Raw genomic sequence first — 72,089 nt, 5'->3', positions numbered from 1 at the left:
ATAAATCATCGAATTCTTGATAATTTAATAGTATGTCATTGTTTTAGGTTGTAAATAACTAAGACATTAGTCATGCCAAAATTAAACTACCATCGTTCTTAAATTTTTCATAATATTTGGTTTTAACCGAAAACCAAACCGAATCCGAATTCTAATTCGGTTTTCGGTTAGGTTCGGTTTCAACTTTGAATTCGGTTTTCGGTTCGGTTTTCGGTTTTGCCTAAAAAATTTCAAAACCGAATACACCAAACAAACCGAAAACCGAACCGATGAACACCCCTAGTGTTCATCTGCAGAAACTGAAGACAAAGTGACGGGTTTCACCCAAAATCGACCAATTCTCGATCTAGAGCACGTTTTTAACCTCAAAACTTACCAAATCTTATACATTGATCATTTAGAAACACAAACCCACAAGGTTTTGACACTAACAACACCAAATTAACCACTTTGACCCAAAATACACACTTTGTAAAAACTAACACAAAAACTCAATTTTCTCAAAGATTAAAGCATGAAAACTTGTGATTCTTACCTTGATAGAATCAGTAGATCACAAGGAACACGAAAATGTAAATGATTTGAGCTCAAGAATAAGGATTAAGGATTAGGGTTTGGTAGGTGAAGGAGATGAAGTACGGAGTGTGATTTGGGAAGAATCTAGAAAATGCAAGAAATGGCAACACTAGGCATCATATTTGGGTTAAATTCCCACACTGTGCAACACACGGGTATTTATCAGTTATCTGATATCTTTCGTACTTAATTTGACTGCCCTAACGGAGTCCAAATTAAATAAACAAACTTGTTCTGTGACCCTTATCACATACTGGTCCTATCCACATCATTAAATAATACAAAATATAAAATTAGAATAAAAGCATATAATAACACCACACAAACTGAGGGCAAAATAGTAATCTAACAGCTAGACCCGCTTCGAGGGTGTTACAAACCTACCCCCCTTAAAGAGATTCCGTCCTCGGAATCTGCTAAGTCATAGCCAACACGGGTCACAAGTAACAAATACCAACACAATTGGTCACACCGGTAGCTACACCAAAACGCATCCTAAGATAACAAGCATTGCCAAAGTTCATTAGTTTTCTCATCTGTCAATCCATAAGCCAAAAAAAAACATCAATTTAAAAAACCACCGTCACTAAGTCAATGCCAACCCGTTCTGTTACGACCAACTCCACTCACGCAACACAACATTCAGATAATTTATCTCGCAATTGTCTATAGCATCACAATTATCGCTTGAAGGGGTAACCAAGCACCAACAATCTACTGTTTAACAAGGGCCGTGCACGTCATCATTTATCCTAAGTTAAACTAAGAGGATAATGATCAAACAATTCAACACTAGATGTAATCAAAATTCATTCAAATACAAGACAACCCAAAAATATTATATAGACTCATCATCAACTTAATTGACTTCCACGAAACGGTTCACAACAAGTTTCCGCTTACGTATCGTATTCTCGAATCATATGTAACTATCCATCATTTAGTCCTCCAATTTACATCAATTAGTCTGATTTCCTCGATTTTCCACGAAAAGTTTCACGTCAAACTGTCACTACACCCCACTTTCTGAAGATACCAACGGTTATACACTGTCAATTTCGTCGAATCGGACTGATCCATTACATTTCAAGATTACTCATAAAATAAATCCATCAAATCTCCCATTCAGTTTATTCTAAGTCATCTGTCAGTTGTCAACGTGTCACATGAAGACACAACTCAGTTAAGCCCACAATTCTACATCACTAAATCAACAAAGGTCATGGGTATTACAAACCACCAAAACGGGCCACAACGTAACCTAAGTCAAATCATGTCCTACGGTCATACGCCTTACTAAGCTCCGTCCATTCTCGTAGGTTAAAAGCTAACTTATCGGTCTAAGGCCAAACACATCATCTGCTAGTCTACTATCCAAGGGTCAAAGACCCGCCATACACCGATCTGCAAACTTACTTATTCAAACTACACGATATCTGCACTGTTCCTCACATCCTGATCTTAGAAAACAGTCTTTACCACGAGTTAAAGAAATTCAATGCAGACAAGCTACCGCTATCTAATAACTGAACAAATCTAATTTCGTCTAAATTCCAAACTTGGTCTATCATTAAACTTACAAAATACCACAAAAATTCCATCTCATGTCTAGATTTTACACACTAACTCTCGAGTCACTACTAATGACCCACTACCTGAAATCTGTCAATCATGATTTGAGGTTATCCCCGAGTCACCATCATCGAATCTCCTAGATCAACTCACTCTAAAACACTGAATAATGGTTACCATTTACCTTAGAATACACAAACTTAGCTAGTTTCATCACTACAACATAGCCAAATCAACTCGGATTATACTAAATTTCCCAAACTCCGTAATTTAATACTTTTTTCAATCCCGATATTCAAGAATTGCATTGAAATTTGCTTATCTGGTTCAATATTCACCCAATTATTCAACGACTAAATCGTGATTCTGGTCTACTCAATCATAGTAGAAATGATTACCAACTCAATTTCAAATCAATTCAATCATTACATCACAAATCTTTAGTAAAGAATAATCGTTCACATTCTGAAAGTAATTATCCAATTATTAATTTCCTTAAGTAACATCAATACACATGCCCAACACCGATACAGTTACATCAGATAGATCGTTACTTAGTTAAAGTGCTACCAGAACCCGCAATTAAATACCTAGTTCAAAATCAATTTCTAAGGGTTTCGTCATAAATCACTTATCTAGGTTGATACTTACCCAAAATTCATCATTAGAAGAAACACTTACAAATGCAATATTAAACCAACATTAATCATTCGAACATGAATTTCAAGTCAACGATATCCACTACCACAAGCAATAAACATCCATCTAACAATTAAATCCGTTAAATGATATCAATACACGCATTTGACACCACTAAAACTATCTCTGCATCGACTTAATCTTGCTTCGAACTTCATCAGAACTCAAAACTAAGGTTTATACGACCATCAATAGCCTAGTCTAGATATGGTTCAACTAACCTTACTATGTCGGAAAAGTCTACTCTCGGTCAACAGTTCATCGAAAATCACTTTCATCGTCAAACAACACCCGATCAAACACTCGTTACATGTCTTCCGACTCTCAAAACTACTGTATGCTTTACTACAATGTATTTCTGTTGGCCAGACGTAATAAATCATTCTAAATCACACTTTCATTTTGAGTATTTCGGAACAAGACCTTAGTAGAGTTCGTCGATACAACACAGACTATTTTCTCAAATCATTGGTAGTTATAAATCTCCATTATACCCCAATCAAAAAGATTTTACAATCTAAGACTATCAAAACCGCAAGAAGTCTTGTAAGTAAACACCTAACTCGGTTCTAGCTCGATCTTAATTCTACTGAGTCTTCTTTAGCAACCGCATTTGAAAATCCGATCCAACATTCAATAAACTATACCTACTTACTTCGTCTTATTTGAAATACTATTATTGTCCGTCCTCAACCTTACATTCAAATCTTCAAAAGACAAAATATTCACAACAGACACTATTGAACTACCTGATCAATAATTCTACCTTAACAGTAATATATATGATCACTGTTCTAATCACGTCTCCCGACCTAGTCAAGATTCATCAAAATTTCAACTTGAACTGAATTCCTATTCCGATTAAAGTCTTCTCCACTTCCAATAAAATCACTAAAGGAACGTCTCATATACTGACATCTAATGAGTCACATCAATTCACAAAAGTCAACAATTTCTCAGGACAACTCTACGAGTCCTACATAGCTAGTCAAATCCTGCAACGGTATAGCCAGGCTAGTAATAATCCTCACATAACAACAAAACATAATTTTCCTATCTTCAGTCAAGACTACATGGAAAACTCCTTTCAAACATACTTCTTAAAGGTCACCACCAACTCACATGAGTCCAAGGTAGGAAAAGCGGATCAACAACAACAACAACAACAATACTCAATCCCACGAAAGTGGGGTATGAGAGAGGTAGGTGTAGACAATCATTCCTCGTACCCTAGATTAGAAGGAAGTCACTACTCCATCCGCGGGTATAGAACCCTCGACTAGATAAGGTCGTCTCTCCCTCTACTCTAGAGCAAAAGAGAGTGCTTCCTAACGGACCTCCGGCCAGAAATGCTCATAAAAACGAAATAGGGAGGGCAAAAGATACTTACCTGAAAGAGTTATGTGCGCCTAGAAAGATGTAACCAAACACAGTAACTATAAAAGAGAACACATATAGCAGTAATGCACAATAGAATGACATAAAGCATGGATAATATGGCATATAACATGGATAATATAGTGCACATAACCATTTAATTTCAAATAGGCATGCATGCATGCATGAATGCATGCATGCATGCATGCATGCGCGCATGCGCGCATACGCGCATACGCACATACGCACATACACACATACGCACATACACACATACACACATACACACATACACACATACCCACCCACCCACCCACGCACCACACATAAACATGGATAAATACTCATGCTTAAACATATATACATATATATACATCCGTAGATATATATACCTAGGTACAGATACAAGGCAGACAAACATACATACACTTTGATACATAGATACATATATAGATACAAACATATACATAGATATCGGGGCATAAATACCATGTAGATGGATATATATAATGTAGTTATAGAATATCTAGTTATATATATATATATATATATATATATATATATATATATATATATATATATATATATATATATATATACACACACACACACACACACACAGTTGTATAAAAAAAGTAACTAACAAAAAAAAAAGATCTTACTCAAGTATTGTAATTCTACACCTCCACAGGTTCCTATCAGAAGTCATGTCCTCCGTCAGTAGAAGCTCTGTCATGTCAAGCTTCAATCTATCCTCCATCCTACATCTAGGTCTACCCCTTCTCCTAACGCCGGCAACAGCTAGGGTCTCGACTCTCCTAACCGGGGCTAAAAGTGGGCGCCTCCTAACATGCCCAAACCATCTAAGTCGTCCTTCCCTAAGTTTATTGATGATGTTCCTAACTTCTAGTTTCTCCCTATAAACTCCATTTAGTATCATATCTAGCATGGTCTTACCACGCGTCCACCTAAGCATTCTCATTTCTGCCACAACCATCCTCCTCTCTTAGGCCTTCGTCATTGGCCAACACTCCGATCTGTACAACATGGCAGGTCTGATTGCTACCTTGAAAAATTTCCCTTTCAGTTTAAGAGGGACCATCTTGTCACACAACACCCCTTTCGCAGCCCTCCACTTCAACCATCCGACTCTTATACGATGCGCACGTCCTCATCTATCCTTCCCGAATTGTGAAGCACCGAGCCTAAATATCTAAAGGATTCTTGCGGGGGTAAAATCTGATCCCCAATTCGTATATCCACTATATCATCGTGTTCCTCTTCGCTCGTCTTGAAATCGCATCTAAGGTACTCTGATTTAAGTCTACTAATCCGTAGGCCATTTGATTCTAAGGCGGTCCTCCATTGCTCAAGCCTTCTATTAAGCTCATCATGGGAATCCGAAACTAATACAATATCATCGGTGAAAATTAGGCACCATGGGATGTTGTCTTGTATCCTATGAGTCAACTCGTCTAGGATCAAAGCGAAAAGATAAGGGCTAAGAGCAGATCCCTGATGTAAACCTACCTCTACAGGGAAAAACTCTGTGTTTCTTACCGTCGTACATATACGAGTCTTCGCCCCCTCGTACATATCTCTAATAGATCTTATATATCTACTTAGGACACCCCTAGCATTAAGAGTCTTCCAAATCAGCTCAATCAGCTCACGCGGGACACAGTCATAAGCTTTTTCCAAGTCTAAGAACGCCATGTGTAGGTTCTTTTGTTTTTCCCTATACTTCTCCATAAGGCTTCTAACTATGTGAATCGCTTCCATCGACGAGCATCCTAGAATGAAACCGAATTGGTTCTTTGAAACCTTTGTCTCGCGTCGAAGCCTCGTCTCAATCACTCTCTCCCAAAGCTTCATAGTATGACTAAGTAACTTTATGCCTCTATAGTTACTACATATTTGCGCATATCCCTTGTTCTTGTAAATGGGAATAACCTCACTGAGTCTCCATTCCATAGGCATATTTGCGCTTCTAAACGTCGTGTTGAAAAGGTTGGTCAACCATCTAACCCCATCGCCTCCTAGGCACTTCCACGCCTCAATCGAAATTTGGTCTGGTCCTACTGCTTTGTTTCTCCCCATCTTTCATAGGGCCAATCTAACTTCCTCCTGGTTAATCCTGGTGCAATAACAGTTGTTTTGAAACTCCCGAACCTTGTGGGGTTCACCGTTCCGCACTGGTCTTCCCATACCAAAAAGGGATGCAAAATATTCTTTCCATCTTTTTCTAATAAGGTCTTCTCTCACTATACTTTGACTAGCTGCATCCTTGATAAATTTGATGTTACCTAAGTCCCTGCTTCTTCGCTCCCTAGCTTTGGCTATCCTATATATATCATTAGCTCCCTCTTTAGAGTCTAGTTTCCTATATAAATCTTCATATGCTTTGTCTTTTGCAATTGCTACGGCCTTCTTTGCTTCTCTTTTAGCTTCTTTATATCTTTCTTCTACCCTAGTTCTCTCTTCAGGTGTCCATTCTCCAAAAGTAACGAGCTCCCTAAACTTCGTCTGCTTTAGCGCGACTTTCGTTTGGACATCATCACTAAGCCACCACAACTCTCTTCTACTCTTATGGGCTCTCGATGTCCCTATTGCCACTCCTAAGGTCTCTTTTGCCACATCTCTGATAGTGGACGCCATGCGATTCCATTTCTGGTCTGAGTCAGTAGGGGCAACGTTATCCCCTTCTACACTCAATCTATCAACAACAGTAGCTCTAAAAGTCTCCGCATTCGCTCCATAGAGGTTCTTCCAAAGGATTCTAGGTTATACTGCCCTAGCCCTCCTGCCAACTCTTCCCCTAGTGACTAGGTCCATGACCAGCAATCGGTGCTGGGAGGAGCACATCAAAGCTGGAAGGACCGTACATTCCCTACAGGTCCTAAGTTCCCCTTTACGAAGAAGCAAAAAGTCAATCTGGGTGCTACGACCCCCGCTATGGAATGTGGCTAACTGAGCATCCCTCTTCTTGAAGAAAGAGTTTCCTACCACCAACTCGTGGGCAATGGCAAACTCAAGAATTGAGCGCCCCTCTTCATTTCTAGGACCAAACCCAAAGCCCTCATGGGCTCCCTCATAACCTTCTACCTCCGCTCCAATATGTCCATTCAGATCACCACCTATGATCAGTCAATGGTCAGCTGGGCACCCCCTCACCACCTCATCTAACAATTCCCAGAAACTATTCTTTTCCGTATCACCTAAACCCGCATGAGGTGCGTATGCACTAATGACCGTGAAAGTCTCCTCCTTAATAATTAAACTAACCGACATAATCCTATCGCTAAACCTGCCCACGTCCACAACGTTATCTTTATGTAGTTTTCCTAAAAAGATACCTACCACGTTCCGTGCAATCCTAGAACCCGAGTACCACAACTTATAGTCGTTAATCTCTATCACCTCTTCACCCTTCCATATAGTCTCTTGAACACACACTATGTCTACATTACTCTTAAGAAAGGTATCAACGAGCTCAATCCTCTTACCAGTCAAGGTTCCTATATTCCAACTACCCACTCTAATCCTACCATGGGTGGCTACCCTACAACCTCCTCTAGCCCCTCTAGGCCTACCCGCCCCTAAATTAGGAGAACATGACCTCAAGTGACCATAAGTATCCGTAGGATCTATATTACATTAAACACTAACAAGGTGAGTACAAGCTAAAATAAGAATATGTTATATTCGTACAAAATGTAACTTATAAAATCTAGAACTAAAAATGGATATATAATAAATAATAAATGTATGTTATACTATACGGAGTAATATAGATTACAACTAGAGGACCAGTGGTATATAAATATATGGATAATGAATATATTATATTATATATGGGTATATAATAGACAAGTATAAACAATCAATCAGGAGATCAACTAGCAATTAATAAGGAGATAAATAGAGAGAGGTAATCGTCACCGGCCGGAAAGATAGATTTCCGGTAACAGGCAGCGGCAGCAGTTGGCGGAGGTGTTGCGGCGAAGCAAAAAGGGTGATACTTTCCTAAGCGAAAAAACGTTCTAGAGCCGGTTATGGAAGTTTTGCTTGCTCACTCGCTGGGATTATGTCAGAAAACTTGTAAATCGACCGGAAAATCCCACCTCCGACGGTTGTTCTTGGCGGCGCGTGGGATCTCCGGCGCTGGCGGGACTGGTCTCGTTCGGATCGGTAGGAAGAATCAAGTAAAATGGTAGTGGTGGTGACTACTTATAATCACCAGAATTTGATGAATTTTTTTTGGTAGCTTGTGAACGTTGGGAGGAAAGAGGGAAGAGAGAGAAAAGTATCTTTTTTGTAGGAAAAGCGGATCCTCAAGGTCTTACTACGATCAAGAACATTTGAACCAAAAGTCTACATCATACATGACACGCAAACTATATACATACGACAGTAACAAACAGGGTCTGAGTCCTCTTATTAGAAGACAAGAAAACTACAACTCTATCCCAATCCTTATGGGCCACTACGTGTGTCCCGTCGATCCATGAAAAGAAATTATATTTCACCTAAGTCCAACACAACAAGTCCCGTCATCTACTGGTTCCATCACGGTCGGAAAGTATGAAATCTACACTTCACATAGTTATACAATAGGGTTCAGGACCTTCACCAATCATCAAGGGGTCACTACCATAATCATTCTCTATGGGTCACTACACGTGTTCCAACAGTCAATGGTAAAGATAAGACTTCATATTCATCTTGGTTAATACTATAAATTATTCACCTCAATTCTTCCAGTCTAGGCCAACAGTTGTCTCACGTATAGTATAACAGGCTATATAACAACAATTCACAACAGCATGATACAATATTCCAAAGGTCATGTCTATAAAGTCTCACAGAACATAACAGTCAGTCTAAGGGAATAAAATCCCGATAGTGGCAAGGGTAGTTCCAGACACCTCGTCATAACTAGATCCGTCAACTATCATCTACTTTTATCTTACAAGAATAATTACTCAATCGCAAATAGAATCACTAATCATCACAGATTATCATTACAACAAACACACAATTGACAAAGGCATGAACACAATCTATAGGTTTAATAATAATAATAGTTACAGTAATGTAACAAGAATGTACCTTTATGAATAAGAAGACATCTTCTGTATCTATCAACACCTCGATCGCACCCGTACCCTTAACCCTCATCAACTCTGCAACTGAATCCTCATCATTGGAGCCACCTCAATTAATACTCGTCAAGTTCATCATCCAAATCGGCATCAAACGTATCCAGTAAAGTTCTGTCAGCACTGAGGGTCAACGAGGCACCAGCAGGGTGGAATCGATCTCCATACCTGTCTTATCACAACATCTCACACACAAAAGCTTAGTAGATAATCTGTTAGTTTCCGCCAACTAACTAGTCAATACTTACTTCACTCACTTAACCCACCCCCAAGATATGTTTGACTCGACACACGGTTTGGGAACATGTGACTTCCGTGCACATGCTGCCAAACCTACGCTCTGATACCAACTTATAACACCCCAATTTTTTTTTATAATACAGCGGAAGACCAATTTAACAAATACATAATATAAACATGTATATATATACAATCCATTTAATGATATACACGTTAATAAATAAATGACCGGGTGTTATATTAAAACGTAAATACAACTTTAATAGAAAAGACGCGACATCAAAGTTTCCGGCTTTGTCAAACATATCTTCCAACATCCCATCTTCGCCCTGATAACTAGTATACAACAAATCCATAACCTACAGGGAAGAGGAGGGGGTTAGCATGAAGCTAAGTGAGTGCAACTAACTATAGGCAATAGTATACATAAGTGTTATACTAATCATGTCACAATAGTCTAACACACAAACATCACCCAAGTGCCGTCTACAGAGACTCTGGCGGCTCGGCCAAACCATTAACCACCAGCTGATCTGACTGGGGCTTACCAGAAGTTCCTCCACCACCGTATGTATATACATAATCCACACGCGACGGACGCGTCATTCACATATATATACACCACGGTTGTCTAGGCTACCTGATGTTATGCGAGGTGTATATAAAATAGCTTTATATTTTACAAGGAAATACTATTAAATACGATACAATTTTACACAAGATATTTATTTATTTATTGAATGGATATACTTAAACCTTGCTACAACACTTATAGGCAGTGTACCTAATCGTACAGTAGTGTAGTTTTTAGTAAGTCCGGTTCGGTCCACAGGGAATCTTTTAAACAAAGCTTAACGCTATATTAGTTTTATTTTATAAAAATACAAATATATATATAAGTAATATTATTATTATTATAAAGGGGGTTTTTACCGTTTAATGACCGGTTTGTCGATTTTAATTCTTCAGTCGCAGTTAAAAACAAATGTAAAATATTAAATAAAAGACTTAATTTAAAGCGTAAAGTAAATAACGATAATGAAATTGCGAATAATAAAAGTGCAATAAAATAAACTTGCGATAATTAAAAAGTACGATAATTAAAAGTGCAATTAAATACAATAACAATAAATAAAAATGCGATAATTAGAAGTGCAATTAAATATAAAATAAAGGAAATGAAATATGAAATAAAAGAATTATGCTTATTTAAACTTCCGTAATCATGATGTTTGACGTGTTGATTTTAGTTTTATGCCCATGGGTTAATTGTCCTTTGTCCTGGATTATTTAATATGTCCGTACGGATTTGTCCATAATAGTCCATCAGTCATAAATATAAAGAGCGAAAGCCTTCATCAAATTATTCTTATTCCCGAAGTCAAATATTCTAACTAATTGGGGATTCGAATTGTAACAAGGTTTTAATACTTTGTTTAATGAATACACCAGGTTATCGAGTGCGTGTAAACCAAGGTTTTACTACTTTGTTAACAATTACACCAATTACCCTTGAATGTAATTCACCCCTGTTTCAACAAGTCTATTAACTATTAATCCAGTTCCGTGTCCGGTAAAATGAATAATTATTGGTATTTATAGATATCCCGCCCACCGTACCCAGTCAAGCGTATGTGGTTATATATAAATACGTCGAATTATAAGTTTGTATATTAAATTAACAAGGTATTGTTTAGTTAATATAAAACCCATTAATAGCCCATAGTCTAATTTCCACAAGTGTCGTTCTTTTATCCAAACCCCAATTATGGTACAAGGCCCAATTACCCAATTTTATTAATTAGTCCAACATCATGATTACTTCGGATTAAATAAGCATAATAATAACTTAGCTACGAGACATTAAATTAAAAAGGTTGAACATAACTTACAATGATTAAAAATAGCGTAGCGTTACACGGACAGAATTTCGACTTACACCCTTACAACATACGCTAACATACCCTTATTATTAGGATTAAAATTAAAATTAAAATTAAAATATAAATTATAAATATAAATATTACGTATAGATATAGAGAGATTGATATATTATGATTTTCAAAATGATCAGAATTCGTTTGCTTTTATAGGAATTTTCGTCCAGGTAATCTCCGCGACTCGCGGCATTTTTTGCCTTCAAACTCAGCGAGTCGCGGAGTTTGAAATTCCAGCTCACCAACTTTGGAGTCTTTCTTGCCGACGTATTTTTATTATTTATATAATATATAAATAATTATAAGAATTATTTAAATATTATATTATATTTATGTGCATAGTTGACTTGTAATTTTTAGTCCGTTGCATCGAGCGTTGAGAGTTGACTCTGGTCCCGGTTCTGGATTTTCGAACGTCCTTGCGTACAATTTAATATCTTGTACTTTGCGTTTTGAATCTTGTACTCTTGTAATTTCGAGACGTTTCTCATCAATAATTGGAACCTCTTTGATTGTATTTTGTACTTTTGAGCTTTTTGGTCGTTTGCGTCTTCAATTCGTCGAATCTGTCTTTTGTCTTCACCTTTTAATATTTAAACGAATATCACTTGTAAATAGAACAATTGCAACTAAAAGCTTGTCTTTCTTGGGGAATAATGCTATGAAATATATGTTCGTTTTTAGCATTATCACTACCACAGAGGAACCCAACCCGCAGGTTGATCTCTCCTACCGAGGTTACCACACAATAGGGACGCACTGGGCTCCAGCAGACAAGCATCAACTAACATGCAGTCATCACAAGTACTAACTAACCACAACAATATGTATATCTAACAAGCACGGCAATCATAATATAACATGCTTCTATATACTATATTCTCCAGTTAGTCCCACTTACCGATACCGACATCACTCGGTAGTCTAATGTCACCGAGTCTTCTCCTCGTCTGTATCACCTGAAAACAACACTCACAAGTTAGTTATAATATCATGATCATCAATATACAAACGGGCAGCATAACAGCTAAAAAATCAACACTTAGTAAAATATTCACTGCCAATGACACTCGGTCGACTGTCAGAGACAGTCGGCCGACTGTCAACACTCACTCGGCCGAGTGTCTTGTCACTCGATCGATGGTCTCTCACAGACACACTCGACCGATGGTCGAGTCAGTCGGTCGATGGTCGCGTTGGTCGGTCGACTGTCAAGAGACAGTCGGCCGACTGTGTTCATCTACAGAAACTAAAGACAAAGTGACGGGTTTCACCCAAAATCGAACAAGTCTCGATCTAGAGCATGTTTTTAACCTCAAAACTTACCAAATCTTATACATTGATCATTTAGAAACACAAACCCACAAGGTTTTGACACTAACACCACCAAATTAACCACTTTGACCCAAAATACACACTTTGTAAAAACTAACACAAAAACTCAATTTTCTCAAAGATTAAAGCATGAAAACTTGTGATTCTTACCTTGATAGAATCAGTAGATCACAAGGATCACGAAAATGTAAATGATTTGAGCTCAAGAACAAGGATTAAGGATTAGGGTTTGGTAGGTGAAGGAGATGAAGTACGGAGTGTGATTTGGGAAGAATCTGGAAAATGCAAGAAATGGCAACACTAGGCATCATATTTGGGTTAAATTCCCACACTGTGCAACACATGGGTATTTATCAGTTATCTGATATCTTTCGTACTTAATTTGACTGCCCTAACGGAGTCCAAATTAAATAAAAAAACTTGTTCTGTGACCCTTGTCACATACTGGTCCTATCTACATCATTAAATAATACAAAATATAAAATTAGAATAAAAGCATATAATAACACCACACAACCTGAGGGCAAAATAGTAATCTAACAGCTAGATCCGCTTCGAGGGTGTTACAATGTTGAGCAATGAAATCAAAGTGAATGTTATGTATCGAGAGAATGATTTTTATACACAGGTTATGTGTATTATTTTTGTGCATGAGATATGTGTACGGTTATTAAAAATCGCGAGGCAACCTACGGGGGAGAAAAGGATACGAACCTACTCTGCCAAGCATTATGAAAAATGGTTTAGTACACGAGATATGTGTACTGTATTTAAATCTTGTGGTCTATCAAAATGATGAATTTTATTGTTTATGATAAACCTATGAACTCACCAACCTTTTGGTTGACACTTGAAAGCATGTTTATTCTCAGGTATGAAAGAAATCTTCTGCTGTGCATTTGCTCATTTTAGAGATATTACTTGGAGTCATTCATGACATATTTCAAAAGACGTTGCATTCGAGTCGTTGAGTTCATCAAGATTATTATTAAGTCAATTATAGTTGGTTATATTATGAAATGGTATGCATGCCATCAATTTTTGATGTAATGAAAGTTTGTCTTTTAAAAACGAATGCAATGTTCGTAAAATGTATCATATAGAGGTCAAATACCTCGCGATGTAACCAAATGTAATGTATTCGTCCAGATATATTAGGATGGGTCGTTAAAGTTGGTATCAGAGCGGTGGTCTTAGCGAACCAAGTCTTGCATTAGTGTGTCTAACTGATAGTTGTTAGGTTGCATTAGTGAGTCTGGACTTCGACCTTAGCTGCATGTCAAAAAGTTTTTCTTATCATTTCTTGTCGGAATTTACATGCTTATCATTCTTAGTCTAGACACATCTTACTGCATTGATTGCATAAATAGTGTATATAAAAAAATTCATATCTTATCGTATCTGCTAATTCATATCTTAGCGTATCTGTTACTGTAAACTTTGCCTGACATATTCCGTAAATTCCTCCGTAATCTGCGAAATCTTTTTCTATATATAGATATTCTATAGAATACCATCCGATAGACGGAAATCATTTCATTTCGAAAAATCCTATATTCAATCGTACGAAATGGAACTCGCCACTAGTTCAAGTCCCTCAGATTCCAATATGGAGTCCCACTCAAGCTCCGAAAGCAGTATGACCGGAATGGACCAACCAATCAGCCATCATCAATTCTGGATGAATTGGGGATGGGTTCGTAGTCGAATTAATCAATGGAAATTCGAAGAAAGAGATCCTTTCCACCCATCATATTGCCCTCTTGACGATGAACCTGAAGCACTTATCGGCGAACCAGTCCGAAACACCATTTTCACCCTCATTTCCAGAATAGCTCGCAACGATTACGTAATATCTACAATTCTAGATCTCGTTCATCCACCCGTCCGAACCGACAACCACCCAGGTGTAATAGAAGAAGTCAACGAGCTTCGCGCCAGGGTAGTAGCTTTGGAGAATATGGTGCAAAGGTTACAAGCACCAGCAACAGCACCACCGGCATCAACAGTACCACCATCATCGACATCAACAGTACCATTACCACCACCAACCACAACCGCGTCGTAAACCTCAACTTTACAATCTGTCCCACAAGCACCAAGGTCATACGCCCTATAGATACCAAGGAATATCAACAACAACAAACGATGAAGTATTGATTCATAACTTCTTTGGAGAAACATTCTGCGGCGATTATGTAATCTCCAAAGTCATAGAGATTATTTATTCAAACCGCAAATCAGATGAATGGATAGAAATAACAGAAAATAGAAACCCTGACAAAAAGGAGCGTGAATTAAAAACTAGAATTGTTTTACCAGCAGCATCAACAGTACGTCAGCATCACCAGCACCATCAGTACCGACAGCATCATCAGCACCAGCAGCATCTATAACATCACAAGCTCCGTCAACTCTATAATCATCACAGATATCATCACAAATCAACAACAAGTATGTCATATCAACGAGTTCTGAAGTATTAACTCATACCCTCTGAAGAATTTATATGTATATTCTATATATATATATATATATATATATATATATATATATATATATATATATAAATTTTTAAACCACAATAAATCTTTCCGTACTAAGTTATTATGTGTGAATAGTAACTACTCGGTTAATTCATATTACTGATATGCTATGATGTACATTCTTCGTCAGCGACTTAACCATCATTAACTACAATCCCTGTTTCAATTCAATGAATTCCATTTCATAATAAATCAAGTGTATTATTCAAATATATGTTTGATTTTACACTTTCATCATCGATGTACTCGAAACTTTTCAGATAACATCATTTGTACCCTGCGAAGTTCACAAGAATTCCACGAACACCAACATCATGCATCAACAAATAACGAAGTATGGATTCATAATTTCAATTTCATTGAAGAAATACTCCGTAAAAGTTATGTAATTTCTAAAGTTTTTAGGGATTATTCAATTCTAGTTTCAACCGTAAATCAAATGAGTTTAATTTAATAGTAACTCATTAAATCTATGTTACATCTGAAGAAAATATACACATATACTTTCACAGAGACTGTAATAAAATTCTTTTGTACAAAATATTAATTGTGAATTTTTTTTAACGGGTAGGTAATACCCGAGAGATATATATAAAATTCACAATTAATATGTTATATCCTTAGATCCTGATTCAACAAATCATCAACTATACTCCCTACTTTCACAACAATATACATTCTTTTATATAAATTAAAACAACCATACTCATTCAAATCTAATTACATATTCTGATTTTGAAATCTCAGAATTCAATTCGAGATATAATCGAAATCATCACTCTTAGATTCCTACATCTTTCAAAACTATACTTTGACTTCAAAACTGTACTAGAACATCATTTCTATTCAAAGAACCTAAAAAAATATTTGTATCATTCAAAATCCTAGAACATCATATGTATATTAACAATTACAATCTGTGTTCAAACCCTTCGAAATTCTTGAAGACACTCGGGATGATGATCCAACCACATGTTACCCGCAGTCTTGTACCCGAAAAACCCTCGAAACCAAAGTCATAGTTTAACATGTATCCGTGTCAGACCCTTTGGCATTTATTAGCTAAAATAACTTTGCGATTCCTTTTCAAATTAGCCAGTTTTGTCACAGCTTCAGCAAGTCGACTTCGACTTTTCAGTCGGACTAACCTTTTTATAACCTCGATATATACGTTGCCCTTTCACCATCGCTATCGGGAAACCTTTTATATTCCATGACATTATCAGCAGATGTACCAACAACTTCGGCTTTAGTCTCTCTGAAAAATATCAATATTATTCATGAAACCCCATATTGTACTCACCTACATCCTGTAACAATAATTGTTATACCAATTACCGGGAATCAGCAATCAGTATTTTGAATCTCGCAACATTTCTACACCAACAGTTATATATATATATATATATATATATATATATATATATATATATATATATATATATATATATATACATATATATATATATATATATATATATAACGTCTGTCTCCAGACTTACATACTTTGAATGTGAAGTTTCTGAAAAACGCCCTAAACTGCGAAGTAGTTCTCCGAATTTTGAAAAAGTTGAATGAAGCAGCAGAAACTATAGACAACCGTAACTGTCAAAAGTTTAATGATAAAGAATAATGTGTTGGAAAAGCTCAGAAAAAGAGAAGGTTTGGAACTGGAAAACGGATTGAGCAAACCATGAAGGAGGCTGTGGACAAATCACAAGGACGAAATTCACCTTCAAAGAATCCAAATGATTCAGTGTCTGTTGAAATCGTTAGCAAACACCTTACTCCTTATTCTAAACCTTCACAGACAAATTTCCCGCATCATCCTTTGATTCCAGATATTTTAAAATTATAAAACATCATCGTATCTTTCTTTATAAATATCCTCGATATTTCTGAAGATATTTTCCTAACTACTCTTATCTGAAATAATTTATCTCTTCGCGCTATCTGCGTTACATCATAAAAGAAACTGTTTTAGTTTCTAAAATATGAAAAATTCGAATTTAAAATAGGAATGCTTTTGAAGAAGTGTTGGGAACTGAAGTATGAGTTAGTATAATATAATGACACTTGATCAACGTGATTATATTACAGTAAGTCATGATGAGTTTCTAATGGGACATGACGATTCACAGACCATACCGTCATCATGTGCCATGTTACACGACCCTGGTATTCTATTTAACCTTTATAAATATCAAGAAAATATTTTTCTTGATGATTCGGCCTTTTTCGAGGTATTCTGGTAATTTGACAAATCAAGATCGTGTCATTACAATTTCCTTCTTAGAACATTAAGTATGTTCATTCCAAAATTCATATCTGCGAATTCTGGACCATTTAAAGCGGTGCTTAATCGCAAGAAGAGGAAACGAAAGAATGAAGCTCCGAAATAGAAATGAGAGTATAAATCGCAGCAAATAGAAGAGAGCATTAACTGTGGATGACAATGATTATAGAAGACAGAAGCAGAGACTTCGAAATATAAAGGAAGATATAAAGCCCAACGACAACCCAGAAATTATAAACCATATATGTCGATGCATATAGCAATATAAAGACACTGGAGAACTAAAAACACTATAAAACCAAGAGTATAATAGAAGTAAATAGATTCTTCAGGTGGCAGATGAAAGAGAAGAATGACAGATATGAAAGTTAGGATTATATCAAGGATCAGAACAGGATGGAGCATATTGACGAATTTTTTAAGGTATGAATTGAGGGAGGAAGAATAGAAGGTGTGAGTTATGGGAATAAGGAAACGAAGAGGGTGGATATATAGTAAAAATATCCGACAGGGCAATCAAAACAGATTATCGCATTTAATCAAAGCGGATTCTAATTTTATTAATTACCGAAGAACCAAATCTTATTACGAAGATTTTCTCTAAATCCTTTGAATTCTGGAAATCAGTCGTGACTACGTCACCGGTTAAAACTAACCTGCATTTACTCATTTCACTCTTTTGTGATAACTTCATTCATACTCTTCACACAAATGGATTGTTTTATCCACAATACTCAATGATGATAAAATTCTATTTATCAATTCATAATTGTCATAAAAACATTCTTATTGTTATCCATGACGACCTCAATCAAATTTTAGGACGAAATTTCTTTAACGGATAGGTACTGTGACAACCCGTAAATTTTTGACCAAATTTAAGCTTTATCTTTATATTATTCCGACACGATAAGTAAAGTTTGTTAAGTTGAATCTAAAAAACTTTAAACTATGTTCATACATTCATTTAACCTCGACCAAATTTCGACGATTCATGAACCATTATATAAATAGATACGATTATATATGTATAAATATATATGTATATATATTAACTTGAAAACGTTAACAAAGTATTAGATGTATAATACTCTACATAAACGTATTTGTTTCAATACATGTTTAATATATTTATCGATGAGATTAACATATCAAATGATTGAATTATCAAATACAATGTGTTATGGTTACGAGTCTCTGTTGTGAGGTCCACGTTGATTTGAAAAATCTTTCCATTTTAACAATATTCAGAAAATGGTAAAGTGATTTACAAGTAAGAACAAATTGTCAAGTTTCGAGAGTTAGACAAAGGTTAGTGGAGGATTGAATTTCATAATACTCGATTGATCTATTTTCAAACGTACGAAAACACTTTTCGATATCATAGAACTTGTTTATTTAAAATATCTTTGATTATATAACGTGAGTCGAAATATAACGTGAGTCGAAATATTGGTTGTTAAATATATAGATAACTTGCAACGTGTATTTAAAACATGTTTATATATATTAGATATATCTGATTTCAAATTAATTAAGTAAACAATTATAACACTCGTTTATTGATTCGATTGATATTTAGATATGTCGATTAGTACGTTAAGAGATTAAAATAAACGCTAGTACATAAATGAACTATACTTAGTTAAAGTTTTAAAATGAAAAACGTTATATGATCTAGTAATTCCTATTATGTAAATGATCTTAAATTACACTTTGAAATATAATTAGTTTTGAAAAACTAGATATTATATTATTACATAAATATTTCCATCACATACGATATGTACAAATTTACATTTTTTTATAAAGATATATATTTCGCAGAATGGTAAAATATAATATTTATTTAGTTATAAAACGTTTTTGAGTTAAAATAATACTATAAATATATATGTATATGAATGATGTGTTGCGAGCAGGGTACGAAATACTATTATATTTTACAACAAAATACGACGAAATATTACACAAGTTTTATTAATTTAACGGATGGGTATACCTAAACCTTGCTACAACACTATAGGCAGTGTACCTAATCGTAGAGTAGTATAGTTTTTAGTAAGTCCGGTTCGTTCCACAGGGAGACGACTTATTTTACACTATATTTTTAAATAATTATATTTGTACAAAATATATATAATTATATATAATAATATATAAAAGGGGGTTTACCGTTTAATGACCGGTTTGTCGATTTATATTTTAAGCGAAGCGTATAGTAAATGACGATATTTAAATAACAATATAAAATAAATAACAATAATTGAAATGACAATAAATAAAAGTACGAGGAAAAATGAAATAAAATATATTATGCTTATTTAAACTTCCGTAACCATGATGTTTGACGTTTTGATTTTAATTTATTTTCCTGGTTTAATTGTCCTTTGTCCTGGATGTATTTGAAACCTATCTGGTTTTTGTCCACAATAGTTCATCGATCATAATTATAAAATGCTCGGCAAATTTAACCTTATGCCCGAAGTCAAATATTTCAACTAACTGGGGATTCGAACTGTAACAAGGTCTTAATACTTTGCTTAATGAATACACCAGGTTATCGACTGTGTGTAAACCAAGGTTTTAATATTTTGTTAACAATTACACCAATTACCCTTGAATGTAATCCACCCCTGTTTTAATGAGTCCATTGACTATTAATCCATCCCCGTGTCCGGTCAAATGAACAATAATTCGTACTTATAAATATCCCGCCCACCGTGTCCGATTAAGCGTATGTGGTTATATATAGATACGTCAAATCATAACCTTTATATTAAATTAACGAGGTATCGTTAATTTAATATAAAGCCCATTAATAGCCCATAGTCTAATTTCCACAAGTGTCGTTCTTTTGTCCAAACCCCAATTATGGTACAAAGCCCAATTACCCCGTCTTTAATATTTAGTCCAACATCATGATTACTTTGGCTCAAATAAGCATAATAATAACTTAAGTACGAGACATTAATTTAAAAAGGAGAACATAACTTACATTGAGTATTTATCGCGTAGTGTTACACGGACAGAATTTCGACTTCAAAAACCCATAAAATAACCTTTACATAACCCGAACTAATCTAATATAACACTAATCTATACTATATATATATATATATATATATATATATATATATATATATATATATATATATATATATATATATATATATATATATATGTATGTATATATATATATATTATATATTTATTTATTTATTATCTTATGGAGTATTATTATTATTATTATTTTTACTCGCAGAATTCGTGACCTTTTATAGGAGTTTTGATTTCTGACAGCTCCGCGAGTCGTGGAGTTTTTAGCCTTCAAACTCTGCGAGTCGCGGAGTTTGAAAATCCAGCTCAGGATCATTTGTCTCATAGCTTGTCGACATAATTTTTAAATATATATAATATATAAATAATTTATATAATTATTTAAATATTATATTATATTCTTGTGCATAGTTGACTTGTAATTTTTGGTCCGTTGCGTCGGGCGTTGATAGTTGACTCATGTCCCGGTTCCGGATTTTCGAACGTCCTTGCGTACAATTTAATATCATGTACTTTGCGTTTTGTAACTTGTACTCTTGTCATTTTTAGACGTTTTTCATCAATAAATTGAACCACTTGGATTGTATCTTGTACATTTGAGCTTTTTGGACATTTTTATCTTTAAATCTTCGTTTTCGCCTTTTGTCTTCGCACTTATTTATTTAAACAATTACAATGAAAATATAATACAATTACATATGAAAACCTATTATTTAGGAGGGATATTGCTATGAAATATATGTTCCTTTTTAGCCTTATCAAACATCCCCACACTTGAGCGTTGCTTGTCCTCAAGCAATACAGAATTTGAAATAAAAACATACATGAATCACTTTTTTATTCATCACACTTTGTACATCAGTGATTTTGATATGGTGGTATAAACAATGATAGTAACGATAGAACCATGGTTAAAGGTGGGTGTGTCATCCACAGTTGCCTCGAGTTTAGGTCAACGACACTTGCAATCAAATAGCCAATTTACTTTCGGTTTCCAAAGCAAAGTGCACATTTGAAAGGCGGTTTACAGTCCCACATGACTATGAAAATGTAGATCCTTAAGGAAATTGGATCTTTATGAAAATATTTGATCTTTTGAAAATTCAATCTAGCTTTTACCCTAGATAAGTTTTCCGGAATAACCCTTCACCGGTGTTTGCAAAATATTTTTGTGGGTTGTGTGGGTTTCAGATTTGAAAATTTTAGCTCAACACTTGTGGTTTTGTGTTACCCACTTGCTAACCTTGTATTAGGAAAGCAACACGTCTAGTTTACTTGTCCCGTATATTACCTTTCGGCAAACTACCGTCCGGTTGTAAAAGAAAGCGATGAACAAGAAACTGTTAAGGCAATGTCTAATGACATGCATTTGATTATGGTCCAAAAACGTGTCGGATGCTATTACTATCCTTTGTAGGAGCAATAGTAAAGATCATCCTTATAATTTTTCGGTCTGGCACAAGGTCCTGTCTTCGACCAAGCTATGCAACCACCGTTCTTACGGTTGACACCCGATTTGGTTCAGGTGACCTAATGAATTCCAGGTGAATTCTCAGGATTTTACGTTCAATGGTAATGAACGCATTGAAAATGGGTTTTTAGAAAACAAATCGGTTTGTAATTTTGATCAAAATATTTTCTCGTTCAAGCTCGAGTTTAGATATCATTGAATTCCATGAGTTTGTAATTCTCAATCTTTAAGGTCAATCTCAAGGATTGAGTAATATCAGGCTTAAAAGCTGATTTTTAATCTTTAAGGAGATTATCCTTTCTGGGGATCTGATTCATTAGTCTTATCAAGCTAATTTGCACGGTGCCCCCCCATTGTACGAGATAAATCCTTCTCATGGTTAGGATAAATCTGACCACTTGGCGACCCTGTTTGATGCTGAGGTCCGTGGATTTCCTGCTGATTTTAGAGATGACTTTTCTAGATTTTTCGTCAACCTACAGCTGGTCTGGACGACAACTTCCTGACCTAAATCAAGAAGCGCGTTTCTTTTTCGGAAGACTTTACTTCCTTTTAATGATGGAATTGATTCATCGTGTAGATCCATCTTTTCTTTTCTTTCATCGGGTAAAATAGTTAATTTAGTCCAAAACAAAAGCACCTGTAATAAACTTTACAGAAACATGTGATAGATAGTTTTTAATTGAATAACTTGGTACATTCTCCCCACACTTGGCTTTTTTCATGCGTCTTTTTATATCTTAATAAATAAATTCAAGCGATTTAGTTGTTTCTCAATTTATGTCCTTTTCGAGGTAACGATAATTTCGGCATTAACACCTAGTTTTATCGTTCATAAATATGTATAAACATGATTTTGAATTCATTTAGTTGAAAATTTTTCAAATTTTCATAAAATTTAGAAAATAAGCCAAGTATAAACCCGAGAGAATTTATAACCCTTCCCCACACTTGAGATCAGGCAATGCCCTCATTTGCATGAAATCAGACTATAATTATAAATTCATGAGGGTGATTAGTGTAGAAAAGTGATTGAAAATACCCAGTTTGTAATTTCAAAGCTCGTTGAATGATAGATGGCGCGCCTCATCGTCATTCCTTTTTATTTTATCACACATGTTTTTCTTCAAAAATGGTTGCTTTTCTGAACTGTTTGCTAATATTTGAAAATGCGTCTTTTACCCTTACTTATTATGCATTTTTATTAACGAGTTATGCACTAACCCGAACCCCTAATTTAACGTTAAGTGGGGTTAGACTTCCCCACACTTAGCTGACGACATGTAAAGTCGGTAGAATAAGTTCCACGAATTAGAATAGTGAGCCAGTTATTTACATCTCGGGTGGTGTATAATATATCAATGGGTTTAAAGTTTAGACTCTCCCGATCGTCACTACTTAATTCTTTTTTAAGTGTAGCTTTTAGTAAATGGATATGTCTCTTTTCTGGTTCTTGGTTAAATGGATCATTATACACCGACATATATATTATAGGGTGGACAATTCCTAACATTTCCTTCCTTTTATTCTCGGGATCAAAGTTTTCACCTCTATTACCCAATTGGGTGAAATCTGAGGTGTCATTATCTATTACAGCTCGTAGTTCATCTTCGATAGATGACTCATCTATTGAGAATATTGGGTTGGAAGGTTGTGGAATGGTGAATTTCGGGATCGAAGTAGATTCTTCTTCATTAACGGTACTTATCGGTCCCACTATTTTAGTCTCGGGGGTAAAATTTTCAACGTTATCGTTTTTCCAAGAGTACCAAATTGTCACCCTTACTTCTTCTTCATTCATAGATGGATCGATGATTTCGTCGGTAGAGGCTAATGTGTCGATATGTTGTGAAATTGGTAAAACTGCATAAAAAGTATCATCGAGATAGTTGGTGATTTCGGAGCTCTCGAATTCATCAAAATTCGATGATATGAGATTTTCTTGCACACGACTCCTCAGATCAACAGGTGTGTAATCTGATAGAGTTTCAGCTTGCCTATTTACAAACTCTCTCATTTGTTCATTTTGAGCATCAAGTTCTTCGAGTTTGATTTTCATATTGTCTAATAAATTTTCAGACACATAATTTTCCGCGTCTACTGGTTGTTGAGTTTGGAAATATTTTTGGGAATAATCCCAATTTGAATTGTATTCTTCATAATCATTCCATTCAGGTTCCGTGGGTACGTAATTTTCCATAGGAACGTAATAATAACATTCCCATGTTGAGTGATAATCTCCACAGATTTCACAACCAGTTATTGTTTCGTCATTCGTGATCCAAGATTGACCGAACGAATTGTCATCAACACCCGTTTGAGAGTATTGATTTAATTGATTTTGGATATCAAAAAGAGTTTCCATAGCCTTGTTTTCAAAATTTTCCATTTTATTGCGATGGCCAAATTTTAGCTACAATGTGGTGCATTTACTAATTATCCTATTAGTTATAAAAATAGAAAAACTTATATAAGTTGTTCAATTAATAGACTTTTCTGCTTTTGCCCACGTTTCGAATAGCCAAAAGATGCAGCAGGGAGCCAGAACCCTTTAAATCGGAAGCTCACAACTCAGCCACTAACAAATCCAACTATTACTACGAAGCAGAAAATTGTCAACGTCCGTTAATTTAACCACTTAAATAATTTTTCTTTCCATTTGAGATATTAGATAAGAAATAGAGAAAATTTCTAAGTCCTAAAAAAAACTAAAGCGTCGAGAAATAAGAAAGAAAAAGAAGTGCGTCGAAAAATATCGAAAAATAAAAGTGTCGAAAAATAATAGGCGTCGAAAAATAAAAATAAGAAAGTAGCGCTTCGAAACTTAAAAAGGAATTAAAAACTAAGAATTAAAAGTTGCGTCTAAAAATATTAAAACTTAAAAGAAAAACTATATCCCAAATGGTAATAACTTAAAAAGATACTAAAATATAAAAATGGCGTCGCAAAATTCTAAAGCACCTAAATCTTAGTCTAAAGAAAAAGCACTTAAGGGATTTTACGGCAAAGCCTAAAAATCTAGAAGTAAAAATAACTATGGCAAAAACTAAGTTTAAAACTAAATATGAGCTAAAAATACAAATATTACGCTAAAACGATTAAAAAGGGACAAAATATAAAAATATACAAAAAGTTGTAAAAAGTACAATTTTTATAAAAATATTATTTTTATATTATTTATTTATTAAAACTATTAATTTTACATATAATAAAACTAATTAAAATTTAAAATACAATTTAATTAAAAAAACTTAAACTAATTATAATAATTAAACTAATTAGGGTTTATTAATAATAATAATAATAAAATCCGTAATTAATGTGAAATTAGGGTTCTGTCACGTGTGTCAGAGTGTCTCCGCGAGTCGCGGTATTTCAAGCAGCAAACCCCGCGAGTCGCGGGGTTCCAAAATTCAACTCTGGTACAGTTTTTAATTTGACGTGTTTTTTTTTTTTTATATTTTTCTGTTTTAAAATCTAAATATTTATAAAATAAAAACTTATATTTAAAAATTAAAATAAAAATAGAACTACTTTATAATTTTATAAATAAAAATCGTAAAACTAGATTTATATATATATATTTTATTTTTTATTATTTTTTTTTTCGGTTTTTTTTTTTTTTTTTTAAATTTGATATTGTTTTTCTAAAAATATATTTATACAAATATATATTAAAAATATAGAGTTTCGCCAAGTTCCCCGGCAGCGGCGCCAAAAACTTGATGTCGTGCGAGGTGTATATAAAATACTATTAATTTTACAACAAAATACGACGAAATATTACACAAGTTTTATTAATTTAACGGATGGGTATACCTAAACCTTGCTACAACACTATAGGCAGTGTACCTAATCGTAGAGTAGTATAGTTTTTAGTAAGTCCGGTTCGTTCCACAGGGAGACGACTTATTTTACACTATATTTTTAAATAATTATATTTGTACAAAATATATATAATTATATATAATAATATATAAAAGGGGGTTTACCGTTTAATGACCGGTTTGTCGATTTATATTTTAAGCGAAGCGTATAGTAAATGACGATATTTAAATAACAATATAAAATAAATAACAATAATTGAAATGACAATAAATAAAAGTACGAGGAAAAATGAAATAAAATATATTATGCTTATTTAAACTTCCGTAACCATGATGTTTGACGTTTTGATTTTAATTTATTTTCCTGGTTTAATTGTCCTTTGTCCTGGATGTATTTGAAACCTATCTGGTTTTTGTCCACAATAGTTCATCGATCATAATTATAAAATGCTCGGCAAATTTAACCTTATGCCCGAAGTCAAATATTTCAACTAACTGGGGATTCGAACTGTAACAAGGTCTTAATACTTTGCTTAATGAATACACCAGGTTATCGACTGTGTGTAAACTAAGGTTTTAATATTTTGTTAACAATTACACCAATTACCCTTGAATGTAATCCACCCCTGTTTTAATGAGTCCATTGACTATTAATCCATCCCCGTGTCCGGTCAAATGAACAATAATTCGTACTTATAAATATCCCGCCCACCGTGTCCGATTAAGCGTATGTGGTTATATATAGATACGTCAAATCATAACCTTTATATTAAATTAACGAGGTATCGCTAATTTAATATAAAGCCCATTAATAGCCCATAGTCTAATTTCCACAAGTGTCGTTCTTTTGTCCAAACCCCAATTATGGTACAAAGCCCAATTACCCCGTCTTTAATATTTAGTCCAACATCATGATTACTTTGGCTCAAATAAGCATAATAATAACTTAAGTACGAGACATTAATTTAAAAAGGAGAACATAACTTACATTGAGTATTTATCGCGTAGTGTTACACGGACAGAATTTCGACTTCAAAAACCCATAAAATAACCTTTACATAACCCGAACTAATCTAATATAACACTAATCTATACTATATATATATATATATATATATATATATATATATATATATATATATATATATATATATATATATATATATATATATATATATTTATTTATTATCTTATGGAGTATTATTATTATTATTTTTTTTACTCGCAGAATTCGTGACCTTTTATAGGAGTTTTGATTTCTGACAGCTCCGCGAGTCGTGGAGTTTTTAGCCTTCAAACTCCGCGAGTCGCGGAGTTTGAAAATCCAGCTCAGGATCATTTGTCTCATAGCTTGTCGACATAATTTTTAAATATATATAATATATAAATAATTTATATAATTATTTAAATATTATATTATATTCTTGTGCATAGTTGACTTGTAATTTTTGGTCCGTTGCGTCGGGCGTTGATAGTTGACTCATGTCCCGGTTCCGGATTTTCGAACGTCCTTGCGTACAATTTAATATCTTGTACTTTGCGTTTTGTAACTTGTACTCTTGTCATTTTTAGACGTTTTTCATCAATAAATTGAACCACTTGGATTGTATCATATATAAATAATTTATATAATTATTTAAATATTATATTATATTCTTGTGCATAGTTGACTTGTAATTTTTGGTCCGTTGCGTCGGGCGTTGATAGTTGACTCATGTCCGGGTTCCGGATTTTCGAACGTCCTTGCGTACAATTTAATATCTTGTACTTTGCGTTTTGTAACTTGTACTCTTGTCATTTTTAGACGTTTTTCATCAATAAATTGAACCACTTGGATTGTATCTTGTACATTTGAGCTTTTTGGACATTTTTATCTTCAAATCTTCGTTTTCGCCTTTTGTCTTCGCACTTATTTATTTAAACAATTACAATGAAAATATAATACAATTACATATGAAAACCTATTATTTAGGAGGGATATTGCTATGAAATATATGTTCCTTTTTAGCCTTATCAATGAACATATAATGAGACATTGATTTGATGAAGCAAATAACCATAATACTCAAATTTATAAGTTACATGTCTTATAATATAAATTTTGGTGAATTAAGTCTAATTATTAATAAAGGTACGCGTCGCGAAACGTAACGTACAAGTTTTCTCGGCGTACGAAAGGACGTTCAAAAAATCGGAATCAGGACATTAGTCGAGTGACAACGTACGATTCATCAGGACAAAAATTACAATTTAACTATGTACGTAAATATAATATAATATATAATTAATTATATAAATTAAATATATTATATATATAATAATATAACGAGTGTCGACAGGATATTTTGAAACGTTTATGAGCTGGACACTAGGGCCACGCAATCGCATGGCCAATGCCCATCTAAACCATGCGATCGTATGGTGGGATATGGTGGCTCAAGTTTATAAATTTCGAACGAATTCATTTGTAATCACACACACATATACACTGATCTCTCTCTATTACTTATATCTATATTATTATTATTATTTATATTATTATTATTATTATTAAGATTAATAATACTATTAATCGTATTATTATTAGTAGTATTAGTATTATTATTAGTAATATTATACATAAAATACTACGACGAGGTTCTGCTCGCATGTTTCAAAATGAGTTTTTGAGAGGGATAGAGCTAAGAAAATTATGGGTTATAGCTAAGGAGGTTATGGGTATGGATCGGGGGTTTAGCTCGTGAGGTCAACCTAGTGTTTATTGTCTTCGTTGCGTCTACGTACTTTCCTGCAATATTGAATCACAATATTGATACGTGAGCACTCATAACTTAACTTTTATATATTAATAGTGTATCACTGACTAGTGCTCGAGTATATAGGATTATGCATGCTTATACGCTTAATATTGTCGTTAAATAGTTTATGATAGATCATGAATTTAATACATATGCTACTAGGATAAGATATATGATATGCTTGTCGTTGGAAAGCTGGCGAAAAATTAATAACTTTTCATTTAGAAAACGAATGGTTTCGATGAACGGATTAAAAGATATAGTCAACTGAATTATTATTAATTTTAGTATTATTATTGTTAAAATGATTATTATTACTATCGTCGTTGTTATCGTCGTTATTATTATTATTTAAAAATTATTATTATTATCATTATCATTATCGTTATCAATATAAATATTATCATCGTTATTGTTATTATTAATACTATCGTAATTATAACTAAATTATTATTATTATTATTATTATTATTATTATTATTATTATTATTATTATTATTATTATTATTATTATTATTATTATTATTATTATTATTATTATTATTATCATTATCATTATAGTAATTATTAATATTATCATCAGTATTATCATAATTATTTTTTTTTGTATCATTATCATTAAAACAAATATTAGTATCATATAATTATTATGATTGCTATTATTATCATTATTATGAATGCGATATAAAAGATGACTAAAAGCAATTAAACAAATCCATTAGGAATTAATGAGTATAAATATCATGATGAAATTAAAACATTGTAAGATATTGATTTAGATAAAAATATCATTTTCATTATTTTTATCATTATTATTATTATTAAAACTATTATTAATATTAAAACTATCATTTTTACTACAATTATTATTTTTAATAGAAATATCATTGTTATTATAAAATATCATTATTATTATCATTTTAGTATTATTATTAATAAAATTATCATTTTATCATAATTAATATCATTTTTAGTAAAAATAGATATTGTTATAATAATTATTATTATTACAAAAATAATACAACTTTTACTTATTATTGTTATTATCGATATTATTTTATCAAATAAATATGTGATACAAAGATATTTTACTACATGTAATATAATTACATTAATAATACCTATCATTATAATTTTATGATATTAAATGAACTTTATAAATTTTATTACTTAAGATATATAAAAGTATATTTTTATTATATAAATTTTAATATAAAATTTTATTTATTAATAAATGAATTATATTATTTACTCTAATAAAATTTGTTAAATATATTAAATATATATAAAACGACTATATTTAAGTTATATAATAATCATGTATAGATTTTGGTAGTCATTTTGGGTCAAGTTGACTTTTGTTGACTTTTGCATAGTAGACTCGAGCATTAGGATTAAGATACACTACGTGTTAACCTAAATTGTTAGACAAATATTGACCAACATATAAATATATATACTTAATATAGGTTCGTGAATCCAATGCCAACCTTGCACTTGTTCAATGCCGTCATATGCATAATTACTACGAAATACAGTATGGTGAGTTCATTTGATTCCCTTTTACTCTTTACATTTTTGGGACTGAAAATACATGCGCTGTTTTTATAACTGCTTTATTAAATGCTTTTGAAATATATTTTGAACTGAGAATATATGAAATGCTTTTATAAATGTTTGACACGATATGACACAAGCAAAAAATTCCTCGAATGAATTATTATGCAGACAGAAGTTCTATGGATTATTATTGAATTAGTTGGACGTTATAATTGCCACTAATTGTTGTGAATATTTTCCCCTGATTATTATTGCTTGGTAACCTAAGAATTAGAAACGGGTTTGACCCTAATTCACGCGAATCCTAAAGGTAGCTACCGGGTTTAACACCCCCACCCAGAATGTTCACTAGACGGAAGAGCTAGTGGGCGTGGTGTTTAGTACTTCGAAGTTTATATATTATACAGACGAGATGTTCTGTTTTTGGGGATATTATTGATGCGCATTATATGTTAAGGTCGGTTACCATGTTGAGCTATGAAATCAAAGTGAATGTTATGTATCGAGAGAATGATTTTTATACACAGGTTATATGTATTATTTTTGTGCACGAGATATGTGTACGGTTATTAAAAATCGCGAGGCAACCTACGGGGGAGAAAAGGATACGAACCTACTCTGCCAAGCATTATGAAAAATGGTTTAGTACACGAGATATGTGTACTGTATTTTGAAATGTCCCGTTCATATCGATTATAAACATTTCATATTAATTGATTTCGTTGCGAGGTTTGACCTCTATATGAGACGTTTTTCAAAGACTGCATTCGCTTTATTTAAAAACAAACCATAACCTTTATTTTATCAATAAAGGTTCAAGAACCATAACGTAGATTATTAAGTAATGATAATATAAAAGATAACGTTTTACACACGAATATTACATATTGGTTTACAACAATATTACACATTGATTTAAATCTCCGAATGCAATTTTTAAACAATATATTACAAGCATGCTGACTCCAATTCTTGTCCTTAAATTAGCATGCAACAGCGGAAGCTCTTAATAATCACCCGAGAATAAACATGCTTAAAAGTCAACAAAAATGTTGGTGAGTTATAGGTTTAACCTATATATTTATCAAATCGTAATAATAGACCACAAGATTTCCATTTCCATTTTTCAATAACATGCGAACTACATAAAAACCATTCATATGTTGAACACCTGGTAACCGACATTAACAAAATACATATAGAATATCCCCAAAACAGAAATCCATCTGTATTAATAACTCGAAGTACTAAAGCATACCATTTTCCAGTATGGGGGGAGTTAGTGCCCGTAGATCTACCTTTAGGATTCGCGTCAATTAGGGTGTCTGTTCCCTAATTCTTAGGTTACCAAGCTAAAAGAGTGATATTCGGTATTCATAATCCAACATAGAATGTAATTTCAAGTACTTGTGTCTATTTTGTAAAATATTTACAAAACTGCATGTATTCTCATCCCAAAATATTAGATAGTAAAAAAGTGACTATAACTCACTTTCACAGATTATCACTTCGTGGGAAAATAACACTTGGCCACTGGTCAATTCACGAACCTATAACAAATATGTATATATATATATTAAAGTATGATCGAAATATAATTATACCATATTTTATTATGTTTTAACGATTTAAGTTTGTTAAGTTGATAGTCCAACGTTTGTAGTCCACAAATAATTGTCCACAGTTAGTAGTACAGAAATAAATCAATATATATTATCTCGAATCAATCCACGACCCAGTGCATACAAGTCTCAAACTCAATCACAACTCAAAGTATATATATTATTTTGGAATCAACCTCAACCCTGTATAGCTAACTCAATCATTACCGCATATAGAGTGTCCATGGTTGTTCCAAATAATATATATAGATGACGTTAATATGATATGTCAAAACATTGCATACGTGTCTATGGTCTATCAAGGTTACATAATATGTTAGAGTACATGTATAATACAATATATGTTAGTTAAGTTATGGTTAGTATAGATTTGTTACAAATTTCACGTAGCTACAACAAGAAAAATTATCCAATTTTGTTTTACCCATAACTTCTTCGTTTTAAATCTGTTTTGAGTGATTCAAGTTGCTATGGTTTCATAATGAACTGAAATTTATGAAACTAAACAGAAAAAGTATAAGTTTATAGTCGGAAATACAGGTTACAAGTCAATTTTGTAAGAGGTAGTCATTTCAGTCGAAAGAACGACGTCTTGATGACCATTTTGAAAAACATACTTCCACTTTGAGTTTAACCATGATTTTTGGATATAGTTTCATGTTCATAAGAAAAATCATTTTCCCATAAGAACAACTTTTAAATCAAATTTTATCATAGTTTTTAATTATCTAACCCAAAACAGCCCCCGGTTTCACTACGACGGCGTATATCCGGTTTTACGGTGTTCTTCGTGTTTCCAGGTTTTAAATCATTAAGTTAGCATATCATATAGATATGGAACATGTGTTTAGTTGATTTTAAAAGTTAAGTTAGAAGGATTAACTTGGTTTGCGAACAAGTTTAGAATTAACTAAACTATGTTCTAGTGATTACAAGTTTAAATCTTTGAATAAGATAGTTATATATATATGAATCGAATGATGTTATGAACATCATCACTACCTAAAGTATAATAGGCAAACCTATTGGAAATGATGAGAAATTAACTTGAGCTTCAAAGGATCTTTGATGGCTTGAAAGTTCTTGAAGTAGAATCATGACATGAAAACAAGTTCAAGTAAGATTACTACTTGAATTAAGATTGTTATAGTTATAGAAATTGAATCAAAGTTTGAATATGAGTATTACCTTGAATTAGAAAGAAAAGATTACTGAGATAATTTGGATGTTCCTGATCTTTCAAGTGTTTTTGGAGTAGGTAATTAGAGAGGATTTGTATGTGAAATTATAGAATGGAAATGATGTAGTAAATGATGGTGGTGGTGGCGTGATTTTATCATGGAAACAAAGGCTCCTCATTTTGTTATTTTGTGTAATAATTCATACTTGAAGACAAGTAAAAGTTCCCACATGTTGGTTAATCATTTAAGGCTACTAAGAGCTGATCATTGAAGTGTATATACCAATAGTATATACATATAGAAGCTGAGTATATTACGAGTACGAATACGAGTAAATAGTGTTTACTGTAACAAATAGTATTTTACTGTAGCAAATAGTATTTTACCATAGCAAAGTGAAAATTCACTGTAGCAAATAGTGTTTTACTTGTACATCTTTGATTTAATTGTATTTCTTCTTATATAGATATATAAAATAAAAACTTACATCATAAAAAAATAAATAAATAAATAAAACGATTATATAATTATCACAAGTTATGACGTTTGTGAATCATCAGGCAAACTGGGTGGTCAATTGTCTACATAAACTCATTTCAATTAATCAAGTCTTAACAAGTTTGATTGCTTAACATGTTGGAAACATTTATTCATGTAAATATTAATCTCATATAATATATAATCATGAAAAAGTTCGGGTTACTACATATTTAAATCTTGTGGTCTATCAAAATGATGAATTTTATTATTTATGATAAACCTATGAACTCACCAACCTTTTGGTTGACACTTGAAAGCATGTTTATTCTCAGGTATGAAAGAAATTTTCCGCTGTGCATTTGCTCATTTTAGAGATATTACTAGGAGTCATTCATGACATATTTCAAAAGACGTTGCATTCGAGTCGTTGAGATCATCAAGATTATTATTAAGTCAATTATAGTTGGATATATTATGAAATGACATGCATGCCGTCAATTTTCGATGTAATGAAAGTTTGTCTTTTAAAAACGAATGCAATGTTTGTAAAATGTATCATATAGAGGTCAAATACCTCGCGATGTAACCAAATGTAATGTATTCGTCCAGATGGATTAGGACAGGTCGTTAAAATATGTACAATATTTGAAGCCTTATGTACAATCATATAATAAAATACTCACATGACCATATATACAAACTTTAAAATAAATTGTACAATCTTTTACAAAACACTCCATGAACACATTTACAAACTTTGAAGCATATTATATAACCTTCATATAATAAAAGTATTTCAATTTTTGATAAAATTTCAAGAGGCATTTGATATTACTAATAATTATTATTAAAAATATGAATACTTTATAATTATAATTATATTATATTTTTATTATTATTCAAATTCAAATATGAGCTCTTTTTACGAGATTAATTACGTTATATATGTATACGAAATACACGTCTCAATAAAGTTTTAATGTAGGCTTTTTATGACACAGAAAATAGTAATTGTGATGAAAATTGAAAGATGATAGTGATGAATAAATGTAGTTCATTTATTCCGACCAAATTAAGTACATCAATGTGTTTGTAAAAAGAACGAGAAGTTTCTTAATCGGAATCCATCGGGTCATTAAACTAAATGACTTTAGGTTTAAGTTCACTTAATACCTAAAATATATCATTAAACTATTTCGTTTAAACAAACTCGTGGTTCCACGGGTCATTTCACTAGTGCAAATAATATTAACGTAAACAATCAAAACATTTGACGTAGATAATATGAAAATTAATTGATCGCATGAACCACTCTTCGTTTGATTGGCAATGGAACCGAAGTGACATTGGCACTCAAAATGATACTACTTTGGCGACTCTTACTATACGTGATTATCACCGGAATCACACACAATATACGCTTTAATAAAGGAAGGTGATTCTCACACACCACTTTTTAATTCATCTACGCTTTTGTCTCATAAATTCACAGTTATACCTTTCTAAATTAATATGGGGAGTTGAACTTTTATTGTTATTCTTAGTATAATTAAGAGTATAATAGTAAATTAAGTATAAATGGATCAAAAAGTATTGTGTGAGAATCACCCCCAACAAATATAACCATCAACAACGGAACTTGAAGTATTTGATTAGAAGGGCAAAATTTAACATTCAAAATTTTTAAATGTAATACAATAATAATAAGCATTATTGGAATGGTCACATATAACATAATTTTTAAGCATAACTGAAACTTGAAGTTTTTAGGAGAGCCAACAAGCTATAATTATTTTTAGCTCGTAATATTAAATAAAACAATTGTATTACCAGCCTCAAAAATTGGTATGGTCAAGATCCTTCTTGGTTATAAAAGGTTTCGTCCATGATAACCATTGAACAAGTTCCTAAGACCACTAGCATCAGCCTCACCCTCACCCTCGAGGGCACTAGGCTCACCCTCACCGCATGCCCTCATGTTCGTCATTCAGTAGGCATAGGCAGTAGCAGGCAGTAGCATAATGCATGACGAACTTAAATGAATAAATAGATTTTAATTTGGGTTTGAACACTTGTAAATTGATTTATTTATTTAATTTGGTAGGACCATGTCGTGATGAGAAAATATATCATTGATGTTAGTGTTCATGTCATATGGAGGAAATGAGGAGAACATGATGATGTGCACTAGGGATGTCATCGGACCCGGTTTAGGACGGGTTTAGGTAATTCCATACCCAATACCGATTAAAAAATATTCGTCCCAAACCCGGACCCGTCGACCCGATTTAGTTACCAACTAGCGGATAAACGGGTTTCCCTTCGTGTTTGCGGGTTCCCATTTACTTACGAACAATTGGGTAAACGAGTTTTAGCAAGGGTATTCGGGACTTTTTTCGAGTATACAGGCGGGGTAATCGGGTATACAGGCCGAGTAATTGAGTTTACGGGCCAGGATATTGGGTTTACGGGGCGAGTATATGGACTCGGGTCTTTTTGAAGTATACGGGTTGGGTAATTGAGTTTGTGTCTAAAATCATCCATGAATCCGGACCCGAGAAAAAGTTAAAGTCTATGTCCATACCTGACCCTAGACCCATTTACCCGACCCGAACCTGTCTCAAAAATATCGGATTTCTCCGTGGAGTACGGATTTTTTGCCATCCATATTTGTAATTTATGTGGCGATATGTCCTAGCGATGAAGAATGTCATTATTGGCAGTGTTCTAAGTGTGGTAAAAAAAATAATAAAAATACATTTTATACAATTAAAAAAGTTAGATGAAAAAATTACGTACATTTTATTTTCCATTTAAACTTGCATATGTCATGTAATATTTTTTTTTTTTGAAAGGCAAATTTTTATTGAATTACCACAAAGTTTACAGCGAGTATAATAGTCCTCGAATACATTTAGCCAAATCTCACAACAGCATAAAGAGCTACAAAATCATAAGTCTCAAGGCAAGATACATACAAGTTGCTAAGTTAGTAACTTAAATTAGTCTTGTACTAAAGAAAAATCTGAGGATTGTTGAACCAATTATGCAAATCAATGTTCTTCGACTTGCAACGCTTCGCGACCCAATCATAAGTTACGACTTGAATTTCACTAAGGGCAACCGCAGGAGTCCAATATTTATTTTTAAAAATTTTTAAATTACGATTCTTCCATAATAGGTATCCACATATCCATTCAACCGCTTGCCATATCTTCGCACCCACTCCCGACATCGTCTTATTAGCATTGCCACAGAATACTTCGCTTATACTCAGATTTGTTACATTACCCAAACCCCACCAATTGTAAACCTTTGCCCATATTTCATGCACTTTCGGGCATAAGACAAGCGAGTGCTCAACCGACTCAATTCCGCCGTCGCATAAGGGACAACGAACGGAATGGAGGTCAATACCTCGCTTGTCTAATTCCTCTAAGACCGGGATACGACGACGTCTCGCTCTCCACACAAAAACTTCTACCTTTTTCGGCACAAGGCTATTCCGAAACGTCTCAATTCTGTTGTTGCTAGCGTGCATAGTTTTCTGGTTAATAATAGCAGTAAGTTTTTTGGTCGAAAATGTACCGTTTTGGCAAAGTTTCCAGGTCCATGCATCATCACTATTCGGCTTGAGAGTAAACTGATCCAGCAATGTAATATAAGGTGTCAATATATTACAGTATTTCATAAGTAAAACCTCTTCTTTTCGTCATCATCTACACACCGTTTTGAACATTTCTTGCTTAGTCTTGTAGAACATAGACACGGAACTAAGTTCCCGTCTTGTACAAGACGCTCAGTAAGTGTGTGTTTTTTTGGGACTAACATTTTTAAGTTGATGTCACGATAGACCTGATTCAGTTTTAGTTACTTAATGTCATCTTAGTGATGATGTGGTGTATAATTTAAACATTTCAGTTTTAGACGATAATAAGTGATATTAATGGAAGCTAAAAACGGGGGGAAAATGCAAGATAAGGCATAGGGGATTAAGATCATTAAGCTAGAAGTTAAGCCTTTACGTACAAAATACAACCTTAATCGGTAATTAATACGTTATACCGACTCTCAAGTACGCAATGCTGCTTCATATTTGTTTACCTTTTTAATAAAATACGTCTAAGTTAGTATTATCATGTTTTTAATATTTTAGTAGGAACTTGTTGTACCATTGATGTATCATGGGTATGATGTCTCTATATATGTTAGCTAGTCTAATCTTAAATGTAATTTCATTTAAACTTGTTTAATATCTATGTCAATATAATTTAGGTTCCCCATGGGAAGCTGTTATACTTATTCCAACACCCATTTTGATACCACCAACATTTCATGCCACTTCCAAAAATGTCCTTTTATTCTTACATCCCATTTGATTTAATTTACCTCCGACTTAAGTTGATTCACCTCCCATTTATATTCTTACTAGTTTTAAGAGCGCGTGTATTGCACGACATTTATATAAATTAGTAGTCGATAATGTTAATATTAATAGTTATCAAATATATAATGCAATTATACTAATAAAAAAACCCTTTGTTACTGGTATCATTTGTATCGAAAACATTAGTATTGAATATTAACGCATAGATTATGAGTCTGTCCGTTGAAATCATCTTAACTTCAATTGGCAAATAATCGATAAAACACCAAACATGAGCTCAGAAAAAGATGTTTTAAAATTGATAATTATGAATAATATTTTATATACATCTCTTATTGTATATGTTTTTAATACAAACTAATTCCATTATGTCAGAATCTCAAAAGAAGCAGAGCAAGCATACATCTAAATATCTATAAGGATTATAAAATACAATAACCATTTTAACTTCAATTAACAAACATGAGCCCGTGTGTTTATATAATATTCTAAAAATATTACATAATAACCGAACTATGATGCTTTTACTACATTAAAACTTTAAATCACCTACCCTCGCACCAGCAAAGCCCAATACTTTTGTTACATTGTGGTGGGTAATCAGGCGGGCAGAAACCGACGCAGTCCGAATCTTTGTGACAACGTCTTGGGGCGGAAGTTGGGTTCTTTGAACTTTCAACATCCGGGACACTGACATTAGTTGCAGTCAACGTTTGTGATTTACCTTCTGATATTGAAGCGACATAATTTACGCCAAAAATGTTAAGCACCAACGTGATTATAAAGACAACTTTGATTAAAACACTCGCCATCGATCTTGCTTGATGTTTATGTGAAGGTTATGTGTTGTATTTATACGAGGTTTTTGATATCACAAGTTTTTATTCGACACTATTACATTAAATGCTATTCATTGCTTTAACAATCAACAATCGGATCATATATTTTTTATTTAAAGAATGTATAATTGTATTTATTTCAATACATAAATAAAATATAATAATAACTAGTATAATATAATTAATATAATATAATACAATATAATATAATATAATATAAATAATATTTTAGTTAATGAAATCTGTATATTAAATTAAATTTGGAAATCTAATAATTCAATTAATATATGGAAGTTACTGATACACTGACACATGACAAGAATAAAGGAGTTGACACGCGACATAAATTAATCAGAAGTTGACACGTAGGATTATTGACACGCACTTTGTATAATGCATAGATATTTATTTATTTGTTATTATTATTATTATTATTATTATTATTATTATTATTATTATTATTATTATTATACCATGGAATCTCAATCTCTTTAATATCCATATTAACCTCAGATACTAGCCCTTTAAATCATTATCAAAATGAAATCAAACATGAGTACCCAATTGGCCAATTTACAACAAAAATTCCATTCCATTTGCTAACTAAAAATCACACCAAAAGAATTCATGTACATAATTTTTTTAAACAACAAAAGAAATATATTATATCTATATAGAATAAGTAGAAGGAAAAGGATATTAATGAAATGATATGCCATGTCAAGTGTTTAATACGAAGTTGTGTGTCGTGTGTCACATACACGTCACTTATTTCTAAGATGCAACAATCAAAGGTGCACTATTGTGGAACTTGAACCACATACTTGAAAAGGTTAACAATATTTAGCGTTTATAAGACTTTATATTTATTTTTGCTCGGAGCTTTCTAAATTGTTGAAACGATTCTAAAATTGAAACATATGAGGGGATAGGACTTTTCAAACTTAGTGATTTGGAACATACGAGTAGCTAAAAGAAGGATAAATACACCATAAGTATTAAATTATATTGTGTAAATTAAATCTAGGGTGCATTTATCTCCTTCAAATAAGTTTGGATGACATGTTGGTTGTGTTAGGCCTAAATGTCAGTGATATTGATTATCGATGTCCATTGGAAAACAAAATCAATTAAGTTTAATGGTCCACATGTCAAAAGTCTATACCCTTCATGAATCAACTATACAGTGACAACACCATTAAGGATGACAATAGACTTTAGATATTTAGTGAGAAAGATTTGGATAAATAACTGTATAATTGTTATATTCATTCACATATTATGTTGGACAATAGTCCAAATATTTGACAAATCATTTAGTAGCCAAAATGAAATTGGCTTTTGTATGGTTGAAGACTTTTTTAGCTTATTCATGTGCAAGTTGTAATTCAAAGAAAGAAGGTTGAAATTCTCTTCTTTCTTTGCACATGTCAAGTTGGTTGTTGATGTGATAAAGTTTGATTTGTTTTCCTACAAGTCAAAGAAGGTAAGCAAATAGGTGATCATGCATAAGGTGAAAGGCATCCAAGAGTGGGATCATGTGATCCAAGAGGGAGAGGATCAAGATATCACAAATGAGAGAAAAACATAGTTGATAGGGTTTATCAACGGAGTGTGTTTATTTGTGAGGGTATCACAAAGTAGATAGGGAGTTGATCAGTAACATCAACGGGAACCTTTCTTTGTGAGGTTGAAAGTTTTATTCTTGTAAGGAGTGTAAAAGAAGAGTGTACGTAAAACTTAGATTTTATACTAAAATTTAAGGGGTTTGGGTTTGGGTTTAACTCATAGTGTACTTTTTCTTGTATCAGGTTCTTTTATATTATAAGAATAAAGGAAACTCTTGAGGTGGACGTAGACAGGGTTTTGCCGAACCACGTTAAATCGTTGTGTTATCAGTTACTTTATTTTGCATTCTATTATTTCTCGCAAGTTTGCCTCAAACAATTATATCCACGCTTCCGGTGGTGTGGGTGCGCTAGGCAAATTGTCATAACAGTGGTATCAGAGCGTATCCAGGTTTATCGGATATTTTTTAGTTTGAGATGGCGGGAAATAGCGGTATGCAGTTTAAGGTGGAGCCATTTGAGATTACGGATGATGATTGGAATATTATTAAACACATGAACGTGTTTAATGGTCCGGTGGATCAACTTGAAAAGTTGAGGTTTATATTGAGGAAGAAGATAAGACCCTTAATTTTCTTGCCTCTCTTCCCAGTTCGTATGATATTGTGGTTACTATTGTTCTTTATAGTAAGGCTACTGTAAAGATGGAGGATGTAGTACTGGCAATCTTATTAGAAGATAAGAGACGAAGATCCAGTGACCGTTTTGAGCATGGGTTTGCTATGGTCGGTCATGGAAGGGGAAGGTTTACCTAGAAGAGATCTAGTAATAACAGTAGGTCTAGATCTGGAGACGGCATGAAGGGTTTCCAGTGCTTCAAATGTCAAGAGTTAGGTCACTACAAGAAGGGTTGTTCACTCTGGAAGAATGGTGAAGATAAATCTGGGGGTTCATCAGCTGCAGTAGCAGTTAATGTACCGGTTAATTTGGAAGATGTTCTCACAATATCAAAAAGTTCTACTTCTGCTCAAGATGAATGGATTTTAGATTCTGGTTGTACGATGCATGTGTGTTCCAAGGAAGCTTATTTTGATAAGCTTATGTTAAAGAAAGCGGGGTGCTGACTTTAGGTGATGGTTCAACATGTGATGTTGAGGGTGTTTGCATGGTGAAAATAAAATTGTTTCACGGAGTTGCTTACGCTCTTGGTGGTGTGGCGTACACACCAAGGATGTGCAAGAATCTAATTTCCTTATGCATGTTGGATTCTCAAGGATACGGTTATTAGGCCGTAGGTGGAGTTATGAAAATCACATGTGGCGTGAAGGTCCTGATGAAGCGAGAGAAGTATGAGGGTTTATATCGTCTGGTGACGAGTACAAAATGTACTCGTGTCTCGAAGGTTTAGAAAGCGTGCACGCGGGAAACAGGTCGGGAACATGTTGGGACATGTTTGACCAAGGTAAACGATGGTGAGAAGGAAAATCCTACTGTGGTGGAAGAGGTGATTCGAGACTCCTCTTCGGTGTCAACTAGGTAAGTTGAAAGGGTTAGCTGCACATGATTATTGACCAGTTTATTTGAATCGGGGTTCAGGACCGAGGTGATTCAAGGTGTGTGCAACGGTGATAAGGAGGCCAATGGTGAAAACACTAGGTGTTAGTATTTTCGGTGACGAAGAAGATAAATGTTTGTCAAGGTGGAGATTGTTGGACAATAGTCCAAATATTTGACAAATCATTTAGTAGCCAAAATGAAATTGGCTTTTGCATGGTTGAAGACTTTTTTAGCTTATTCATGTGCAAGTTGTAATTCAAAGAAAGAAGGTTGAAATTCTCTTCTTTCTTTGCACATGTCAAGTTGGTTGTTGATGTGGTAAAGTTTGATTTGTTTTCCTACAAGTCAAAGAAGATAAGCAACAAGTAGCTAAAATTGTCCAAGTAAAGTGTATGCATGTATGTCTTCATCTATAAATAGGTGATCATGCATAAGGTGAAAGGCATCCAAGAGTGGGATCATGTGATCCAAGAGAGAGAGGATCAAGATATCACAAATGAGAGAAAAACATAGTTGATAGGGTTTATCAACGGAGTGTGTTTATTTGTGAGGGTATCACAAAGTAGATAGGGAGTTGATCAGTAACATCAACGAGAACCTTTCTTTGTGAGGTTGAGAGTTTTATTCTTGTAAGGAATGTAAAAGAAGAGTGTACGGGAAACTTAGATTTTATACTAAAATTTAAGGGGCTTGGGTTTGAGTTTAACTCATAGTGTACTTTTTCTTGTATCGGGTTCTTTTATATTATAAGAATAAAGGAAACTCTTGAGGTGGACATAGACAGGGTTTTGCCTAACCACGTTAAATCGTTGTGTTATCAGTTACTTTATTTTGCATTCTATTATTTCTCGCAAGTTTGCCTCAAACAATTATATCCACGCTTCCGCTGGTGTGGGTGCGCTAGGCAAATTGTCATATCATATTATCAATTAGCTTACATTTTATTTTGGAGAAACCAGTAAGTTTTAGAACTCACAAGGCATGAAATATCGAAGGTCATGAGCTTAAAAGAAACTTTTTCAGCTATGTTACTATGTAGATTACATAAGGAGACAGATGAAAGTTGTTGAAACTTTTTATTTTTAACAACGAAGCGCCTATATTACTTTGTTCAAAGATTTTAGATAACTATTCGGATAACATAACTCATATAATCAAATTCTGACACAACAAGTAGTAATAAAAATAGAAATTTGCTAACGACACCTCTAAGGTTGTCATTAATACCTTTAATGCGTTGTACAATGTACACAACGGTTACTTGTCACTTTCAAAATGATGGTTATCAAATTGTACAACACATTAAAACGTGTTCACGACAGTCCTTGGTTGTCCTTAGCAAAATCCATGAAAATATTAGCATATTTGGGACAAAAACCGTGTACCGAGTTGAGCCTACATAGATGTATCATTTCAACCCACCCATTTTGCCACCTTTAGTTAACGCGTTGGTGACACAAGCCGGTGTAGGGAAAATACACAAACTGTATAAAAGGCATCAATGGATGTATCAACCTTACATTATTGAGTAAAATTACCAGACTACCCTAAGTTTGCGTAACAGGTTTTAATTTTGATTGTAATTATGATTATAATAGCTGATAGCTGATGCAGGTGAATACAGTGCCTTTCACAACAAGTGAAAGCTGTATATTAGAAGAGCAGCTGGTCATCACGATTTCAAGAATATCATAAAATCCAGCAGCCATAAGGCGTATGAATATGAAACGTGTGTATATACAAGAACAGATTTAAGTAATAATCTGATAAACCACCATGAAGCATGTGCAACGGTTTATAGCTTAAGCGGTAGCTTCAGCTTTCTCTTCGTACTCTTGTGGTGGCTGTAGGGTGCAAATGAGGTTGCGATCACCATACACGTTGTCTACCCGGCCTGCCAATGCAAACATACCACAAAAAATGAAAATTTCGGAAAAACAAAAAGGTTTTTTTTTTTTTTTTTTTTTTTTTTTTTTTTTTTTAGTTGAGTAGCCAATATGCACATGAAAGTTGTGATACTCCGTTGCTTAGTTAGTGTGGGTGGCGATTTTAACCCAGATATCTTAAACGGGAATGTTGTGTTTTGTGTATAACAGGTCAAATGGTAAACAAATTAAAAGTTCCAAAAACGTTTAGGATGCCTAAATCATTCAACATTTTTTTCTGAAGGCATTAGACATTAACGGACAAAATGAGTTGGTAGGCAATCCCCACACACATAAAAATCAACCATTTTGACCTAAACCCATTTGCACTGCTGCAGAACATGCAATTACTCGACAAGTACTCGGTTTTGGAAGCTTGGGGAGTACTCGGCAAGTACTCTCGGTCAAACTCAGTCAAACTCGGCCAAACTCGGAAAAAGTCGGTCAAACTCAGCCAAAACTCGGGATTACTCATCGTTCAAAACTCCCAAAACTCGGAATTAATCGGAGAATCAATCAAAATTGGTCTAAATCGGTCAAAGTTAAACTAAGTCAGCATCCAAGTACTCCCTAAAAAGTCCTGACCGAGTACTCTCCGAGAAGAGATTTTGCCAACATTACCCATTTGAGTAGCTGACCCAAATAGTCTGACCCAGCCACCTCTAATTGTTAGAATATGCACATTTATGAGAAAGAAAGAGAAATACGCACATGTAGTAGGCCAGAATTTGGCAGCACGAAGCCAGGGAGCAGGGTAAGCTGCATATTCTCGAGAATACGGTTTCGTCCACTTATCAGCCATGAGTAAATGTGGCGGATGAGGAGCACCCTGCAAAATATAATTTCGCTTAAATCACTGTATAACTCATAAAAAATATATATATTTAAAAATAGTCAAACTGATTGCTAAATTACCTTGATGACGTTGTTGTTGATATCAACGTTTCCTTTCTCAATCTCGGCTATTTCTTCTCTAATGGAGATCAACGCATCACAAAACCTGTCCAATTCCGCCTACAAATCCAAAGTGCCAAACTTTTTAAACGACACAAATTCAATCCAATAAGTTATGAATGAGTCGACTTGGGTTGTGTTTATCTTTAACAGGTCAAACTGACACATACCTTGCTTTCACTTTCAGTGGGTTCAATCATCAGTGTTCCTGGAACTGGCCATGACATTGTGGGACCATGGAACCCGTAGTCAATAAGACGTTTAGCAACATCTTCTGGCTCTACTCCAGCAGTAGTCTGAAAGTAATGACTAAATTTAATCCCAATATCTTAGAATAAACAAACGAAAAAATATGATCGAACATTAAATTTACCTTCAGTGGTCTCAAATCAACAATGAATTCATGAGCAACCGTTCCATTCACACCACGGAAAAGAATTGGATAGTGAGACTGCAACGTAATACCAGAGTTAAATAGTGCCAAAACTCATAAAGATGATATCTTGCTTATTGTAGGGTACGTAAAGGAAACAAAAGGGACCCACCTCTAGACGTTTTGCCATATAATTTGCGTTCAGGATAGCTATCTTTGATGCATTTGTGATTCCTTGAGAACCCATCATAGCAATGTATGTGTATGATATAGGCAAGATAAGTGCTGAACCCCACGGTGCAGCAGAAATCGTACCAAGTGGCTGACTGTGTTCAGGGGCCGGTATACCACCCGTCGCCACCTTCAAATCACGAACAGTTGAATCAAGATGTGGACACATTATAAACACAAAAAAGATCAAATTTTTTCAGTTCTACTTGTTTATTGTTTTATTATATAACGTTTCCGTGTTCAAGATACCGAGGACGGCGAGTATTTTTATTCAGATGTATGCGGTTTAACCGGATTATTCCATGACCATTTTCGACACTTTCTCTGGCCACACCAAGATATAAGGCTAATGAGATTTGAACCTGAGAACTTTTCAGTACAATATTTTAAAATTTATTGTTTCAAATATTTAATTTTGGTGCTTACCACTGGGTGTGAAGGCAAGTATGGTGCCAAGTGTTTCTTCACACCAATTGGACCCATTCCGGGACCACCTCCACCATGTGGAATGCAGAACGTCTTGTGCAGGTTTAGATGACAAACATCAGCACCAATCCAGCCCGGACTTGTTAGTCCAACCTGTAACAACAAAAGAAATACACCAAAATGTTTAAAAAAAAAATCCATCAAATTTGATGTACTTGAAAAAATCATATACATTTTTGGAATACAAGGACAATTTGTCCATTTTGTATGTTGTTTTTACTATTTACTATACCTGTGCGTTCATGTTAGCTCCATCCATGTAAACTTGACCTCCATTGTCATGAATAATTTTACAAATCTCATCAATACCTTCCTCATAAACTCCATGAGTTGAAGGATAGGTAACCTGAAATTAGGTTGAGTTAACACTTATCTGTTTGCTCGCTTTAAAATATCGATTAAAATTTTCTGTGTACTTACCATAAGAGCAGATAAAGTGTCCTTGTTCGCCTCAGCAGCCTTACGTACCTCTTCGATATTAATGTTACCTTTGGAATCGGTTCCTACAGTAATGATCTTCATTCCACACATAGCAGCACTAGCGGGATTCGTTCCGTGTGCCGATACAGGAATAATGCACACATTCCTGTTGTGATCTCCTCTTGCCTACATTTGACCAAAGTCAACAACACAATTTTTTGTTTTTTTATTTTGGCATTTATATTGAAAAAAATCAAGGTTGTAAAAGTCGGGGGACGAGTCGGTCAGGACCTTGGAGGGACGAGTCGGAGACGAGAGGAGGATGAGTCAGGTGTTGACCAACGTTGACTTTTAGTAATCATATATTAAACATACGTGTATTAAACATAAATATAACATAAATACAAATATTTCAATAATATTAAAAATATAAACTTTTGACCTAACTTTGACTTTGACTGACTCAGACCCGTCTTAGTCGACTCAACCTGACTTTGACCAAACTTTTTAGTGTTGACTGACTTTAAAGGTGTTTTTGGGCGAGTCAGGACGGGCTAGTCCCCAAACTAGCCGACTCGGCCAACTTTTACAACAGTGGGAAAATTAACAAAAAATTACACATACCATATGATATGCTCGGATAACCATCAATCCAGCATATTCTCCAGCAGCACCGGCGTTGGGTTGCAAAGAGAAAGAATCAAATCCAGTAATGGAACACAACAGGTCACCCAAATTCTTGAACATTTCCTATAAATGAATGCCAGAATTATGTTTCCTTTAAGTTTTTAATTAAAATTGAAATATATAATTAAAAATAAAAAAAGAATCCAAGTTACCTGGTAACCCTTTGCTTGTTCGGTAGGAGCAAAAGGATGCATGTCTGCAAACGCGGGCCATGTCACAGGCATCATTTCTGTAGTCGCATTAAGCTTCATAGTACAAGATCCGAGGGGAATCATACTGTGGCACAAAGACAGATCCTTCGATTGCAACTTACTAATGTATCTTAGTAGCTCATGCTCCGTATGGTAACTAAAAAAAGAATACAATCAAAATTGTCTGTAAAAGTCAGTAACATTTTCCTGAGCAGCTTTATTTGAGTGAAACTAGAGGTAGCAAAAAGGTCGGGTTTGGTAAAGTCAAAACTAGAAATCTTTTGAACAGTTTGGATTAACCCAAAACATATTTTGTCTAAAAAATGAGTTTTTTATAACTAATCGGTGTATCAAATTTGCTCAAAATAATTGTAATATATTATTACAATCATAATCTACTTCTTAATAAAGATGACACATGTGATTAAGGCATTAAGTTGTACTTTCAATGATTTTCAGCACGTTAGACCCATATTCTTTTACGTTAACCATATAACCCATTAGAGATGCAACATAACCAGAATTAACCGATTATAAGTAAATGGGTCTAAAGGGGGCATATCCCCATTTAAAGACTAATTTTTTTATTACCGTGACAAATATAGCTTATCACCATGTAAGGAGACTGCTTAAATCGCACGGTGATAAGCATTCAGTTTATTATAAGTTAAATATCAAACGGTAATCTTGAAACCCAGATATCAAGTTTTGAGTAAAACAAGATAGGAAAGAATCATACGCGTTAAAAATAGGATGAGTCAAAAACGGAGTCTCCCTTACAAGCCCAGAAGGAATAGTATCCTGAACCTCTGGTGCAATAGATGCAGCAGTGAAGGTCACCTAAAAAGAAAACGTTCAGCTTTCTGTCTAGCGTATATATATATACACCCACACACATATATACAATATTTTAAATATTTGCGGAAAGAGCATACTCACAGGTTTCCCCAGGGAAAAAACTTTAAACAAAGTATCAACATCTTCAATTGTTGTTGTCTCATCAAAAGATACAGTGATCTGAGAAGAACATATTAGAGAATAAGTTCAAGAATTTGCATACATAAACCGCACTTCAAAATTTACTTACGGTATTTTTATCCACAATGCGTAAATTCATCTTATGCTTGTAAGCTTCATCTGCAATTGCACCGGCATTTTCACATGTTATCTTCACTGTGTCAAAAAATGGAAGATCTTGAACTTGTACTGTCCCGAGTTTTTTCAATCCTGCTGCAAATGTGCCCGCAAGACCATGGACCCGTTGGGCTATGGTCTTAAGGCCTTCGGGTCCATGGTATACACCAAACATAGCAGCCATGTTTGCAAGCAATGCCTGTAAAATAAATAAACACGTGTCAATCTCATAAGCCTTCATATGATTAAACCACAAAATATTACTTGAGGCATGTTTGAATGAACTTACTGAACGGGCTATGTAACTTTAAAGAATCAAAATTAGATAGCACTCATAGCAGCTATTTAGATGTAATGAAACCAACTAGTGTTTAGATGTTCTCTTGTTGTTTTAAGTTCTAATAATCAGATACGCAGTTATTTGCCTATACGAAAAAATCCGATTAGTAAAGAAACCAATAACGTATATCATCATTTTGCACGTGTTAGTGTGACGGTGGCGAACCTAGCTAGTAAGAAGTAGGGTCCTATGACACCACTAGTTTGGAAATTTATTTCACAAAATATACTTCATATTCTGTAGGACAACACTAAATTTAACGAATAGGGCGTCATACATATTTAAGATTTATGGTTTTTTAGAGGTAAACGACCAAACATAATTAGTTTCGGAAAGAAAAAAAAAATCGGGACCCCTTTGAGTTTTCATCCTAGATTCGTCATTGGCGTGTGAAAAGGAGTATGTCTTGTGATAGGGGAGTTAAAGTTTCTCAAATTCGGCAAAATACAGGAGTAGCTAAATAACTCTATTCAGTCTTTGATAATCAATTTTTGTTACACATATACTAATCAACAAAACTTGAGTATTTGACCATAAATAACAATGATATAATCAAAAACAAATGTTTGTACAAACATTAAAAACTGATTATTATAATTTACCTGAGCTGTGCAAATGTTGCTGGTTGCTTTATCCCTCCTGATATGTTGCTCTCGAGTCTGCATCGCCATACGTAAAGCAGGTTTACCCGAAGAATCAACACTAACACCAATAATTCTTCCAGGCATCATTCTTTTATACTCTTGTGAAGTCGCAAGAAACGCAGCATGGGGCCCACCGTACCCCATCGGAACCCCAAACCGTTGAGCCGACCCGACCACAATATCAGCTCCAAACTCACCCGGCGGCTTCAAAATAGTCAAGGCCAACAAATCACTAGCCATAACAACTTTCACACCATTCGCGTGCGCATTCTTGATAAACTCACCGTAATCCAACAACTCACCCTCAGTCCCTGGATACTGAACCAACACCCCACAAACGTCACCAGACGAGTAGTCAAAGTCTTTCAAATCAGCAGTCAACACTTTTAAGTCAAACCCATCAGCCCTAGTTTTACAAATATCGATCGTTTGTGGGTGACAGTTACTTGCAATAATAAAGGTCTTCTTTTTACCCTTTTGAATGTTATTACACATAGCCATAGCTTCTGCAGCTGCAGTCCCTTCATCAAGTAACGAAGCATTCGACATAGGCAAACCGGTTAGATCAGTAACCATAGTTTGAAAATTTAACAGGGACTCGAGTCGACCCTGCGCGATTTCGGCTTGGTACGGTGTATACTGTGTGTACCAACCAGGGTTCTCCATTATATTTCTTAATATAACAGGAGGAACAGAAGTATTGTAATACCCCATACCAATAAAAGACTTAAAGATTTGATTTTTAGAAGCTAAATCTTGCATATGTGCAATCATTTGTGATTCAGTTAACCCTTCATCAAATTTAGAATACTTCATTGATTGTAAACGGATAGATTTAGGTACAGTTGCATCAATGAGTGAATCAAGATTTGGGAAACCAACAAATTCAGCCATTTTGGATTGGTCATCTGGGGTGGCAGAGTTATGTCTACGTGCAAAAGTATCACTTGGTTTCAATGATTCAATCGATATGGATCGAACTTGTGAACCGAACCCGGTTTCTGATTTAAAGGTTCTTGTAGTTGTACCAGTAGATACATATGGAGATAATGAAGAAACATACCTTGATGGTGAATATAGTGCAGGGGATGATGGGTTGTGTTTAGTTTGTGAAAGCAGACGCCTAAGAATGGCTTTGTTTGCTAGCCTGCGTGCACGTTCCATTGTTTATGATTGAATCAAATGAACTTGAATGAATCAAGCTCAAATGAAAAAAAGATTGAATTTTTTTGGTTGGTTGGTGAGTTTTGGGTTGGTGATAAAAAGGGATACCGGGTATACACTGGCCTCATATATGCTCACCTAGTCACATGTCATCAAGAAAGGGTTAAAATTAATGTTTTTGATCCTAAAGTATATACAAACTTTCATATTTAGTTCCTATGTTCCATTTGCAACTTAAATAAGCCTATTATATTTGAAAGTTTTAACCTTTATTGGTGTTTGGGATTTGCTTATTAAAGGTGTATGGTTAACATGTTAAAAGATTCAAGATCTTTTGTATTTATGTCTTCTTCATAATTGGTTGTATCTTTTATAGCATATATGGTTCTAAGCATATAAGAGATTAAGAGGTGCAACCTTAATTTAATATGCTAAAATGAAACAAATATAACATTTTAGGGTGCGTTTGATAAAAGTGAATGACTTAGCACTCTAAATGATTCAAAGATTCTGAATGAAGTTGTTTCTGAATGACAATAACCTGTTTTATAATCATTTTTAACGAATAATGTGAATGATCTAAAATTATCTTATTAACCTTTGATATTAATAAACACTACAATATACGGAGTAGTTGTTTAATATGTGTTATTGATATAATTTAATGAGACTATTCAATAAAAATTAGGTGATTAATGGTTAAAAAAGAATTTCAGCTCGGAATGGTTCAACAATGAATGGTTCAGCACTGAATGTTAAACTATTCAGCATCATCCGTCATTCAAGGGTCAGAAACAAACGCGTTGAATGTTGAATGGTTCAGCATTTAGCGTTGAACCATTCCATTAAGAGGAAAACAAACGCAACATTGCAATTATTTATCCACTTTTGTTTAACAACTTCAAAACAGTGTGCAAACAAGCCCAAACACCCTATATTTAAAAATTTTCATTTAAATAAAGACAATATATTCTGTACATAATTTATGTTATAACTAATACCCAAAAGATTCAAGATTCAATAGTAACTACTAAAAGGCGATATAAACATGAAGGACCAAATCTGTGTATATGTATAGTATATACACCAAAAGTGGAAAATTTAAAGATCCCAGATCTGAGGTGGTGGGGGGTGAGTCACAGTGTGTTTGCTTAGATAATGAAAGATTGCTTACCAACAATTTGCAAAATGAAAAAGACGGCAATGGGACACGTGGACATGATGTGGTTTTTCGTTGTCTGTACTATACTCTCAGACTGCAACCAATCATTTGTTATCGGTAACTAAAAACAGTAACCAGTGACACATGTTGATTTTTTTAATTTAATTCAGTTAGGCAAATCGTCGAACATGTGGCAGACATTGGATATTTTGGATTAGGTTTCAGTGGAGCAAACTGCGTTTATATCTATGGGAAAAGATTTTGTGTAAATTGGGAAATGGTGTTGGGGTGGCTGAACCTGTTACACATTCATCTTATCTCTCTTTCAACCTCCCATTGAAACATATTACTTAGTAGCAAACAAGTGTCAGAGAAAATTATCTTCCTAATTTGATGAAATTATGATGATTAAAAACAAAATATTGGTGAAATGAGTATGTATGATTTTGTCCCAACGACACCTCATGCTCTTACAATCATAGTTGTTTCATGACTTGATTATAAATCATCAATTTTATCTTATTCTTCTCATGACTTAATTCATAGGTGTCATAACACAAAACGTATACTCTGTACTCCGTATAATAGAGCATTAGACGCCGATAAAGAGAATATTTTCCGAAAAAATATTAATATAAATAAATGGATTCGAATATTAGCAATTTACAAGACTGAATCAAAGAAAAATAGAAAAAAAAAAAAAAAATCTAAAAACTAATGGAACTAAACAAGCTAACCCAAAACTAAAACCTAACCGCCAATATGGCGGAAAAATTAAACAGGACCAACTTGAACAAACACAGTTATAAGACTAAGACCCGAGACCCGTTAGCACCTAAACGCTTTCCTGAAAAACAACGAACCATCGACGTTAAGGCCGTATTAAAACTGAAAATCAGGAACCCGACCGCCAAGAACCATCTCGAGCCGCCAAAAAATGATCCATCCGCAAAATACGTGTCCTACTCCCGACGCAAAAACGAGACCTCCAATAGGGAGATCGTCGTCTAGTCCAACTCCGAAGACACAACTAATAAGGACAAGACCGTCAAGGAAAGCACGGTATCAACAAACCAGCCTGACCACATCGACCACCACCTCTCACAGTCCTCATTAACAACGATTATCCACTACCAAACGGGTAGTGGACTGATGTGTTCAAGAGGGTGTGTATGAAACGGCTATCAGTTTTATATTTATTTACTACAGGAAATCACCTAAATTAAACTAAAACACGAAAGGCAAGTATACCTATCGTGTAATAATATAGCTAAGGTAAAGTCCGGGAGGTCGATCCGTGGACACTATTATTGAGTGTCTTACTAGGTCAAATTAGTTAATTAAGTAGTTAAACTATATTTAGTAATATATAGTAATTATAGGTAACTTTGGGGGGGATTTAGCGTTTAATGACCGGTTTGTCGATTTTATATTTTTAAGCGTAAAGATAAATGACAATAATTAAAGGGCGTAAAATAAATAAATGACGATAAATAAAATAACAATAAATAAAATTGCAATAGAGTATGAAATAAAAGGATTATGCTTATTTAAACTTCCGTAATCATGATGTTTGACGTTTGATTTTAATTAATTGTTACCCAGGTTAATTGTCCTTTGTCCTGGTTTATTTGATACCTATCTGGTTTTTGTCCATAATAGTCCATCGGTCATAAATATAAAGTGCGAGTGTCCTCGTCAAATTACCCTTATACCCGAAGTCAAATATTCCTACTAATTAAGGATTTAAACTGTGACGCAGTTATCACTTCTGTCAACAATTACACCAGTTATCACTGTATGTAATCCACCCCTGTTTTGATTAGATATGAATATTAATTTACCCACTTGATCAGTTTGAATAATCAATTACCCAACCCGAATAATTAATTAAATGATTATAATAGATTCCATATGAACGTCACTAAATAGGACAACCATAATCATTATTAATTATTAGGTTAATTAATTTGAAGATAGGTCCGACAGACTCCAATGAGTTGTCACTCAATTAGACAATACCCCCCATCTATTAATAGTCAATAGTCCAATTTCCACAAGCGTCGGTCTTTTGCCCAAACCTTAATTATGGTCCAAAGTTCAATAACCTCGTCTTAATATTTAGTCAAACATCACGATTACTTCGACTTAAATAAGCATAATAATAACTTAGTTACGAGACTTTAATTTAAAAAGGAAGAACATAACTTACAATGATTATTTATAGCGTAGCGTTACACGGACAGAGTTTCGATTTAAAACCCGTAAAACATTCGTACAATAACCCAATTATTATTAAACTTAAATTAAAATTATAATTATATAATATAAATATATATATATCGTACATGATATGAGAAAGGAAAAGAAAAAGGTGTAGTTTCTTCATTACTCCGTGCCTTGCTTTTATAGGCACATGATTGATACTGTTGTAGGTAGAATGTTAGATGGCTACCATTCAAAGTTGAATCAATAATATCTCGTTGCGAATTATTGATTTGAAATTTTCACTTATGACCCTTTAACTATGTTCAAATAACAACTTTTTATTATTTATTATTATTCTTATTATGAATTATTTAAATATTATATTATATTGTAACAACCCAACCCGTATTAAAACCGGCCCATAATTTTTTTTCCTTTTAATACACTTTAAATAACACTTTAGGTCTCAATTGTGTTTCCATAAACATATTTAATACAATAAAAGGTTTAATAAACCTTAAAACATTTAATACATTGATTAATTGTCCCAACGGACATACACGACCCGACTAGTTTAGTTTCCAACCAAAACCGAGCATGGTGATTTGGGACTACGCTACCCAAATCCTAATCGAATACAAAAGCAAGATCTTCTAAGCAACCTAGCCAAGATCTCTAATCCCCAAGCTTACCCGAGCCGCCAAGCATGCGAACCTATAAAAATAGCAACAACGAGAGGGTAAACTAACGCTTAGTGAATGATAATATACTACATACATATATATGTATAAAATGGACACGCCACAGAAATATCAAATACCGCATACCGAAGCATCCATGTATAAGGCAACTACACTAAGCATACCGTACGATCTCTAAGCAACAAGCTAAAGATATCAACAAAGTGTAAGTTCACCAACGACGATGTGAACAACGCCAATAAGCTACACCCGGAGGGTTAGCTACAACACAACATTACATTAATATATATATATATATATATATATATATATATATATATATATATATATATATATATATATATATATATATATATATATATATATATATATATAACAATATAAAACGAATAAGGTTAACCCCTTAACCCATTACCGAATACCAAACGCCACAATGAAGATTGGCCGAGCTACACGAGCCTTAGTAATCCGAACCCACACGAGATTACTATCTTCACAACATCGAGGTTGGCCGAACTACACGAGCCTTAGTAATCCGAAACCACATGAGATTACTACCTCAATAAGATGACCGAACTACACGAGTCATCGTGAATCCGAACTACACGCGATTCACTTCTCAACATCAAAACCCACGGTCACGGGATTATAAAATCCACCACATAGGGGTCATCCACTTCACAACAATATCAACCCTTCGCCATTGGGGTTATAACACCCAAATCACAACCACGTGTGATAACGTACACACAAGCGTGTACCTCGCCAAAGGTGGTCAACTAAAACGCACAAACGTGCCAATTGGACCTATACACAAGTCCATCAAACCACCTATATGTGAAGTGAGCTCTATGACCGAGAACCACTTCACCCGACCCGCACCCATCCTACACATTCATATGCATATAGGATATTAACACTCACCTTGTCGCCTTGATGAATACTTCCAAATAAATTCGCAACTCGTCAATGGAAAGTACATATTCCATAATCATAAATACCACAACACAATTAGGATGGATTTACAAACCAACCCAATTTGACACTTAGTGCAATTTCGACCCAATTGCACTTCCAAGCACAAACCGTGCCCAAACTAACCAATAATCACTAACACAAGTGAGAATGGTCCTAATATGCCAATTAAACCCAATCACAAGTGTTAAACACTTATCGTTCTCAAAATCGCCCATAAACCCTAATTTTGACCCATAAGGTCAAAATCTCACCATTTACAAGTTTTGACACCAAAACATATTTAACTCGGTTTCATACATCAACTTAATCCATTTTAATTTTATAAACCTCAACGAATCGACATTCGGGTTATAATCCTCAACAAACCCTAATTTCGACTCTAGTCAAAGTTAGTCAACCACAAGAACCCTAAAGGTCTCCAAATCATCAATAATCACTAACACTAGTGATTATACACCATTCTAAAGTCTTAAACATGGTTAAATCATTAACCAACCCAAAACCCACCTTTAACACTTATAAACCCGAATCTTGGTGTTAATCTTCAATTAACAACTAAATGGGTTCCATCTATGAACATACAAGCCAAAAGCCTCAAATTTGAATGATGAACACGAAAATGAAATTCGGAGTTAGAGCTTACCACTAGTATCACCGTGTAGCTAAGAACGAGGAGAACAAACTTGTCAACTACGCCAAAGATCAAAACCCGCTTCTTCCTTTCCAAAATCCCACTTGAATCACTTGAGGAATTTATGTTTTGAGAGGAAAATAGGAAAGAAAAGGAAAAAGAAATTAAAGAAAATGAATGAGTGGATGAGGTTAAAACCTCAAATCTGGCTCAAACATGAAATGACCAAATTACCCTTGAACCTTATTTAAAATTACAAGAATCTGGTATCAGTTTGCCCGTATCGCCGCGCTGCGGCCTTAAATGTCGCGCCGCGACCTTTGCCTAGGTCTGGGATCATTTTTAATCAAGCTTCTGATCTGGATTCCAGTTAAATGCCGCGCTGCGGCCTCCTTTATCGTGCCGCGACGTTCAACGTGGTCTGACTCATTTCCTTGCATACAAGACCTCAACACCCGAACATGTCCCGAACCCTTCATACGCCTATCGTACATATACAATACACCTATAAATCATGTACGGGGAAAAACGGGGTGTTACATATATTCTTGTGCATAGTTGACTTGTACTTTCAGCTCCGTTGCGTCGAGCGTTGAAAGTTGGTTCATGTCTCAGTTCTGGATTTTCGAACGCCTTTTCGTATAATTTAATATCTTGTACTTTGCGTTTTGCGGCTTATACTTTTGTAATTTTGAGACGTTTCTCATCAATAAATTGAACCACTTGAATTGTACTTTGTACTTTTTAGCTTTTTGGTCATTTGCGTCTTCAAATCGTCGAATCTGTCTTTTGTCTTCACCTTTTATTATTTAAACGATAATTACTTGAAATTAGAACAATTGTAACTAAAAGTTTGTATTTCTTGAAGGATAATGCTATGAAACATATGTTCGTTTTTAGCATTATCAAATATTTCCACACTTGAGCGTTGCTTGTCCTCAAGCAATATAGAACTTGAATAAAAACATACTTGAATCACTTCTTTATTCCTCAAACTTTGTACATAAGTGATTTTGATACGGCGGTATAAACAATGATAGTAACGATGTGGTTTACAGTCCCACATGACTTATAAAAATTTAGATCCTTTAAGGAAATTAGATCTTTATGAAAATATTTGATCTTTTGAAAATTCATTCTAGATTTTATCCTAGATAAGTTTTCCGGAATAACCCTTCACCGGTGTTTGCAAAATGTTTTTGTGGGTTGTGTGGGTTTCATATTTTAAAATTTTAGTTCAAAACTTGCTGTTTTGTGTCACCCATTTGCTAACCTTGTATTAAGAAAGCACACGTCCAGTATACTTGCTCCGTATATTACCTTTCGATAAACTACCGTTCGGTTGTAAAGGAAAGCGTTGAACAAGCAACTGTTAAGGCAATGTCCCGTGACATGCAGATAATTATGGTCAAAAACGTGTCGGATGCAATTACTATTCTTTGTAGGAGCAATAGTAAAGATCACCCTATAGTTTTTCGGTCTGGTACAAGGTCTTGTCTTCGACCATGCTATGCAACCACCGTTCTTACGGTTGACACCCCATTTGGTTCAAGTGACCTAATGAATTCCAGGTGAATTCTTAGGATTTTATGTTCAATGGTAATGAACGAATTGAAAATAGGTTTTTAGAAAACAAATCGGTTTGTAATTTTGATCAAAATATTTTCTCGTTCAAGCTCGAGTTTAGATATCATCGAATTCCATGAGTTTGTAATTCTCAATCTTTAAGGTCAATCTCAAGGATTGATTAATATCAGGCTTAAAAGCTGATTTTTGATCTTTAAGGAGATTATCCTTACTGGGGGTCTGATTCATTAGTATTATCAAGCTAATTTGCACGGTGCCCTCCCCATTTTACGAGACAGATCCTCTCATGGTTAGGATAAGTCTGACCATTTGGCGACCCTGTTTGATGCTGAGGTCCGTGGATTTCCTGCTGATTTTAGAGATGACTTTTCTTGATTTTTTGTCAACCTACAGCTGGTCTGGACGACAACTTCCTGACCTAAATTAAGAAGCGCATTTATTTTTCAGAAGACTTTACTTCCTTTTAATGATGGAATTGATTCATCGTGTAGATCCATATTATCTTTTATCTTTATTATAATATTACGGGTAAAACAGTTAATTTAGTCCAAAATAAAAGCACCTGCAATAAACTTTACAGAAACATGTGATAGATAGTTTTATTGAATAACTTGGTACATTCTCCCCACACTTAGTTTTTTTCTTTGCCTTTTTATTCTCCTTTATTCCATTTTAAATGAATTCAAGCGTTTTAGGGTGTTTCTCAATTTATGTCTTTTCCGAGGTAACGATAATTTCGGTATTAACACCTAGTTTTCATCGTTCATAAATATGTATAAACATGATTTTGAATTCATTTAGTTGAAATTTTTTTAAATTTTTACAAAATTTGGCAATTAAACCAACTGTAAACCCGAGAGAATTTATAACCCTTCCCCACACTTGAGATCATGCAATGCCCTCATTTGCATGAAATCACACTATAATTATAAATTCATGAGGATTATTAGTGTAGAAAAGTGATTAAAAATACCGAGTTTGCAAGCATATTATTTTACATCACATTTGATATTTTGCGTCTTGTCGTCAAAATTAGTAGCTTTTGCTGAACTTAATGTCAGTCTTTGAAAATGCGTTGTTTTACCCTGTTTTGTACATAAGATAAACTACAAACATATATATAATATAATGTATATATATATATATATATATATATATATATATATATATATATATATATATATATATATTTTTATATATAAAAACCTTTATTTATTAAAACAATTTAAATGAATAATTTTTTAAAATTTTGTTTCCTTTTACTTTAGGTAGTTTCGGTATGTTTACCTAGTTCGTCCCTCAACAAAATTTAAAATTTGTCGTTTTTAAAGCGATTGTTTTAAAAGCAAAGATTTTTGGGTTTTTTTAAATTTTTTTTTTGGTATACTTTAGATCAATAATATTAAAAATAATGATAACAAAATTTGTCGCCCCGCTCTCGGGTAAAGCAATTTAGGTTCCATGACCTAGTCTTCAACTTACGATGAATTTTAGAAATTATTTTTTAAACTTAATGAAATAAAGTAATTTTTGTTTTTTAAAATCACATAAAACTTAAATTTAAAATGCATATTAATTTCATACAAAACCTACAAAACAAAAAATTCAGAATGGGGGAAGAAAACTAGTTCTTTAGTGTCTGCTAGCAGAAAAGACCAATCGGATTCCATTCTCGGAACTACACGAGAATAGAACAACTAACTCTAGACAACATATTCTTTTTAGAACATTTGAATCTCCCCACACTTAGGTAGCTGTGGTGTCGAAATTGTGATTAACTTCATCGTCAATTTCTTTTGGACCATAATCAACTTGCATATCCGTGACTTTTACTTTAAGCCATTGGTCGGATTCCTGTGTAATATCCACAAATTCAACTAGTTTTGCCTTTTCTTTAGGCGATAGATTGGATACTAACTGGTTGCATAACTTAAAGTTCCCCTTGGTTCTAGCATCGCGAATCCGTTTAATAAGTTTCTTCATTGAACTATTAATAACGGGATCATTTAATTTCATATCAACAACGGGGTTCTTTGTTATCAGGTCATCATTAGGTGTTACTTCATTTTCCCCACACTTAGGCGTTTTATTATTGCTAAGCACTACCGTTGGAGTTGGTAAAACAACATGGTTCTTACCAATCGTTTTTGCTGGTTCAACGATTTTGGTTGGTGGAGATTTAGACTTTCGAATCATAAAGGTGATTGATTTCTCATCATTACTAAGTGTCATTCTACCCTTTCTTACATCAAATAACGCCCCGGTGGATGCTAAGAATGATCGACCTAAAATTAGAGGAATGTTTGAGTCCTCTTCTATGTCAATGACAATGAATTCGACTAAAAAGGTTAAATTACCTACTTGAACGGGTAGGTTGTCAGCAATTCTAACTGGGTGCTTAATGGTTTGATCAAGGAGTCGAACACTCATATCCGTTGGAGTTAGCTCACCTACACCTAATCTCTTATATAATGAAAGAGGCATAACACTCACACTTGCACCTAAATCTGTTAGTGCATCATACATGACACAATCACTAAGTAGACAAGGAACAATAAATTCACTCGGATCACCCAACCTGGGTGGAGGTTTTGGTGGAACTGTCTTCATCGGGTTTATCTTTACGGTTTTTGTTTCTTGTACTTTCTTATTCTTATTCTTCTTTCCAGAGGTATCACAAACTTTATTACCTATTACTTACTCATACTCAACTCCTTTTCTTGGAAACGTGATGGGTGGTCTGTATGGTGCCACCACTGGCTTTACATACTTAGGTGGTGGTGGTGTTGTAACTTCTTCATTGTTACTCACATCCAAAACCTTTCCATCTTCTGGTGTTGGTTTTTCAGAATTCGTTGACACCATATTAACATTCTCATTCCGAGGATTTACTTCAGTATTACTCGGTAGCTTTCCTTGTTCCCTCTCACTCATTATGCTAGCAAGAGTTCCTACGTGTTTTTCTAGATTCAAAATGGAAGCTTGTTGAGTTCTTAATGACTGATCAAACCTTTCATTTGTTTAGGTTTGAGATGTAATAAATTGTGTTTGAGATTCCATTAGCTTTGCCATCATTTCTTCTAGATTTGAATTTTTCTCTTCGGTATGTTGTGGTGGTTTATACAAGCCAGGTCTTTGTTGATTGAAAGCGTTGTTTTGAGTTGGTTGGTTATTCGGACCTGGTTGGTTATACGAGTTATTGTTGGATCCATTTGGATTGTAAAGAATGTTTTGATTTCGATTGAAGTTTGGCCTTGGCGGTTGATAATTATTTTGATAATTATTTCCCGGCCTTTGGTTCATGTAGGAAATATTCTCACGTTGTTCCATGGTTTGCTCAATGTTACAATCTTTCGTTAAGTGTGGTCCACCGCATTGCTCACAACTGATTCGTATTGCATGAATATCTTTATTCATCTTTTTCATTCGTCTCTCGAAAGCATCTATTTTTGCGGAAACAGAATCAAAGTCATGGCTAGAATCGGCTCTAGCCGCTTTAGATGATCGAAAGATATCTTTTTCTTGGTGCCACTCATGTGAGTGGGAGGCTGTGTTATCAATGATTTTGTGAGCTTCGGTTACGGTATTTTCATAATGGAACCACCAGCTGTTATGTCGATGTCTTTTCGTGTAGCAATGTCGCATCCTTGGTAGAATATTTGTACTGTTTGATAAGTATCTAAACCGTGTTGAGTACATCCTCTTAACAACTTTCCAAATCTTGTCCACGCCTCATATAGAGTTTCATTTGGCTTTTGTGTAAACGTAACAATTTCTCCTTGAAGTCTCACGGCTTTAGATGCCGGAAAGAATTGTTTAAGAAAATTTTCAACTAAGACATCCCATGTGTCAATCGTCCCTTCAGGTAACGATTCTAACCAATCTTTGGCTTCTCCCTTTAAAGTCCAGGGAAATAACATGAGATAGATCTGTTCATCCTCAACTTCTCTGATTTTTAATAGAGTACAGATCCTATTAAAGGATCGAAGATGTTCGTTTGGATCTTCTTTTGGCGTACCACTATATTGGCATTGATTAGTTACCATGTGTAGGATTTGTCCTTTGATTTCATAATCTGGCGTATTAATGTCTGGCTTAATAATGGCGTGACCTTGGCCAGTGCGTGTGGCTCTCATTCGATCTTCCATACTTAGAGGTTCCGTTCTTTCCATATTTGAATTTGTTGAATACGAATCACTAGAGGATTCTGATTTAACGGTTTCTTCCTCGACAATATCTGAATGAGTAATTTGTGGTTCCGGAGGAATGATTAGTGGTTCTGGATCTTGGAATTGTCCTTGAATATTCTCCGGATTCTCAATTGTGAAATCGGGTTCAAAAGATGGATTATCAGAAATTTGAATTGGAGTACTTGTTCGACTAGATGATGATCCTAAAGAAAAATCAACGGCGACAATATTGGCTAGATGTCTTAATCGAGTTACAGGTGGTGAACGTATGAAAGGTGGTGAACGTTTTGCTTGGTGCATTCACAGAATATCCTATTGGTTATAAAAATAAAAAAAATTATATAAGTTATCAAATTAATAGACTTTTCTGATTTTGCCCACGTTTCGAATAGCCAAAAGATGCAGCAGGTAGCCAGGACCCTTTAAATCGGAAGCCCACAACTCGCCACTAACAAATTCAACTATTACTACGAACCAGAAAATTTTGGATGTCTATCAATTTAACTACTTAAAACAATTTTTCGTCGAAATTTTGAAATAAAAATCTATGTCCTAAAAACTAGAGCGTCGAGAAATAAGAAAGAAAAAGAGCGCGTCGAAAAATGTCGAAAAATAAAAGGTCGAAAAATAAGAAAATTGTAGCGCGTCGAAAATTAAAAAGGGATTCTAAACGAAAAACGGGAATTACTTAAAAGGATACTAAAATTTTAACACGGCGTTGCAAAATTTTAAGGTACCTAAATCTTAGTCTAAATAAAAAGCACTTAAGGGATTTTACGGCAAAGCCTAAAAATCTAAAAGTATAAAAATAACTATGGCAAAACTAAACTTAACACTAAAAGTTGTGACTAGAGTCTAAAAATCTAAAGGTAATAAAACTGATTTTTTTTTTAATTTTATAGACAAAATCTTAAAAATATATTTTTTTTATAATTTTTTTACGAAATTAATAATTTTTTTTTAAATTATTATTTTATTTTATTTTTTTACGTTTTAATTTTTTTTTTAAAAATAATTTTTTTAAATATTTTTCTTTAATATTTTTTTTTATTTTTATTTTTTAAAAAAGCGAGATTTTTTTTATTATTATTTTTTAAATTTTTTTTTAACTTAAAAAAATAGAAAAAGCAAAAACTATTTAATTTTTTTTAATTCATTTACTATTCATTGAATAGTAAATGAAACGAAATTAATTAATTTACTATTCACATGAAAACGACATGATAGAAATTATTAATTATAAGTTACATAGTATACCCCCTGAAGTATTTAATAAATACGACTTTTTAAAACTTTACAATTCAAATTTGATTCGAAATTATTATTATATTATATTTCAATATTATTATATTATTATATTTGTTAAATTATTATATTTAAATTAATATATCTTTAAACAGTCAAAAATTAAAAAAAAATTAAATACCCCTCGAAGACACAAAAAGTGTCCCCGGCAGTGGCGCCAAAAACATGATGTGTTCTAGAGGGTGTGTATGAAACGGCTATCAGTTTTATATTTATTTACTACAGAAAATCACCTAAATTAAACTAAAACACAAAAGGCAAGTATACCTATCGTGTAATAATATAGCTAAGGTAAAGTCCGGGAGGTCGATCCGTGGACACTATTATTGGGTGTCTTACTAGGTCAAATTAGTTAATTAAGTAGTTAAACTAAATTTAGTAATATATAGTAATTATAGGTAACTTTGGAGGGATTTACCGTTTAATGACCGGTTTGTCGATTTTATACTTTTAAGCGTAAAGATAAATGACAATAATTAAAGTGCGTAAAATAAATAAACGACGATAAATAAAATAACAATAAATAAAATTGCAATAGAGTATGAAATAAAAGGATTATACTTATTTAAACTTCCGTAATCATGATGTTTGACGTTTGATTTTAATTAATTGTTACCCGGGTTAATTGTCATTTGTCCTGGTTTATTTGATACATGTCTGGTTTTTGTCCATAATAGTCCATCGGTCATAAATATAAAGTGCGAGTGTCCTCATCAAATTACCCTTATACCCGAAGTCAATTATTCCCACTAATTAAGGATTTAAACTGTGACGCAGTTATCACTTCTGTCAAAAATTACACCGGTTATCACTGTATGTAATCCACCCCTGTTTTGATTAGATATGAATATTAATTTACCCACTTGATCAGTTTGAATAATCAATTACCCAACCCGAATAATTAATTAAATGATTATAATAGATTCCATATGAACGTCAATAAATAGGACAACCATAATCATTATTAATTATTAGGTTAATTAATTTGAAGATAGGTTCGACAGACTCCAATGAGTTGTCACTCAATTAGACAATACCCCCCATCTATTAATAGTCAATAGTCCAATTTCCACAAGTGTCGGTCTTTTGTCCAAACCTTAATTATAGTCCAAAGTTCAATAACCCCGTCTTAATATTTATTCAAACATCACGATTACTTCGACTTAAATAAGCATAATAATAACTTAGTTACGAGACTTTAATTTAAAAAGGAAGAACATAACTTACAATGATTATTTATAGCGTAGCGTTACACGGACAGAGTTTCGATTTAAAACACGTAAAATATTCGTACAATAACCCAATTATTATTAAACTTAAATTAAAATTATAATTATAAAATATAAATATATATATCGTACATGATATGAGAAAGGAAAAGAAAAAGGTGTAGTTTCATCATTACTCTGTGCCTTGCTTTTATAGGCAAATGATTGATACTGTTGTAGGTGGAATGTTAGATGGCTGCCATTCAAAGTTGAATCAATAATATCTCGTTGCTAATTATTGATTTGAAAATTTCACTTATGACCCTTTAACTATGCTCAAATAACAACTTTTTATTATTTATTATTATTCTTATTATGAATTATTTAAATATTATATTATATTCTTGTGTATAGTTGACTTGTACTTTCAGCTCCGTTGCGTCGAGCGTTGAAAGTTGGTTCATGTCTCGGTTCCGGATTTTCGAACGCCTTTTCGTATAATTTAATATCTTGTACTTTGCGTTTTGCGGCTTGTACTTTTGTAATTTTGAGACGTTTCTCATCAATAAATTGAACCACTTGAATTGTACTTTGTACTTTTTAGCTTTTTGGTCATTTGCGTCTTCAAATCGTCGAATCTGTCTTTTGTCTTCACCTTTTATTATTTAAACGATAATTACTTGAAATTAGAACAATTGTAACTAAAAGCTTGTCTTTCTTGAAGGATAATGCTATAAAATATATGTTCGTTTTTAGCATTATCAAATATCCAATCGACTAGTCTATAGAGAGTATAACTATTTTTACCACCACCTCTGGTCGCAACCAATGACCACCACCAACAAAGTGGTGACACACCAACCTTACGCCAGTTTAATAAACTACCACGCCAGTAAAAAGGGATCTAAGCAACCATGGCCAACCTACCACTAGCACGGCAGTGGAAATAAGTCAATAACCATTGTCGTCAAACCACCCTTAAAGCGCTATGACAAACTCACTAGAAAACAGAGAGAAGAAGATGGAACAATATGGAGAGAATGAAAGAGAACAAGAAAATAAAGAGAAAACCAGACATCCGGCGAGATGCCTTAGGCCGGTGACGACGCCAGATTTTTCCAGGGTTCCGGCAAGAAGGGTGAAAATTTAGAGAGCGGTATGAGAAAAACAGTTTCTAGGTAGGATGATTTAGTGGCTACCGCGAGGGAGGAAAGTTTAGTGGCTACCATTATAGATGTGCATTATTGACTTTTTAAAATCTTTTAACGGAAAAATCACACACCTTACACAAATTTTTAACACAAATATAGACATGCCCACCGTGAGGCTTGAACCCCCCAACCTGTTGGTTGTAAGGGCTCCTCACATACCGCTAGGCTATAAGTCATTTGGTGACTTTTCAAAGTGTTTTTTTTTTCACCCTTGACTTTAAATATTTTTTTTTTTGTTTTAATTAATATTTGATGACAAGTATATGAATATATTGGGTTTTAAAAGTGTTTTTAGTAATATAACTTTCATCAAGTACATAACTAAAGAAAATTAAAATCAAAATTGAGAAGGAAGACTTTTAAAAGCCAATAATGAGCACTTATAATGTGATGGATGAAATAATAATTAATGTATATACATGATATGCTAGTTTTAGTTACTACAGTTGTTCGCGCTCAATATAAGAAACTCAAGTTCAAGCTCAGTATGACATGCTCGAGCTCGTCTAGTAAACGATCTTCAAAATATGTTACGCTCAAGCTGAAATAATTTTAAGCTTCCCTAGAATCAAACTTTTAATGGTAAATCTAATAGCTTGCGAGTAGTTCAATTTATTTATACCATAACATGTGGCATAATCATATTTAATGTATACAGATACAATTTCAATTTTTGTTATAAAAAAACAATTATTGGTCTGTAGTTTCAAGTTGGGCATGTACAGTTTGAAACAAACATGGCCCAAAATAAGTGCAACTAAATTGTGACAATTTCTACTTATACCATTGCAAGATGTTGAAAAATGTGTATGTATTTATGGTCGTTCAAAAAGGGATTATCACCAAAAAATCTATTTTTTTGAACTTGTTTGCGTGAGAGCCCATAAAAAAAAAGTTTGACAATTTGCCCTCGCAAGGAGCAAGATGCCTCTTGCTCCCTTGCGCCTTGCGTCCTTGCGACCTTAGTCACACTTGAGAGCAAGGAGCAAGGTGCCTCTTGCTCCCTTGCTCCCAGGTGGAAGCAAGGACGCAAGGTGCCTCTTGCTCCCTTGCTTCCACCTGGGAGCAAGGTGCCTCTTGCTCCCTTGCTCCCAGGTGGAAGCAAGGAAGCAAATGCACCTTGCGTCTTTGCTTCCACCTGGGAGCAAGGGAGCAAGAGGCACCTTGCGTCCTTGCTTCCACCTGGGAGCAAGATGCACCTTGCTTCCACCTGGGAGCAAGGGAGCAAGAGGCACCTTGCGTCCTTGCTTCCACCTGGGAGCAAGGGAGCAAGATACACTTTGCTCCTTGCTCTCAAGTGTGACTAAGGTCGCAAGGACGCAAGGCGCAAGGGAGCAAGAGGCATCTTGCTCCTTGCGAGGCAAATTGTCAAACTTTTTTTTTATGGGCTCTCACGCAAACAAGTTCAAGAAAATGGGCTTTTTGGTGATAATCCCGTCCAAAAATGTTTACAATCATGGACGAGCTAGTATCACCGTAGGCTAAAAACAATTAAAAGGTTAGGCCCACTCCAAACTAAAAAAAAAAAGCTATAGGCCCAATATCATGCCGGGCTTAAAAAGCAAGGTTCCTTCTCCTTGTATTCTACCTTCATTTCCTCGCAACTTACATGAATTTTTATTTTGTAATGTAAATGAGCCGAACTACTCTTTCACTCGTTATGAGCTTGATTCAAGTCGAGCTTGAGCTGAGCTTAAATGAGTTTAGTGCTCTAATTACTCATTAATGAGCTCGATTCACTCATTAAGCACCTCATAAATTCTTGAAAATCTCTGAGATATTCGAGACGGTTTACCTCTTATCTACTATCGATTAATCTCATATTCATCACAGTATTAAAAATTGATGAATGATTAACATGATTAATTGCACTCAAACTAATATATGTTTTGTATCTACCTATAAAACTTATGCTTATTAACTAGTGTATACGTGATTTCACGTTTTATATTTGAGCAGAGATTTATATGACATCATACGGGACAATTTTCCAACTTATTCCAGCTGGGTTGAACAATATGCAAGCTGGACTATAAATTTTGTACGTATTTGTTAATACTGGAGTACAATTTATTTATGCAAAAAGAAAAATGAAAAAACCAAAAACTTTGCAATCTAGGTGTCGTGCTCTTGCTGCCGACAAATGTGTCCTTGAAACAGGAATGTTATTTATTTATATTTATTTTTGTGAAAAAACTTTCATAAACAATAGGAAACTTCATAAAAAAAATGAAAGCTCCTAATAAACATAGAAAACGAATTACCGAGCACGACAAAAACATCTGACTTAAACGGGAGCTCACAACTAACCTAAATTCAACATTAAAGATGAATCTGTTAATTCAAAAAGATTAAAGATTGTAATATATATTGAGCAGTTTATTCATGAACTTTGGATTGATATTATTGTGTTGTTTTTATTTACTGATTACAAAGGGTTTATATACACAGCTATTTCTAATTTAAGGATGAATCCATAATACTTTTGGAACCCCCTATTACATTTATGGAAACATGAACTCCAGTTGGTCAGTTGTAACCATTGCCTTGTGACTTGTTTCTAAAGGGAAAGGATGAAATAACATTTTTGATCCCAATTGTCAAATTACCTAAAAGGGTAATTTGACCCTCTTGGTTGCTGTATTCTAACACTCTCCCCAAGTTGAATAGTGGGGTCTCCAATGTTCAACTTGTCAAGAACATCGCTGAAGAGTCTTCCGTTGACTGATTTGGTGAGAATGTCGGTCAATTGGTCTTCTGATCTTATATATGGTAAAGAAATTATTTCTGCATCCAACTTTTCTCTGATAAAGTGTCTATCCACTTCAACATATTTTGTTCGATCATGTTGAGCTGGATTTTCTGAGATTGCGATTGTTGCTTCATTATCGCAGAGGATCTGAATAGCTTCTTTTGGAGGGAATCCTATTTCTGTCAAGAGTTTTCGAATCCATAAAGCTTCCACCACTCCCTTTGCGATTCCTCTAAATTCTGATTCAACACTTGATAAGGAAACGACCATTTGTTTCTTACTCTTCCACGCAACTAAGTTTCCTCCAACTATTTTGAAGAAACCTGAAGTTGATCGTCTATCTCCTTTTTCTCCAGTCCAACTTGCATCCGTATAAACTTGCATTTCAAGGTGCCCATTCTTTTTGAATACAACTCCATTGCTTGCTGTTTTCTTTAAGTATCTGATGATCCTCATTACAGCTTCCATATGGTGAACATGTGATTGATGCATAAACTGGCTCACAACTCCAACTGCATGTGCTATATCTGGCCGAGTGTGAGCAAGATAGATGAGTTTTCCCACCATCCTTTGGTATTGCCCTTTGTCAGCAAGATCAGCTTCGTCTTCCATATATAACTTTTGATTTGGAATCATTGGAGTATCAGCTGGTTTGCAATCAATCATACCTGTTTCTGCAAGAAAATCAAGAACATACTTCTTTTGACAGATAAATATTCCCTGTTGGGATCGTAATACCTCAATCCCCAAAAAATACTTAAGTCTGCCCAAATCTTTCATTTACTGTTATTATCATATCATCAACATAAATGATTAAGCATGTAATTAAATTTCCTTTTCCTTTAAAAAAGAGAGTATGATCCGAGTTGCTTTGTTTAAAATCATATTTTTTCATAAATAGTGTAAATCTCCCAAACCAAACCCGTGGTGATTGTTTTAACCCATATAAAGCCTTTTTAAGTCGACAAACTTCTCTGTTTTAAAAGTTGTCGGTGAATCCAGGTGGTACTTCCATATAGACTTCCTCTTTTAATTCGCCATGGAGAAAAGCATTCTTCACATCAAAATGATGAAGTGGCCAATCTTCATTTGCAGTGATAGAGAAGAGAACTCTAATGGTATCAATCTTTGCGACTGGTGAAAAGGTTTCGGAGTAATCAATCCCGTATGTCTGAGTGTACCCTTTAGCAACCAGTCGTGCTTTATATCTTTCAATCGTTCCATCGGGTTTATATTTTATTGTAAATACCCATCGACTTCCCACTGGTTTCTTTCCTTGAGGTATGACACATTTTCCCCAAGTGTCATTACCATTCAGAGCTTCCATTTCAACTTCCATTGCTTTTTTCCAGTTTTTTGATTTGAACGCTTGTTCAACAGAAGTTGGAATTTTTTTCAGAGTAAATTGCGGAATTAAATTTTTGAGCTTCTTTTGACAGATTTCCTTGTGCTATATTAGCCATAGAATATCTAGATCTTTGCGCTTCTTTTTCTGGAGAATATCATTTTGGTGGGACACCTTTATTGGCTCTTTGAGGTAGGACATATCGTTGGGTGGTTTCATCAGAATTTGAGTCACGTTGTTCCTCTTGAGTTTGATGCTCATTATTCGAGGAGGTTTCAGTGGTCTCATGGTTTGGTGGGATGGTTTCTGTAGGCTCAGGGTTCAGTATTGGTTCGAGGTCTATTGGCTCATGGTTTGGTATTGGTTCAGGGTTTGGTATTGGTTCGGGGTCTACTGGTTCAGGGTTTGGTAATGGTTCGGGATCTTGTGTTTGAGGTGGTACCCATGTCATCCAACTAAGAGTGTCATTACCCTCGTTCTCCCTCTCACTCGTGAGTTGGGTATTTTTGTAAAAATATTCAGTTTCAATAAAATCACATTTCATTGTAGTAAAAACATGACGTCTTTTGGGACTGTAACATCGATATCCTTTTTGGTTTATTCCATAGCTAACCATGACACAGTTTTCCGCACATAGATCTAGTTTGGTACGCTCATGTTTTGGAATATGGACGAAGATCGAGCACCCAAATATTCGAGGTTCAATGCTAAATGAAGTCGAAAGGGTATGGAATTGGGAAAGCGTATCTTTAGGGGTTTTTATGCCCAAAACCTTAGTAGGTAACCGGTTGATAAGATAGGCAGCGGAAGCAAGGGCTGAAATGTCCCGTTCATATTGATTATAAACGTTCCATATTAATTGATTTCGTTGCGAGGTTTTGACCTCTATATGAGATGTTTTTCAAAGACTGCATTCATTTTTAAAACAACCATAACCTTTATTTTATCAATAAAGGTTTTAAAAGCATTACGTAGATTATCAAATAATGATAATCTAAAATATACTGTTTACACACGACCATTACATAATGGTTTACAATAGAAATATATTACATCGACATATGTTTCTTGAATGCAGTTTTTACACAATATCATACAAACATGGACTCCAAATCTTGTCCTTATTTTAGTATGCAATAGCGGAAGCTCTTAGTATTCACCTGAGAATAAACATGCTTTAAACGTCAACAAAAATGTTGGTGAGTTATAGGTTTAACCTATATATATCAAATCGTAACAATAGACCACAAGATTTCATATTTCAATACACATCCCATACATAGAGATAAAAATCATTCATATGGTGAACACCTGGTAACCGACATTAACAAGATGCATATATAAGAATATCCCCATCATTCCGGGACACCCTTCGGATATGATATAAATTTCGAAGTACTAAAGCATCCGGTACTTTGGATGAGATTTGTTAGGCCCAATAGATCTATCTTTAGGATTCGCGTCAATTAGGGTGTCTGTTCCCTAATTCTTAGATTACCAGACTTAATAAAAAGGGGCATATTTGATTTCAATAATTCAACCATAGAACGTAGTTTCACGTACTTGTGTCTATTTTGTAAATCATTTATAAAACTTGCATGTATTCTCATCCCAAAAATATTAGATTTTAAAAGTGAGACTATAACTCACTTTCACAGATATTTCCTTCCTCGGAAATAAGACATGTCCACGGATCGATTCACGAACCTATACAAATATGTACATATATATCAAAGTATGATCAAAATATAATTACAACCATTTTTATTATGTTTTAAAGATTTGAGTGTATTAAGTCAGCTGTCCTCGTTAGTAACCTACAACTAGTTGCCCACAGTTAGATGTACATAAATAAATCGATATATATTATCTTGAATCAATCCACGACCCAGTGTATACATGTCTCAGGCTAGATCACAACTCAAAGTATATATATTTTTGGAATCAACCTCAACCCTGCATAGCTAACTCCAACATTACTGCATATAGAGTGTCTATGGTTGTTCCAAATAATATATATACATGGGTCGATATGATATGTCAAAACATTTGCATACGTGTCTATGGTATCCCAAGATTACATAATATATTAGAATACATGTATAATACAATATAAGTTAGCTAGGATATGATTTGTATAGATTTGTTAAACATTTCTCGTAGCTAAAAAGA

At 34.0% G+C, this 72,089-nt stretch overlaps 2 protein-coding genes across 2 annotated transcripts; both read right to left on the bottom strand.

Moving 5' to 3' along the window:
• Window positions 1–7,008: 7,008 nt before the first annotated feature.
• On the bottom strand, window positions 7,009–35,717 carry LOC139860281 (uncharacterized). The gene is made up of 3 exons (XM_071849049.1): window positions 35,633–35,717; window positions 7,443–7,871; window positions 7,009–7,361 (listed from the first exon to the last, which is right to left on the bottom strand). Exons 1-3 carry the CDS (start codon window positions 35,715–35,717, stop codon window positions 7,009–7,011), a joined length of 867 nt encoding a protein of 288 aa, XP_071705150.1.
• Window positions 35,718–43,555: 7,838 nt separating this feature from the next.
• On the bottom strand, window positions 43,556–50,746 carry LOC139857654 (glycine dehydrogenase (decarboxylating) A, mitochondrial). Its single transcript, XM_071846474.1, has 15 exons — window positions 49,434–50,746; window positions 48,445–48,690; window positions 48,297–48,374; window positions 48,097–48,197; window positions 47,319–47,514; window positions 47,104–47,229; window positions 46,480–46,665; window positions 46,292–46,405; window positions 46,000–46,152; window positions 45,515–45,703; window positions 45,343–45,420; window positions 45,140–45,265; window positions 44,931–45,029; window positions 44,727–44,844; window positions 43,556–43,984 (listed from the first exon to the last, which is right to left on the bottom strand). The coding sequence occupies exons 1-15, from the start codon at window positions 50,637–50,639 to the stop codon at window positions 43,893–43,895; spliced, it is 3,108 nt and encodes a 1,035-aa protein (XP_071702575.1). The 5' UTR covers window positions 50,640–50,746; the 3' UTR covers window positions 43,556–43,892.
• Window positions 50,747–72,089: the final 21,343 nt, after the last annotated feature.

This window comes from Rutidosis leptorrhynchoides, chromosome 7, assembly GCF_046630445.1.
Source record: "Rutidosis leptorrhynchoides isolate AG116_Rl617_1_P2 chromosome 7, CSIRO_AGI_Rlap_v1, whole genome shotgun sequence".
NCBI lineage: Eukaryota > Viridiplantae > Streptophyta > Magnoliopsida > Asterales > Asteraceae > Rutidosis > Rutidosis leptorrhynchoides.
The sequence above is the reverse complement of the archived record's forward strand: the minus strand, read 5'-3'. Positions and strand labels throughout refer to the sequence as shown.

Bases quoted from the DNA above. Each gene is read 5' to 3' on its own strand.
- LOC139860281 (XM_071849049.1), bottom strand. From the start codon at position 35,717: ATGAGGGCATGCGGTGAGGGTGAGCCTAGTGCCCTCGAGGGTGAGGGT. The intron at 7,872-35,632 runs GTTATCATGGAC...AATGTAATATAG, and splicing joins TCTTAGGAACTTGTTCAATG to ATCCTACGGATACTTATGGT. The intron at 7,362-7,442 runs GTGATACGGAAA...GACTGATCATAG, and splicing joins CGCACCTCATGCGGGTTTAG to GTGGTGATCTGAATGGACAT.
- LOC139857654 (XM_071846474.1), bottom strand. From the start codon at position 50,639: ATGGAACGTGCACGCAGGCTAGCAAACAAAGCCATTCTTAGGCGTCTG. The intron at 48,375-48,444 runs GTAAGTAAATTT...TGTTCTTCTCAG, and splicing joins GCATTGTGGATAAAAATACC to ATCACTGTATCTTTTGATGA. The intron at 45,704-45,999 runs GTAAGCACCAAA...CGTGATTTGAAG, and splicing joins ACTTGCCTTCACACCCAGTG to GTGGCGACGGGTGGTATACC.